The 62342-nt window shown below is 47.2% G+C and overlaps 1 protein-coding gene across 1 annotated transcript; it reads left to right on the top strand.

Moving 5' to 3' along the window:
• The first annotated feature begins 33809 nt into the window (after positions 1-33809).
• On the top strand, positions 33810-47856 carry LOC128893411 (homeobox protein Nkx-3.2-like). Its single transcript, XM_054154322.1, has 2 exons — positions 33810-35047; positions 44922-47856. Exons 1-2 carry the CDS (start codon positions 34180-34182, stop codon positions 45776-45778), a joined length of 1725 nt encoding a protein of 574 aa, XP_054010297.1. The 5' UTR covers positions 33810-34179; the 3' UTR covers positions 45779-47856.
• The last annotated feature ends 14486 nt before the right edge of the window (positions 47857-62342 follow it).

Below are 62342 nucleotides of genomic sequence, written 5' to 3'. Positions count from 1 at the left end.
TCGCTACTCGAAGAAGGTCGCGGATACTCGGGAAGGGGCAGGGGGGGCAGCGAGTACGCGGCTCCCTGTGACGAGGAAGAAACGAGCTAGAGCGATAGAGACGCGGCGAGAGGGGTGGATCGCGCGAGGGGAGGGAACGCTTAATTGGCCTGGGGTAATTATTTTATTAAGTGAGAAGATGGCGGATGGAATGCTAAGAGAGAGCATGCTGGTGCGGTCTGGCGGGTAGGCTGGCGGTTTGGGGACTGACGGGAGGGGAAGGGCGGAGAGGAGGGGCGTGCAGTGGCGGCGGCAGGTGACGGTGTGGAGAGCGTTTAAAATACCTACGTACCGCGGACGTGAATACCGCCCGGTAGCCAGTTTGGCCATGTGTGGGTTCGTATCGCTCGTGTGCACGCGTGATTCCCTCTCATCGTCGCGCGCGTCCTGCGCTAGCAAGCGGGACGGAAAACCCGACGGTGAGGGTTTCTGCGAGAGATAGAGCAAGAGGTGGGTGCGTGGGGGTGTTCGCTGCTTGCGCGCGCGTTCAACGTTTCTCTGTTGGTCGCGAAGGAGGAACATCTATTACCCGGTACATAGGCCAGCGGGGGAGGGGTGGAATCGTCGAGGGAGGGGTGCGGGCAAGAGTAGTCGAGCGGCAAATTGTCCGCCATCTTACCCACCTTATACCTTATCTCACACCCTCACCGTAACCACCCTTATCCCCCTTCCTCCGTGGTCTCCTTCTCCAGCCGGTTCTTCTCATCCTACACAACGATCCCCCCCCCCCTCCCTCCGCCACCGTTCCTACGCGTTTCTCGGCCCCACTGAAACCTCCACCTTGCTTTCTCCGACGATCCCCACCCGCCTCTGCCGCCTCGAAAGCTTTAGATTACCTACCCCTTATAAGCGCTCGTGTTGCCCATTTATTACCACGACTCTCGCGACTGCTACGAGACCGAGACCGCCACCTCCTCGCTTCCCTTCCTTTTCCTTTCTTTCCGTCGGGGCTCGCTCCTTCGCCGTTCTCGCCACCTACCCCCATCCCCCTTGGCTGTTTCCTCTTCCACCACCGCAGGTTGTTCGTTTATTTCTTCCTTTCTTACGTCACGCCACGGTTCTTGTTACACTTAACGCTCCCGCGTTATATACATACGTATGTACGCAGGAAAGAACTCGAATAACACGATTAGTCGTATTTGCAGGAAGTGGCCTGGACGTCGACGCCGTATCTGCGACGCTCGCACCCGGGAGACGCGTCGGAAATATTTAAGTTTAATGCGCGGATTTCGCGAGGTATGGTCAAGTAATTTCTTCTAGTCTTTTTAGGTTTAACGAGGGACGGGAATGAGATGTTCGCGGGGTTGGATTAAGGATGCTAAGTGACTGCAAGATGGATCGTATAGTCGAGTTACAGTGAGAGTGTCCAGGCGTTTGCCTAGAACCTACGCGATCCAAAGATCACAAAGCGTAAGTTTGTCTTCGAGGATTTCTCGGTGAGGAAGAAAGGAAGGGGACCGAAAACCTCATCAGACTTTAGCAAATGTCTCATTCTTCTCGAGATAGTTTTACTGCTGGAGTTTGATATAATTTGATCAGTGATGCAACCTCAGGAAACAAGAAACAGTAGAGTGTTAGTTTGTAAGTCTCCAGTCTTCGTACAAAATACCACACTTTTCTAGTGGCCACTTTTGATACTTCAATAAAGAGGACCAAAATCGAAAGTTACAATAATCCCATGTTTGTCCAGAAGAAGAGTGTAATTTTCCTCCAATGGTACAAGAGGACAACATTGTCGCAAGATCTGGACGCTTTCCAAATGGTCATCGTACTTGCCAACGTTTAAAAGGATCCTCACCCTCTGTCCTGTAAAGGAAGAAAGTTTCCGTTTATCAGTGATACCTCTAAATATTGGTGAAGGAAAGCCCCGAGGAGAATAACAAAGAGGGAAAAAAGGACAAGATGAGCGATGGTCTCGATCGATGAAACGTTTCCGCGGGGACTAGTTGCGGATGAACTGCGCGTTCAGAAAGAAAAAAGACGAGGTGGTCGAGCGGTAGACAAAGAGAGACGAGAAGCGGTGAGAAATAAAAAGTAAAAACGCTGTGGGGGAAAAAAAATGAAAGGATCGGGGACAGGAAGAGCGAGAAAGAGAGAGAGGGTTGAAAAGTGCGACGCGGGGGATGGCATTTCGCATCGTAAAGTTTCTGCGAGCGACCGCGGAACAGAAGATGGGAGGAAGGAACCGATAGAGCGGAGAGACGCGAGGCTAGACGAGAAGGTAGCCGATAGGGAAACAGCAACGATAAAGAGAGAAGCTCTGTTGACGGGTGGTTGCCTCGGACCTGTTCTCGTTCGTTTCCTCTCAATTCGCCTGGCGGAGAAGAGCCGTCCTCGTAGGACCTAGGAAGCGCGCAGGAGGAGAGGATCGAGTTTGATCGAGGGATGAGCGAGGCTGCAACAGGGGCAGAGGACGAGACAGCGGTGAACAGAGACAAAGCTGGCTGGAGAAAGAAAGACAGACAACGGGGAGAGAACACCAGGATGAGAGGATTGCCACGAGGAGGTGAGGAGTCAGGAGGATGCGGTCGAAGGAGGGTGCAAATAATAACAATAATCATATTTCCCGGCAACATGGCCGCTGAAAGAGGGTGGCCGCGCAGCCTGGGCCGCGTAGGAGGGAAACGAGGTAGGGGTGAGGCAGCCAGGCAGCCAGGGAGGGTTATCATAATATTACAAACCACCGCCGCAGGGATGTATCTATACAATCCCTCGCCCTCGCCCGTCCCTCTCTTTCCTCACCAGCGTATCTTGCATCGTCCTCATCCTCCCGGATCACGCTGTTCCACTCGGCCTCACAGAGATTCACCTACCTAAGTCCCCGCGCGCGATTCGCGCTGAATCGTCGCATCCGGCAATTGTCGCGTTGTACACCCTCGCACCCCCTGACGGCTGTATCAGCTCGTTCTCCACACCTACACCTCCCCCCTCGCGTCTCGGGGCTGCGTCGTTCTCTGAATACGATCCACCGTAGAAAATGTACATCCGCGACACGATCAGGCTTTAGTTTCCACGCCCAGCGATGGCTCTCGTTCGCCCAGAGATATTCGCTCCACGAGACACATCCGCAGCCCCCGTCCATCCCCCCGTCACCGCTCGCAACTCCGTCTCCGCCAACCGTGGGACGGTTACGCGGGTAGCTCGAGAAAAATAATTACCTATAAATCCGACGTCCACGAATTCAATGCTTTTCGTCGCCCACTGCTCGCGGCTCGCGCTTTTCATCAACTCGCGGCTGCCATTGTCCGCTATTGCGCCGGAGTCGATTGTCTTCGATCGGAGAACAGAATTAGCAATTTTTTCCGCCCACGGACTCGACGGATTTTAACGTTCGACCGCGGACACGGCGGTTGGATATCGTGAAAAACTAACCGGAATACGACTCGCGGCCATTTTTTTGCTAGAGAAGTCGTACAGGTCGGAAACACTCGATGCTAAATGACAAAAACGTCTCTGAAAATATTTGTTTTAAAATAAATAGCGAGTCCCCTTTAGGAAGCAATTTATACATTTCAAACAAATGAAGGAAGCACTTTTATGAACAGCAGAAGAAGAAACAGAGTGGGATGTGAACGTCTGCATAAGCAAAGTTACGGAAAAAGTGAAGGAGTGTAAAAGAAAGAAGATCTAAAAAAGAATGCTTTTAGTGAATCTACTACGATACAATTTTATTATTGCTGAAGATAAGTACCTTCGCTATACTAGACTCTTCCTCGAACATTCAAAATTGACAAAAATAGTTAAAAATACTCTAACTTCGATCGATCCCTTCACTCTATTCCGAACATTAGATTTCCAAATCTGCAAAGTGACGTTTTGGGCAGTTTTTTCGTATTTCAGAGCAGTGTGCGCCGCCCGCTCGCGACCCGCCTTTTTTCCAACCTGAAACTTTTTCCCCGCGTCGACCGCCATGGGCGAAGTTCGAATGTAAAAGTTTCACCTCGTCTGCGCGCGTCTCTGTTTTTAAACATTCATTCGTAATGGCCGTGTTGATGAAGTTGCGTTTCGAGGGTCGCGGAGGATCGTCCAGGTTCCACAGGATCGTTGAACTCCGAATTCGTTGAACCGTCGACGGACAATTTTTCGTGAATTCATTTTTGCTACTCACGTTGACACGACTGGAGATTTTGTACTTGACGTGCCGAAGTTGGTGGTCCAAATAGTGGGCTTGTACTGATTCATGGAGGTCATAAATAGATATATTATTGTTTATATTAATTATATATTATTGTATATTAAGTCTCTCTTGTAACCAAAGAAGATTGAAGTAGTGTGTCTTTTTGCTACCTTAGACAGCTACCGATACCGAGTACAACCAGCAAGTGCAGAATGAAACGCCAGTAGGATTACTCTACTCATCAGAATTACCAGTAGCGCTGTCACGTAGCGCTTTATAAGTGCATAACATGTTTCAGATTATCGTTTATCTATAAATTTAAGGCCCTACTAAGGACCCAAATAACTTACCGTAAGATAAAGCCTGAGAACAACTACAGGAGTACCAGAGACCAACACAACGTCCTCAGATCCCATCTAATCATCTACGTGTTATATTATCCTTCGAAGTATCCACCGATCGCGTGGTGAATCGTCGCGTCTGCGGCCTGGAAGCCCGGCTGGAGTTGTCAAGGGACAACACAAATATCTTGTAAAACGAGCGAGGCCGCGGTAGACAGACTGTCTGCGGAAGAGTCGTTCGAGTTAATTTCATCCAGATGTTCGGGAGCCTTCGAACGGTTCGTTGACTTTTCCGCCACGACGGATCGGCACTCGCGCCCCTTTTAATGGCTTCCTAGATGTCCTTGTCGACAAAGTCGAGGATCCGTTCGCGCGAACGCGAACAAAATGCCGGGCCCGTGTAAACGCGCCCGTGTTCTCCTGCAGGATTATTTTGTTCGTCGCAGCGAGGAAGCGCGCGCGCAACCAGATGCAGGAACTTTCGAGCGGAAAACTGGGTGTTACGAAGTAATTTTGCCACGGCGCGAGCCTCTGTGCGATACGCGGGCTCATTCAGCGATAATTATGTCATTTACCGGCCGCAGCGTCGCTCAACTGCGCCGCGTTACGGGAATTACGAGTCTCGCGTGCGGCAATATTATTCTAATTACGAAGCTCACCGTTTCAAATTGCGAAAGTAACGCTCTATTTATGTTAGCGTCGCGCTCCAACCCCGCAATTGGAATCCGTGAATCGGCCTAATTGTGAGGAATTTCAACGTGGAATTTAACATACGAGTGTTTGATCATCGACCACCGCACCGAACAATGTTGCAAACTTTTCCTATCGATCTCGAATTTGAGATCGCCATAGATTAGTGTTGAGTGCGAGGTGAATGAATGTACTTGGGAGAACTCTTGTGAGGTGTCCTATTGAGGAGAAGTCTTTCCAGCTTCCTCGATGTAGCAAGAAGAGGTTAAATGAATTCAAAAGACTGCAACCCTTACCAGTCTACAAATATCGTCTTCAAAATATAATCTCAAAATCTCAAGCTTCCGTTCAAGTGCCACCTAAAGCTCATCTTAATTCTTTTGATACATCAACCGTGTCACGTGCCGACTCTCCGCGCCCCCTACCCCCCGCCTAATAGATAATTAATCTACGGAGCGACGGCGTGCGAGTTAGGCATCCACTCGAGCCTATCCGATTATCGAATGCATTAAAGTCGACGCATCCAGCTCCGACAACGCTTAACTTCGCGTTAAGAAGATTAAGGGGGTGTCTCGCGGAACGCGGCGACGTCCGAGCGGAAGGGGGCTAGGTCGAATCGGAAGTCGCGCACACGTAAAATCGCAAAGAGCTGTCTGGCTGCGGAGGATCGCGTACGAAGACGGCCGAACGACGGAGAGAAGAGATCACGGGGAGGGGGGGGGGTGTACAGACTCGGGAGCGGTAGCACCGCGAGCACGTCGGTCTGAGGGGGTAGTTGGGATCGCGCGGGGGTAGGTCGAGACCGAGGATCGGCCCCCGGGTAAGAGCGGCGAGATCGGAGGAGGCGCGAAGGGGGAAAGGAAGCACTTAAAGAATTATCCGAACTCGCAGGAGGGATGGGATTCCTCGCAAGCACGTGCAGCCTTTCCCAGGCCAACACCTAATACCTACTAATACCGTGCCGTGTATCTATCTACCCTTTTACCGCTCTGACGCGAGTCCTACGAGGCCAGGACTACGGAAAGAGTAAGTAGGGTCGTGTTTATAAGTGGATACCTACGTAGTGGCGGGCTGCGGAGCACCCCCGACGACCGAAAGGTCGCCCCGGATCGCCGAATCCTGGGCTACCTAGAACGGGGATACCTTTTCGTGGGAGCACCCGGCCCGCTGACCGATAAAAAATACTTTTGACCGTCTTTGGCTTTTCATCCACTCCCACTTGACCAGCCTAGAGTCGGAACACGATCCCTATACCCTGGGATTCATCGGTGGAGGTGGACTCGAGGCATTTAGCGCGTTCGCTGCGGTGTGGAGACACGTATACTCTCAAGCTACCAAATGTGAAACTTAACGAAAAAAGTGACGAATATATCAGATAAACTAAAATGGCCGGAATTCAAAGAGTGCCTTTACGCGAAAGTACTAAGCCACTAACTATTTCTACTCATCCCAAATTCTGAACAATCTCTGTACCAAGCGCCTTCGATGTACCGGGTACGGTTCGTTGACGGGGGCCCGAGGCATTTAGAGAAGCATGCAAGTCAAATCCGCCTCGTCGTCCTCCCAAACGGTCCGTCTTTTTCCTCTTACCGGGAATTACTTCAGCTCGTTTGCATCCACTTTCAGCCGGTTCCGTGGCTCGAAACCCCGGCACCTGGTGCACCCCGACGTTTCGTCCGGTCCCCGAGCGTCCGTGGAACCCTCTAATTTCCTAGTTTATTTTTTTTCACACAGTCGGTAGGTCTTCGAGCACATGTCGCGTCCTTCTGGAAATCCCAGACGTTATCCCGCCCGCCGGAGGAGACTGCGAGTCTAGCACGAATCGTCGTCCTGGCTAATTGTCTGGCTTTTTCGTGGTATTCCGCGTCTCTGTGTGGATCGCGTCGAGTTTTTCGACGGACGTCGGCTCGTCCAGAGGGACAAGCGAGAAGAAGAGGGACCCGCGTCGAGGCGGCGCACGTGTTGCCGACGCATTCTCCGACAAATTGACTTCAGACCTCGCTGCGTTCGTCCGTCCCTCCTCCACGTCGCGGCCAGCTTCGCGATGCTCGACGACGTCGTGGTACCCTCTGAAAATGATCCTCTCATTCTCCTCCTCCCCCCCTCCTCGTCCCAGTGACTCGAGCCACCGTGCTCACGACGACGCCTTTATTATTAGCCGCAGCGAAGCTAGTTAACCGAGTTAGTTAAGTGAGAATTATTATTTAGCTGTCCCGTCCTCTCCTCCTGGCTCCCCCCCTCCACCCGTTCCGTCGTTGTCGTCCTCTTGGGCTGAATGGAGGCGAACCCGTCGAGCGGCTTCCACGGTGAATGCTACGTAGTGTAAGCGTACCGCGCAACCGTCCCGGTTGTCGTCGCCGCTTCGTCTTCTCCACTCGGCGTCTTATTTGTCCAGGAGGGCCGAGGTGTCGAGCACTTTACGATTTCCGACTACTTTTCCATGCCGTTTCTTTCGCGCGACGCCAGCCACCGTATCCACCCTCGACGGCGGCGGGAACCGGCCGCCCCAGCTTGGTACACGCTCCTCGAGCAAGCCCGAATATTTAGGGTCTACGGAATTGTTATTCCGTTCTATATTTTCCACCGTGTTTTCCTGCACGCGCCAGGCCAATGGGCCAAGTTTCCGGTCGAAGGAGTACGCGACGGAAGGTTTCCCGACTCGGTCTGTAGATAATTGAGTAGAGTCTTTCGTTCCAAAGGTAGCGATGGAGTGAAATTTTTGGAACGAATTACTCGGGACCCTTTCTAGGTCTAGGTTTAAAGGCCTCGTAAATCCACGCAACGGTTTCTAAAACACGACGACTGGAACCTATAGACAATCTATCTTTATATATCGCCTTCTTGCCTCTTGAGACACGTAGAATTAAAAATGATTCCGTCCGACGATCTCTCCGCAGCCTATTCGTCAAGCCAGCCGAAGTTCGGTTGTCATCGACATTTGGTACTCGAATATCAACCGAGTGTCTTCCTCTTTCTCTTCCTCTAGACGTCACCGGTGTTTCTATTCCTAGACTCTCGATATCTGCCGGGCAACCCGCGAGTAAATTAAACGCTTCGGAAACCATTGAACTCCGAGGTATGCCTGTCACTGGCTTCCAGACCAGACGTTATGTAGGACACTCGATTCCTACATACACGAAACGATTCTCTGCGTCTGCTCCACATTCATAACCGCAACGACACAGTGGAATTATAGTTCTTGAACTATTCTTACGAATAGGTACCTTCTGACAACTTAAAAACCTCTACTACGGATTAAGGATACTTAAGGAGAACAGAATTCAGGAAGACCGAGTGCGCGAAAGGTGCAACTCGGCAAGATTATCCCTCAAGTACCCTCTGGCCAGTTGGTTTATCGGTTAGATTCGCATAATCTTGATACCGTTTGATAGAAGCGACTCCGCGGAAGGATGGCAGAGATCGACGTCAAGCCACGTGCACGGGATCTCACTCAACTTGTACGTGCTATACTTGTCATGTTCAGATTTGCAATTTACGAGGAGCTCGGTGCTTCCCGCGGAGTAGTACACTTCACAGGGATGCGGCCGTGGAGTAGTACTCCGACTCTTTGGCACCGCGCAATCTATTATTAGTATAGCTACACTCTGACAGCCCGGAGACCTAAGCAATTACTTGGATTAGAGATCAGAAGGAACAGAATTCAGCGGGACCGGGTCGTATCTATGGAATCTTCACATTTGACACGGGACGTCCTCGTCGTGTACACATTTGCGATGAATGAGGAGTAAAGTGCCTCTCGCGGAGTTGTACCCATATGTCAACCCCTTAATTCTTTGGCATTTCGCGATCTATTCTCGGTGTATGTACACTCTGCTGACTCAGATACTCGTGGAATCGCTTGGATTTGGAATCAGAGGAAGAAGAATTAGGTAAAACCACGTGTGACAAAGATGAGAAACTACCGAGGCTCCTAACAGACCGGTACCGTGGAGATCCGCGTTCCAACGACCCAGCAATCACTTGGACCGAAGACCATAGGAAGTAGAATCCAACATGGCCAATGGACCGAGCAGGCCATATCATAGGACATCGTGGATGTCAAGGAAAGAGACGCCTGTTCACGGTCGTCTAAACGCCGGGTCGCTCGTAACTCTTAAATCGAACGTAACACGCTTTCAATGGCTCGATCGTTGCTCGGATCCTCGGGACCGGTCACGGTTCATCGAGGATCACCCGCCACTTTAGGAATATACGCGTATAAGACGACTCCGGGGAATCCGGGACGGGTTCCGTGCTCTTCGTAGCTAGGATAGCGGGGATATAACGGTGAAGGGTGGCGGAGGGGGGTTGGAGGTGGAATCGAGGCAGAAGCAGTCGATGCTCTTATCTGTCCACGGTACGTCGTAACGATTACTCGGCCAGGTCTGTATAAGTGAACACTAGAGGGTCCGCCGGCTGCTCGAGTTCTCGGAGTCCAAGGGTCAGGACACGTTCCAGGATTTCGAGATATTTTGCGTCGCGGTCCCGTTTCCCGACGGGATGGGACTGCCTCTTAATTAGCTCTTAAGCGAAAGGCAATTTGTACCCGGATATAAGCCGAAGTACAAACTTCTCGTGGCGTTGTTTTAAACGTTTACGTTAAAGTTTGAATCGTGGCGGGCGGCCGCAACGAGATCGTTACCGGAGGAAATCTGTAACCTCTCGGTCCGTTACTTAGTGCTTGTTGTTCCGTGAAACTCCAGCGACGCGATTGTAACCTACCGAAAGAAACTACGCAACTTCGTCGAACGACGCTGGGAAGGTGGTAATTGATTCCCCGAGATCCAGGGAGGTCTGTAAGTACCTGGCAACCTAATTGAACCTGGAGGGCGGGTATAATCTTTCGCGCGCAGCTTTTTATCGTTATCATCGCCCGTGCTGGCGGGAGCTGTTGTTAAATTGTTAGCAGACCGAGATCTGAACGAATTTTATTGTTAGTAATTAATTTCGGTGACACTCCTCAGTTGATAGATATCGAGGGGAGATCGATTGGTTGGGTTTAAATCTAGGCTGAAATATGAGTTAGACTTATATTTTATTTCATTTAGATAAATACATAATTCTGTAAGAGATGATGATATTTATACGACCTTTATTAAATAGAAGTTCTCTTAATACAAGCTCTTATAAGAAGTTCTGATCGAAATACAAACTGAACACTACTCATAGTAATATGTGCTAGCAGTGAATGTGATATGAAGTGCTTAAATTGAACTGTCATCTTAAACAACAACATTTCCAGACCTCCCACATAACAACGTTTGTCCCGTCGGGTTCTCCAAATCAAGCGGTTCCACAGGAATCGAGAAACTCTTAAAAAAAAAAATAGAAACATACATTCTACTCGATTCCCAGCACTGGTCGCAAGAACGCAATCAGGAGTCCTCGAATTACACGCGCGAATAGAACCCCGACGAGCGGGAACAACGATCGCGCGCGGATGAATTACGGAACGAGATTGTCTGGAATGAAAACAGGCAATAAAGATATCGTCCCGGCGCAAAAAGGAGGGGGGTACGTCCCCGAAAACCATGGGGAGCGTAGAACGCGTGGCTCGATTCGAGCGTGTCGCGGGGGAAAGAAAATTTTCGCATTCATACGAAACGTCGTTGCGATAAAAAAATTCGCGCCCTGGGTAGGTCCACCGACGCGCTGATGCGAGCAGAGGCGCGTCCGTAGAGCGAGGCTCATATCGTATTAATAGGCAATCCGGACAGCCGAGGGGTGTCATAAACTCAAACCCCTAATACTCGCCTAAACTACCTCGGTTAAATAATGGAATCCCTATTCCCATCCGCCGCCACCGCCGCCCCCGCCTCTCCGCCTTCACCGCGTTTCTCTCCGCTCCGCTATTCTCTCGTTCCTCACCTACTACGGAAACCGGGGCTTTGTATTTCTCGTTGCGGCTTCAGCCGTGGCGACGGAGCTATTCGCGCAACGAGATGGCGATGATCGCGGCGCAAATTAGTTCCCGTTGCTCCATTACTCGAGACGCCCCGATTCGACGCGATTGACTTTGTCGTTAATCGCAAGATGTAATTGCCGGTGGCGTCGACAAACGTCTTCTTTCTCTGACTGGTCGGTTCTACTTTCTTCCGATTTGTCGTAATTGCTTCCTATCTAAAAGGGACGATTGAGGTAGATCTGTATTGGCATTTTTTGGGAATTTTTGTATCGTTACATCGACCCTGACTAGTTTTATTGCAAGGTCACAAGATTACAAGGTCACAACCATATCCACATTTAGACAACCATGTTTTCCAATTGCCCTGGAAATAACCTCGAGGACCTTTTCGTCCCCCGTACCTTCTCCGCGAGTTGTGTCATCTCGTCAACGAATAAAGAAACAGCGTGCACAGGTGTGTTTCCCGCGATAATAATAATTGGGGGCAATTAAAGTAATTACGCGGAGCAGAGAGAGAATGAACCACGGTATTTGGATGCGTCTGGTTGGAGAGGGACTTGTCGTGTTGGCGTTTGCAGTTAATGAGTAGGTCGCCCCTCACAGGAGTACTCGTGGAGTACTTCTAAAGGTTGCGGTAAAGACTCGGGTAAACACGAAGGCGTTCTCGCGGAAGGAATTTCTGAGACGCGAAGGCGTCGATCTTTGTTTCGCGTTCAGTTGTTCGGTTTGCTCGGCTAACCGGACGACATAGAAAAAATCGTTTAGACAAGCGTTCCTACGTCGCGGTCATGAGCGAACGCGGAGGCGTTTAGTCGAGCACAGATAACACACAATGCGGGCATAGTCGAGCGAGGCGATTATTAAAGGCAAGGCGGAGTTTACGGCGGCGATGTAGACCTCGTGAAGTGGAATAGAGAGAGACGAGGGTATGAACCTCGTAAGTTTAACGGAACCGTGAGCTTCAAAATTCGCAGTTTGTTGTCGAGTAATCCTAGTGTAAATACGGCCGAGGTTTTCGATGTAAATTGTTCGCGAGTGCATGTAGGCCTTAATAAACGTGTACAGAGTGTCCTAAAATATGGAACTGTGATGATACTATGGGGTTGAAGAAATGTTTTGGGACCACAAGCTGGGTCTGTGGAGAACGTGTGGGTTGCGATATGAAGGTTGTTACAATAGAGACACTGTCTCCTTTAGATTCTAGATTCCATGTTTCCATTGCTTCATCTAAAATATAAAGTCAATGAACGTATACAGAGTTTCTATAATATAAAAGATGGTAACGTACGAAGAGATGCTTTGGAACTACAAGCTGGATTTGTGGAGAACGTGTGGGTTGCGATATGGAATTAATCACAGCTTTTAAGCAGTAGAAAGTAGAGACAGTCTCTCCTTTGGACTCTGTAATCAACGTTTCCATTGGTTCATCTGAAAAATAAAGTCACGAGTTTAGGAAGAGGTTTCTACTGTCTGAAAATCTTCCTATGTAGAGAACCATGTCAACGGAGACAGTACTCCACCGTATTACACAATGGTCAATGCGTGAACGAATGTCCCAGGAATTTACAACGTATTAGCGAGCAATTTCGTCCGTCGCACAGCCCACCCCGTCCCGTGGTCGTCCCCACGCGCGGGAGCGACCCCCTAGTCGGCTCCCTTCGGCGAGTCGATCGCCGATCGTTTTCTAATTTGCCGAACAAACACTCGCGCCGAAACCGAATAGGTTAGCCGGCACAATCGCTGAGCCACGCCGGAGAGAGGCTTGCCTCCGCAGAAGGGGGTGCGTCCACGCACACGTATATATATATACATACATGCATCCCGCGCAGGGTGAACAGAGGAGAGGGACGAGGAAAGCACGGGAGCGGAGAAAGGGAGCAAGCGTGCAAAGTAAGTACCGGCAAATGAGCCACCCCCTCATTTGCACGCATCTGTGCGAGTAAGTCCCAGAGTAAGTAAGTTCGCCGTGTGCACGCGCGACGAGCAAACGACCGCGGTTTGGGGCACCGGGGGAGGACGTGTGTGCCCTACGCTGCCAAGGGGGTTCCACCTCGCCCTAACCGACGTAGCAGGTCGACGACGTTGACGGTCGATGTGTACCCGCGTGTACAGGCCCCCGCTGCACCCCGGGTAACAGAAGGCAGATCTCTCCCGGGAGACTCGACGCTTGTTTGCGCTGCTTATCATCAGTTCCCATTAATATTAAACCGCATTCAACGAACGAAGCCCGCCCCACGGCGGTCGGCCGCCCCGCGTACATAGGTATAACCGGCGCGTACATACGCGGCCAGTCGAGTTTACATATATTAAACGCAACCCCCTCGACGCACGGTGGACGCGGTGCCGGCGTCGCGAAGCGTCCGTGCAAATGCGTACGCGCTGGGCGCGCCGAACATCGCCGCGGGGACGATTAGAGCTCGCGATCGACTTTACCTTGGTTGGTTGAAGACTTTTAGAAGAAAGGTGTGTAATCGAACTCGCATACGATGCAACGGGATAAGAAAATGATCGAGGATACCCTTAGTGGTGAAGTATGAGGGTGATTTATAGGATAAAAGTTAGAGGATGGAGCTCTTTAGCACCTCTAGCAGACCTCTATCAACTTGGTGCGACACGATGACGGTGGCATAAAAATTTGATCGAGGATACTCTTAGTGAAGAAGTATGAGCCTATAAGGGAGAGCGCATTCCGGATTTATAGTTCCTGGAATTGTAGGATGGAGCTTTTTAGCATCTATAGGACCTATGCCTCTACCAACCTACTATTAAAGTTTGAAAGTCATCCACTTACTGAAAACACATAGCGTTATATTGATACGCACTAACTTGAACAACCGTTCCCCGATTAGTGAGAGTTACCTATCATGCCACTCATGAGTCGATAGAATAAGAGTTTAGTAAAACAAAAACCTGTACAGCTGAAGTTCCTGAATCTTAACCTCTCGATGTTCAACCACCATCCTGAAGCCGTCGACGCTATGTTTCTCCTACTACAATAACAGATGCAATAAGCCTACCCCTAGAAGGTCCATAGTTATCCTATTGCATCCCACTGCAGTACATTATTTAACAACTGTCCTTGAAATCCATCGAATAACGGAATAAAATATCGCCCATCCCTAATCAACAGGGACAGCGCCGGTGCGATCGCACGAATCGCGGCGTCCACGCTGAAAGCCGCACGCGTTACGAACGATCGAGCCACGAAATTGCACGCACGGGGCTTTGGGGCTCGGAGGGTGTAGCCGATGCGCCCGTTCGAGGCGAGCCGCGCGTGTGCCCGCCGCCCGCGGGGGTGGATGGTGCTCAATTTTCACCCTTTGTTTAATCGCCGGCTACGGAGTCGACTACATTAATTTAATGCCCCACGCGTCCGCGGCCCACTCGATTTCCGACTAGGGGAGATCCTCCCTCGTCTTATGTGCACAGGGAGGGGCGAGGGGTGGGTGTCGCGGGGGTGGCTTCCAGCGGTTTTTGAGCGGCGCGATCGCGAGAGGCACCTGTTCTCTGCCCTCTTCGTGGCGCTCGATGATTTGCTTCTGCCTGCGTTGCGCGGGGGGGAGGGGGGGCGGACGAGTTTTGCGGGGGTGTGGTGAGAAGGGGAGGGGGGGGGGTAGCGGAGAGGGGAACGGGACGTTTTATCGACGCACGGACGGAATTAAGTTTCGACGAATGGCAGTGACATTCTCGGACGGTTTTTAAAAATAACGCCTTGGGAAGCAGAGCGTGAAAGAGACACTTCGCCCGAACGGTTTCCTGCGCAATTGTGGCCCGGTGTGGGTGGCTGCTCTGCAGATACCATATAGCGGGAGACGCCCCCGTCGATCGAACCTTGGTCATCTTTGTGTGAAACGGGTATTAATAAAGCTGCAGAGAACGATACATTGGGTGGTAATTAACTGGTAATTTGTAATTGAAGCGCCTACGCGTCGCGTGGGAGGTTAATCGCGAACGGGACAATTATCTGCCGCGCTGATTATGCTTGCCGCGGAGGTCACGGACGCGGGGGTCGTTGGGGATGATAACGTTGACGTGTAATCGTAAGAGGCGTTCATCAGGCGTTTTTTAACGTTTATATACTATCAGGTATATATTGGGTCGATTGAGTAACACTGAGTAATTATTGTATTACTTTTTGATATGCAGTCAATCCCACAAATATTCGTACCTTCTATATCTATTAAAGAAATCTGTTTAAATTAAATGATAGGTTTGCTATTTTCAAATAGGAATTTCATACAAGTGTAAAGTTTATTCATGTACATATGTATTTATAATATAATGAAACATTTATTTGAAATGATCAAACCTATCATTTAATTTAGATAGATTTCTTTATTAGACATAGGAGGTACGAATATGTATGGAATATGTATTGTATGAATATAAATATTGACTGTATTTACCGAAGCAGCCCTAATAATAACGTATAACAAGCTATATATTTACTAATATTCACTAACGTCTCGTAAGAAACTTTTCGACCAACCTAGGATACCTTCGCATACAATTCAAATTATTTTAATCTACGGGGATAAACAGAACGAAACTTTCTGTTGGTATTATTCTTACTATCAACCACTTCGCCAGTGAAGTACATACATATATGGGAATCAAAAGCACTCGAGTCCTCCTCAAAAAATCTTCAATCCCATTCAGCCAGGACTCCCTCGTCGCGAGAATGTTGACAGTCGGTTGTCCTCTTTGTGGCGTATCAGCCAGCTCTCGCAACGTCTACCGAAACAGTTTTTCAATTTCCGTCCCCGTTTCACCCCCCTCCCCCCTCGGTCTCTGCCATTTTTCGTGCCGTGGAATTCCACGCAGGGCTCGTTCGACGCCAATTTCCCATTCGGGAAATTAATTCTCGAGCAATTATCGGCGACGATGGATCCCACCGGTAGCGAGAGGGAGATAGAAAAAAAAAAAGGTCGTCCGGATCGGGTCTAAAATAAGACGAGTCATCCGCTGCGGAATCTGTGCTCTGAAACGCGTAATAGGAACCGAGGGGGGGTCGGACGTCTCACTCGTCGGCAACAGTGGGCGGAACTGCGATCGCTTAGAGGCCAAAGGACGATTCAATTAGAATCGACCAGAGCAATCCTGTACTCCAACTGGTCCCATTGACCGTCCTCTCTCTTTCTCTGTCGCTCGTCGAACCCCTGTACCGTGTTACCCTGTTCGATCGACCTCTCGGCCACTCTTGCCGCGATTAAAACGTTGCTGGAGATTTGCTCCTGGAAAAAAGCTGCAGGATAATTACGAAAATACCAGGAAATGGCCCCGGCTGGCTGCAAATTGCAGGCGAGTACTCGAGGCGACGATACGAGTCGGTGAATAGGTGTCGAAAAGCGTTTATTACGAGGGTATGTCTGGGAATTAATCGCTTCGACGATATTCAAGAATTTTGTTAGCGAAGTAAGTTTTCTGGACTTGTGAAAGTACAAAGGTATTATAATTATGCTTGTCGTAGGTGGAGAAAATTATAGTTTATTTAATCATAAGTGTTTTGACGTGGAATGTATGTCCCCTTCGGTACCGAAGCGTAAATTATTTGCAAATACAGAGCTGAGAAATGGTGAGAAGTTTGTACATTTAAATTTAGTAAAAGCGGTACGTAATAAAATTAGTATGGAAGTTGAAGGTACGGTCAACCGGTAATCCGATAAAAATTTAGCGTATATTTTATGCCGGGATTTTTCTTTGACCAATCTTTATTAGTTTCCTGGAATACTTACAACATATGTATCCATTTTATATGTCACTGAACTTAAAAATGACTACAGGGGTTGAAACATCATAAATTAAAGTTTGCGATTAGGAAATTATACGTCCCACTGTTTATTGGAAAATGTCCACGACTCTTTCAATTAGTCCCATCGGTCAGTTTCATCATTTTAATCTACGAAGACCCCGTATAAGTCCGATGGACCAAAAAATGCGTCCATTTTCGCGTCGGAGGGCTCGTAAACAGCGATACGCGCCGGCCAATAGCCAAGAATCGACCGTTTCGTTCGATAATGCCCAACCCCACGGGTTGAATATTTCACGCGTGCTAATCGTATTTTCATAACCGGACGCGATCTCTCCGCCCTTTTGTCCGCCGTCGCTTCCGTGAATGTTTCACAACTATTTTGCGATTTCATGCCCTTAAACGTTTCCCAGCCCCTGCCACGCCACCGATTACACCGTAAAAGCGCGTAAAATCGACGACGCCCGCCCAGTAAAAATCCCCCCGGTATTCAACGAAACTGGCCTCAGCCTGCCCGACGAATAAAAAAGAACGCAAAGTTTTCCGAGCAGGGATCAACCTACGTTGGCCAAGTTCGAAAATCTAAAGTGTCGACAATCTTCGTAAGACTTTTTTTTTTTTAATTTATTCAATTTGTCTACCAATGTTTACGGAGCGACAAGTTGTCCAATTCGTGAACGTAAATCAGAGGATGCCTCGTAAAGCGAGACCTACGCGACCCGGAGAGGATTTAAGAGTCTCCGAAACTAAGCTCTTCAACACCCGTCGACACGAGCAAGAAAAGGGGCAGGGAAGAAGTTTTAATTCGACTACGTGGTCGCATCGTTCACTGTCATAAAATCGTCGACCCTGGTTCCCAAAGAAGGAGCGAGAAAAAGCGAAAGGACGACGTACAGGAGTCGGGGAATTTCTGCTCGATCGGTTTCACCGTTGGTCCGTCCGTCTCCTTACTGGCCGCGGCTCCGCGCGTACGGATGGGGTGACATCTCATTAGGGAGACAAATTGCTTCACCTCTCGACTCTGTATACCCGTCCTCTCTCCCTTTCACTCCATCCACATTCGCCCTGCGGCACAGGAGAGCGACAGCGGTCTATAAATAGATACTAACCACTTTCCCCTGCGCCGTGGTGCGCGCGGAACGCGTTCAGAATGTGCAGAACGCGTGAACGCAACGGGACAATTCGATCAGACCGATATCCCGAGCGTCATCTTCGTCGTCGACTGGCTGCACCCGCCCCTATGTATCTTCGAGCGTCATCTAAACGATCCTCGCCAACGATCGGCGCCGATCTATGGCCACCGTGTTTCGCCAATGATTATTCACACCAATGATTAACAAGAACATGCAATTTATTCTCAAAAGTGCAAGAGCATTTCGATGCAGAACTATCGCGTGCACAGGAAGAAAGGTTGTTAGTCGGCGCGCGGTATAATTATTCCTCCGATGAGAGACACAGAGGGTTTGGTCGGTAAAGTAAGCCTCCGGTCCGCCACTGATCGGAGTACAGTGGCGCCCACTAGGACCGATATTAACTTCTACGTTTGTTTGTGATTCTATTACAACTCCTGCTGTCCTTCTCCGATGAGGGTGAAATTTGTTTCTTTTACTTTTCACCTCGTAGTTGAAAGTGTAGGCATGTATATGGGAATATCAGGTTTAATTATTATTGATTAACATTGGAGTCTCTGGTAATTGGGTGAGACGGTGCGGAAATCTTTTCGAAGACGGTAGAATATTCAATACATTCTTTACCTATGCCTAATCTCTTTTTAATCTTCTCCTCTGGAAGACAAAGTAATGCACCTTGGTCGTGTATTAATAAAAATCGAAGAACACGTTTATTTTATGACAAAACATGAAGCCATTCAAGGTTCCAAGACATTCTATAAAATAGCAAGTAGATTGACGATAGCCCAGGCGAATTTAAACGACTGAAATTTAAACACTGCGAGCCACGAGACAAAATTGAATCGTGCCACGTCGCGATCGCCGGCGTGTTAGCCTAACCGCGAAGCTCCTCGTCCCTTTCCCCGCGGCACTCGCGCTCGTTCGTTCGAACCTCTCCCCCCGTTGGACGTTCGCCTCTTCAAAGTGTCAAGTGACAAACGGTCCCGCTACCGAGTAGGCGTAGTCGTCGGGGTGGATATAATTTGTCAGGAAATCACCCAATTAGCCTCCCAGTTATGCGGCCCAACAGATTTAACCAATTAGTTTAGCTATGCGAGCCCTAATACATTTCCACGCCGCCGCCGGCTACCAGCCGCAGCCGTTTCTCCCGCTTTCTCCCTTTTCTACTCGCGTTTCTCTCCTGTCCTCCGCGATTTCTCGTTCTTCTTCGCTTCTCCCCCCTTTCCCGCGGCTCCGCCATCGCTGCCCGTGAATATTGCGCGATTCTCTGCGGCGACCGCGGAGGTACGGATCCGTGGGTGCAACCAGTCAACAAAGACGACGCTCGGGATATCGACCTGATCGAATTGTCGCGTTTCGCGCGCTCTGATTATGCATTTTACATAACACGTCGAGTCGCGTTTCTTCCACAATTTCATTTGCATGAACTAGTGCCTCCCGAACTTCGACCACCTCGATCCACCTGCGAAAAGGAAACCTTCTGATAGAACATTCAGGACTCAATTTAAAGCGATCGTAATCGATATCAAATATCATAGTTGTTTCGTAAACACAGCAATTATAACATTCCATCTCCCAAGTAAGACCAGTCTAAAATTGATACACAAGTATTCAACTCCCTAATCATACTCAAATATCGAAACGTACGAGAACAACTCCACCCCAGCCCCAAATCTCTCACATCTCCCTCAAAACAAGACCCCGTAGATGCCTCTAACTGTAACAGTCGGCCTAATGCAAACCTGTCCGAGTTTATTCGCGCCACGTCGACTTGACGCGGACTTATAGACTCGTTGGTTCTCGTTCTCCCGGTGTGCACACCCTATTCGCGTTTTTGCGCCCCGCTCGCCCGCCACCCCCGGTGCGAGTCCAATCTGCGCTTTTCCCGCTCGCGCGATGAGCGATCCGCGCCGCAACGGCGTGCGAAGATCGTCCGACATCCCGACTGGTCGCCCTCCGCCGTCGGAATTATTTTTACTAACGAGCCACGATGGCCCGCGGCCGTAAGTTCTCGCGCGAAATTGCCACCGAGCGCGTCGTTAATACGCGTACAGTCGTTAAGAATTCAGACGTTGCCCGCCACGGTGTTTTCCGCGGCGGCGGCGGGCGTCTAAGAGACGCGAGGACGAATTGAAAGTTACGAGACACGGTGCCGGCGGTTGCGGTCTTTGTGGCGCGCGAAAAGTCGGGGACGCGAGACACGCGGTGGCGGACTTTTTTTATCCGAGTCGACTGGCGTCCTCTTTTTTGCGAATTAAAATCGAACGTCGGCTCGTTTATACCGGCGTGATTCGACCAGAGAACGCCTGACGTTTAGGGGACTCGGAAATCGTTCCGGTAACGACACCGGTCGCGATAGGTCGTGCGATTATCCGTTTGAAAGATGAGACGGGTGTTGGAGGCTTTAGAAAAAGGGAGGGATTGTCTTTGATTCTGGAAAGCGGCGAGACTTTTTGTATCTGAGGTTGCAAGATGGAAGGTGAAACGGTAGCACTCGTTATTAAAAGGTTGGGCCTGGTATCTCGGTTATCGTCGACCCTACGGAAAATTTGTATGGGATTGAAAAGTTTCACAGCGTAATTTCCTATCACTTTTGTTATGTGTATTTTTATTGTAAGCGTATAATTCATCGGCAATTCTCGAGTTTCTTCAACACCCAGAAGTGTAAACCTCGAGTATCCTTGTTCATATATATATATATAATAATCGCAACTATGTACGTAAATACATTTTGACTTGAGATTTGGTTTAGTTCCAGACCAATAACTCAATCTACATATACTTAATGTTGCAACCGCTCATTTCAGTCTCCTAAATAATAAACGAAAACGCTACGGGAATTGTTTCTAACCATCCTCGTTCCCAGACAGCGAAATACGAACGCTAAACAGCATCTGTCTCGCCTAATAAATAATATCGCCACTAATCGAGTCCGCGACAGAGTCCAAGATGGCCACTCCTATTTCAAATTTTAAACTCAATTTGATCCCAAGGCGGCGCGCTCGATCGACCGCGTAACGCGCCAATTTTTCCAAGACCATACGTGCCAGACCCGCTCGTTACCATGATTTATCGAAGATACCCGTGAATGGAACAGCATTCGTCAGGGTAAAGGCGCTCGAGAAGCCGTCGCTCGCATAAATAACACGTCGCGTGGCGAATCGTTCCGATGATACGGCCGATTAGACCAGAATCGCCGCCAAAATTCGATCAGGCCGACCACATTACGCATTCCGACGAGGGAAACGCTTCTGGCAACGCACCAGAGCCGGACAGTGATTATTTTTGCAATAATCGGTTGCAATTGTCGGATCGATCAATAATGAAAACTAATTTGCAGTCTTTCATAACTAATCGTGACTGATTATTCGCCAATCGTTAAGCTAGAGGCATATTCGTGTGCTTTATAATATAGCAATTTAGCATGTAGGTTAATGGCGTAGTTAGGAGAAGCTATTAACCCTTAAATGACCTAAGTTTCAAATTTGACACCGGACTTTTAATTCGAATTGTAATTCGATCTTTCGAACAAAAGTTAAAGAAATAAACGTCAGATGCCAAAATTGTCCAAATAATAAATATATTGATATTTTTTTAAATTTAATTTGGAAAATCAGGATTCTAAGATTAAATGGACATGCTCAACTCGTTGCTCGTTGGAGCACTTTCAGAAACATAACCAGTGGTTGAAGAAGAGCGTTAAGTTCGAAGACAACGATGACCACCAACTCTAATGGCCCTGGGCATCAGCAAGTTCATTTTAGAGCATTTTGCCCTTGATCTTTTTCTTGGCTCTGAAAATTCAAGAGCTTTGAAAATTCAAGATCTATGCTTCTTTATTGCTTGAATTTCATTGACAATTGATCCATAGAAATCTCTATTTGTATCAGTAAACTTTCGACAATTATTTCGAAGAAAAAATGCAACTTTCTTCAGTTTGTTGATCCCATAGGATGACACACGTGAAACACGCGACATTCTATTGCACCGCGAACAAGACAAGATTAGTTCCAGTCTCTACATAGCTACAATTTACCGTGAAATCTTTATGGTGATACGTCCCGGAGCATAATAGAGGCATTTTCCGCTCCAAAGGGAAACCACGGGCGGGGATTAATGAAGGAGAACGCTGGCTGACACACTGCGGAGCTTCAGCCTCTGGGAGAATTAAACGGGTCGAATCCGTAGTATTTTTTAACCTTATTTCGCTCGTTCAACCTTTGTAACGAGATATTTGGCAGCGGTAATTAATACCGTAATTACCATATCACCGATTCGCCGACGAGATCAAACGCTCGAGGCCCTTTTCCGCGAATGAAGATACTCGTTCTTCTCGCGAAACGAAGAGCCCAGCCTTCATGGAAAAGGGAAACAACGAAGCCATAAAAGATCAAGGCGACGAGTCGCGTAATTAGATCAAACACTCTCCGTTTCATCTCCGTATCTAATTCTACTGGGCGAGCTGCGAGAGAAAATCCGACCGAAGATTCGCGTTTCTCGCAGCCTATTTAGCACCCCTTTGCACCGTTTCGCTGCTCCCGACGATTACCCTTCCGCTGGTAGGCGCCAAAACCGAGTTGACGCTCCCATTTTAATCCCGGCGCGACGATGAAATTTGTTGCGCGCGATCTTATCGGCGTTTCGAAGCCGATTCGAGTCGGAAATAGTTGGAACGCGACGGACACGTGCACCACTCGTACAGTAGATAAGTTTTATTCGTGCAGTGTGACATACCCGTGGCAATTTTAAATGTCAATTATCGCTTCGCGAGGTTATTAACACCGTGCGTTTTGTAGCTACACTATTTTATACAATTCTGCTCTTTGTGCTCGAGTAGTGTTTACTGTATGGTAAATATCTGAGAAACTGAAATTTGAGCCCTGATCTTTTATTTTCAATCACTGTTTTTACGTGCATTTTTGCTAGTAGAAACTTTCGCTCGTGGAAACAAGGGTAAACGAGGTATCGTAGTTTTCACGGTCGGTGCTCCACTCAACTCCCCTCGGTTATATGAAAATTGATTCGTAACTCGCTACATTTTTAACCCTTTGCACTCGAGAGGTGACTTTCGGTCACCACTAGATTGACGCAGTAAATCAACCAGGAATAATATTTGTTTAGGTTTAATTTCTTTAGAACTCGAAGTCTCTGTAAAATGATTGTCGGTGAGGCAAAGGTGATTCTCGAATTTCAAATTAGAGATCTCATTTTCGAAGTCGATCTAAGCTTAGCGTTCGTGGCAATAGAATGCTAAGAAAGCTAAGAGTGCTAAGAAAGCACAAAGCATTAGGTTTCCGCGTTTAATTATTAATTTCGGTTTTAATCTGCTCTCGCAACTAAGGAATTATTCATTCGTCAAATGCTCGTATCAAGTAAAATTGAAGATTCGCCACGTTTCGCGTGCGCCATTGGCCGCAAATTAAGGCTTCGTTGGCGTATTCCGGTGGTCGATCCCGTGGATGAGGGGGGACGTCACGGGATATGCAGCAGTAAAGACACGTCGGGTCCCGTTTAGCCAGGCTATAGTCGGGAGCAGGAGCAAGTGGATCAGATCGCAGTTAGGGAACGCAAAGGAGGGAATCTTTTAATTTGACGCACCATAAAGCACGCCTAGTCGGTTTCCATGGGATCCCTCGGTCTCGCCGATGGTGTGACAGTTGGTACCTACATTGTATATGATATGGTGCCCGGCACCCCCATGGGAGGTCACGGGTGACACCGTAGCGTGTCGTATCGCTGCAATAATAACGCGTAAGCGATACCCGAACTGCCTGGACCCCCTCCAAACTCCGGATCTAATGCGATATATTATATATGTACCCGAGCGACCCTTTTACGTCGCTTCGCGACGTGTATTAGCGAGCACGTGATCACGTGGGTGCCCTCCGACCCCCCACGTGCTGTTTCTACCGGGTAATCACCTCCTTTGGGCCCTATTCGACGTTTCGCACGCGTCCTTTCGGAAATCGCCGCTCCTCCTTGACATGGAATTATACGGAAAGCTGTGTCGTCATTACGTCCATTGTTCCCCCGATATTTCGACACCCTCTGGTATATCATTGCTAAAATAGAGGGTGTAAATTGTCGCAACCTGATGGTTCTTAATTCGTGGACCAAATTTTAGGAATTTTGTGTTTGGGTGGCGATAAATAGGGATTTGAGGTGTGATCGATTCGAAAGGGTAGTTTTTTTACTGTAAGAAGAGGAATAGTGTTTAACACGTTGACTGCCGGACTGATCCGAGGTTCCTCCCCTGGTGTTGTCGGTGAGGATAGACTTCATCAGTTTGAGAGGACACAAGAGCAAATTGCAAATCCTTACAAATGCTTGAAACTAGAGTTTAAACGAGGACTCCAAGTACCTGCCTCGATGAAATGTAATAATGGAGAAGGCTTGTCTTTCCGTTCTCTTTCCTGGTCGGCTGATCCTCTATCGATTCGTTAGAGAAAGAACTCCCACTAGTGGTCACTGGTACTAATAAGAAGTTATTAAGCGCCCGTTTGTCGTTCTACAAATCCATCACTTCGGGTCAGGTGCGGCTCTCAAGTCTAGACACTGGTCCTTGGTATGTATAAAAGGATTACAGGACTAAAATTTTGTCTCGAGACAATTGGAAACTATAGAATCTAACATTTGTCATGTTACTAATTTGTATATTCTCGTCAAAATTCACGAATTCTATCCAGACGCGTTTTCATTAACACCATGGTATTTGGAGACTCAACTTTAAAATAATCAACTTCTCACGGAATACTACCGTAATAATCAAAATTCCCATTTTCCAAATGCAGCCAATAATTCCTTATTTTCTGCCATACGTTCAATCGTTCGCCATGCTCTAATAACGTCAACTCAATACGGGACGTAATAATCACGCGAACCGAGCTTTAATAAGCAATGGATAGGAGGGGCGATAATTAATATTAATCGATGCTCAATAGTCTATAGGAAATGTTAATTGGGAGCTGGTAATCGCCAACAATTAACGTTTACGCGATTACGCATTAAAAGTCATCGACCTACTGCTCTCTCGACACTAACACGGAACAATTTCTCTACCGAAAACTGTTACCGAATAACAATCGTCTCGTTCGAGCGAATGTCGCGAAGTTTCTTATTTTTTTCCTGGAGAAAAGACAAAATGTCAAGGAAAGGTATGCTTCCAATTAAGAGGATAATTACCTCCCGCGTGATGGCTCTTCATCGAAAATAGAGCGGCTGCTAGACGCAAGTATCTTAACGCGGTTGTCGCTAAGGTTACTGAAGTATAACGGTCATACATCATTCTGTTCTCCGCGAACCTAATTTCCGCTCGTGTCACGCGTAATTTCATCTACTTTTTCGAGACTTCCCCGATCTCTAATTAGGGGTAAACGATCAATCACTCGGCTGCGGAATGAATCAAAGTGGAACATTCTTAATGAGACATACATCACGGATCGCGTGGCTGATGCGCGCTTCCATCGGGTTCGGTTACCGTTTTCAGACGTTTCCCGATTGAATCGAAAATAATTGGCCAATCGTTACCAAAATTATCGAGCAACCCTCCGCCATTAATTCCACCGCATCTGAACCGTGAAAGACACTTACACGAACCCGTGTTTGGCGAATATTTTATATTTAAAATGTTAATTAGGTATAGTTATTGTTATAGGTTTTCACCCTCTGTGTACACATGGAAAATAATTTGCACACAGACAGAATATAGTATCTGTTGGTTTTCCTAATAATTTCCTTTCAGATGACATCTCATTTTATTTTTAATTTTATTACATAACATAAATCAACATTTTCAATTTCAATTTCGGTTTTATATCCTTAGAGCGTTAAAAAATATTTGTATGCAAAGAAAATCTTAAAGCGAACAATCCAGTGATATTGTCCTTCCGATTTTCGATTTTTGATTTCCTTTACGATCGTTCTCGAATTACGTGCCAAATACCAGACAAACAAGTGTTGCATCGTAACAGAAATAATAATCTCGTTTTTGAATGTTTTGCTTGAGAATTCTACCAATATCGCGGAACTTTATATCACTCGAGTACAATCGTACGTGTGCCATTCTACACATTTTTCGTACGTACGAGGCGCGAAATACTGCGAAATTTCGAGATTCTTGAAGCAGTAAATCTGACGCAGAAAACATACAAAAGGAAATACGTTATGTAAACGTATGTTGGCCATACACTTTTCGAGTTACAGCGGATTAAAGTCTGCAGTTTCCCGTGGTGGCTGAACATTTCAGATTTATTTCAAGGTGGATGTAGGGTAATGCGTTTAATCTGAAAATATATTCAACGAACGTATTTAATACGTAATTAATACGCGTAGAATCGCCACTTTTTGAATATTTTAGCGAGTTGAATTTCTTCACGAATGGTGATTTTGGAGCTCGTGGCAGGAAAATTATATATACTCAAAAATGACTTTATCCAATGTATACATTTTATGATAATTAAGTAAAATAATATGTAGTTATTGGGAATGAATTTCTTTACATTTTCGGTCAAAAGATTTTGCTGTCAAAATGGAAACATCTTGTCTGGTATATCCAAGAAATGTTTCTAAAGAGTTCGATTTTCCTAGGAAATAACCGATAGGTTACAAAATTTTCTCAATTCAATTTGAAGCTGCTGTAAAGCAGTCGGGAAACAATTGGGTAGCCCAAAGGGTTAATTGATGGTACACAGTGTTGCTAGATTTAGCATACTACGGTCCGACGGAAGGTCGCTCAGAATATCAGCATTCGCGCACTAGTACCCCACCGCATATGCTTTCGACACATCCGTGAATTCGACACTCGATATTTTTCACTAACCATCATTCGCAAAAATTGTTTCAAATTTCACGCGTGCAATTAAGAAAATGCAATCTTAAAGATGCATTGCATTTTATTTAAAATTCAACCACATGTCTGTAAAATAATGTTTCGTAAACAAAAACAATTTAGCTATTTAAAAATTACTAATTAAGGTGGGTTTCAAGCTCTATTATATTATATTTTATTTTCATCTTTATGGGTCTGTTTCTTTCTGATAATTGTGCCGTTCGTTGCACAGACCGATTAACTCCATAAAACAAAAAGTTGAGAAATGCGACGAAATAGTGTACATTGGCTTTTGAAATAAATTATTTATTATTCAATGGCCAAAAAAATGTCGTCGTTTAATGGTGTCAATCTTCATTATTCAGGAAAGTTATCATTAATATAAAAAGGTATGGCTATAGCAAATGCTTTGACACTTAAGTGTAAGATTTTCAAAAAAATTGAGTTAATCGACTTGTGCATCAAACGGTTCGATTACAGTAATGTTATTCCTCTTCGTGAATTAATTCTTTTTATCGTGTTCGACAAGAAAAGTAATGATCCTAGGTACACTATATTATACTCGAGTCAATTATTTCTGATTTATTTTGAGCGTACGAAGACCATTGCGTTGGGACTGATCATCCCCGGAAGTGAGAACGTCTCAGAAGACTACCTTAGACCAATCATTACGACAACTTTCCATCCAAAGAGAACAATTTATCAGAAACGACTAATTTCTCCAGCGAAGTCTAGATGCTCCATCGATAGTGGAAGCATCGGCCAATTATGAGACCTGTCGCGCGATTTTGACGTCACGCGACCGTTAGCAATCGTCAACGGAGCCAACGGTCAGCTTGCGCACCTGCCCGCTGGGCCGCATCAACCATTCCGTGGCGAACCAGGGCCATTGTATCGATGGCTGTGAAACGAGTCCGGATAAACAGACCGCGGATGAACGCGGAGACCCGAGGAATATTCCAGTCATGCGTCACGGGGTTAAGGAGAGGGCGTGCTGGCCGCATTGATTTACGTAGAAGAGGACAGGACCGTCGAGAGGAAGACCGTGGTGCGGGAGAAGCTCGAGGGGGTGGCAGGCCACCGGAGGTGGGAACGAGAGGAACAGGTGGAGAGAAAGGGACTCGTAGAATCCGAAGCCGCGTAATCGGAATAGTCGATTCCGTCCCTCTTTCCTCCCTAGCCGGAGCCGAGGGGGTGGATGGGTTGGTAGCGAGGGGGTGTACGCCCTCCTTCGGCGCCAGGATCCCTCCGAGCTCGGTGTCCTCCTCCCTTTCTGCCCAGGAGGCCCTCTCCCTTTCCGACGGCCCCCCTTGGTCGCGTGGATACGTGGTCGAACCACCGCGAGGATACCGTATAATTATCGGATGCCAGGTAACTCGAACGCTCTCGTCCGGTTTTAATTGGCCAATTATCGTGCCGCGAATAGAGGTGGTGCCGTCGGTCCAGATAGGCGTGAAACTTTTGGGGTGGCCGGCGCACAACGAGCGACAACACAGCGCGACTTTCCTCTCTGACGGTTATCTTTTGGCATCGCTGGCCCTGCGAGGGGCTCGCGTCAGGAAAGATCGGAGCCGGTTTTCGTTTGTATGGGTGCCCCCATGACCCCCGCCACCTCCATCCCCTATCCCCGTGGTGCACGTGAACGAGCCGAAACCGTGAGCGTGTTTGGGGACGCAGAGCGAACGGGATCGGGATCAGAATCGGGAGCACGAACGGGCGCAAATTGGTCACGGCTGGTCTGTTCGATCTCCGTTCCAAACTACCCCCCCGCCCCCAAACCGACCCCCCCTAGCCGCCTTCTATCCGCCTCTCTGTTTCGCCTATCATCTCTTATTCTATATTTACGTCTTCCTCTGGCGAACGGCACGCCTGCATAGCTCCGTCTCCGTTCCGCGGGGATTCGTGTCTATCGATCTATCCTTCTCCGACTCTGCCGTCCCAGTAATCGGCCATCTCTCTTTCCGCCTCCTCCTTTTGCCGGTCTAGCCATCTATCTATCCACCTAGCTTGCTCCTCGACTCGTGCACCGTTTCAGAACTATTAGGAACGCTCGCCTAAACCCACATCACTTTGGCAGGTAGGGTAATCCGGCGGTGTGCTCACCTGCAACCTCGCAACCCTTCCGCCTCGGTTGCTCGATACTTAACGGGTGGTTCTTTTCTTCCTCGATTGGGGGATCAGCCTGATAGCCGAGCGTGACACGCGTCGACGAACTGGACCGGAGACGCGGTATCGACTTTCCGGTTCAGGACGGTTCTGTCCAGGCTGGGAAACCGTTACTACGATTGAGATGTTAGAATCGTTGAATCAATTTAGATCTGGGACGCGATCGATGCGAAAAGAAACTGCAGATCGGTGGATGGCTTAAGTGACTACCACTAATGTGTCAATTCGAATGCTTGGGAGGTAAACAGTGTGTTTATCCCTTTCAAACATGGCGTCCACAATCGAGGACACAAAATTTAAAAATTACCAGTCTTGCTCGAAAACTACACTATTAGAATTGTTTTTTATTTTTTCCATAGTAATATTAGTCCAAGGTAACCCTAAAAATTAAATTACGAGAAAAAGAAATAATTCACGTCTGAAAGGGTTAAGGAGTTGGAAGAATCCCTATTATTCTTGTCGATGATCACTAGGTTTTGATCTACGAATTTACTTGGTGAACACCACTTTCACTATTGTTTTTTACGTCCTTGTGATGCACGGATGGTCTGAAATATCGAATAAGAATTTGAAGCTTATGGGCGCGAGGAATTAACACCAAGAGCACAGGCACCAGCTACGAAATAGCTTGATGAACTCAAACATGAAACTTGGCAAACGGCAGTCGAGACTTCCTGAACTTTGAAAGGAAAGAATTAATGTCAATACTAGGCAAATGGTAGCCTATGGTGAGAGACAAAGAGGATTAGCGAGTGATGTCTGTTATAGACTTCCATGCCGTCACGACATTTTTATTTAGTCGTGTTGACGTTTTCATCAACTTCCAACCATTATCTAGACCACTTTTGATCACTCTAAGGTAGCCATTATGGGTCAAGGCTACCGATCCCCTAGAAAAATAGACCTGTGAATTTCCGTAACCAAGGTCACATATTCCCCACGTCGTTGAGCCTACCTTGACGTCACGTCACTAAAAACACATCCTCCCATTTAAAAAACCTCAGTTAACCTTAAAGTAATCTCAATTGAGCCGTTCATTGTACAAATCCATTAACTCCATAAAACAAAAAGATGTGAAATGCTACGAAATAATGTACATTGTATTTTAAAATTCCCTTTATAATACAAATTTAAATAAATATCGTGGAGTGCATAAATACAGATGTAGCTTTCATCTAACGGTACATAAAACTAATAAGAAAGAATAGCCAAAAAATAATTGTCAGTAATGATATAATTTTTATGAGACCGGTAAAGTTAATCGATTCGCGCAGCGAACGGCGCAATTATAACTCGTCCATCGCGAATCACTCTGTACGTCACTTTATTAATGCTGGCCAATTTTCGATCGATCTGGCATTGGTAATTTTATGTGGTTCAACCTAATACACGGTGTACAGATGTTTCGGGGGCGGCAGGCGTTCGTAATCGCGTCGCTCCTCTTGCGACCATGATTTGCCATCGCGGTACCGCACCGCTAACGACTAATTTTCACGTGTGCGCGCGCGCGCGCGAACTCGTGCGGCTGGCTAATGAGCATTATCGTAAATTTATTTCAGCCCGACTCTCCCGACCACCGCATAAGAACTAACAAATTAATTTAATTCGCAAATGACACGCGCGCCGCCCACGGTGCATTTACTGCATTGAATACCGGCGTGCCGACTGCAGCTCAATTTGCAGCCGGCCACCGAAGCTTAATTAAAAATTTACATCGACAACGCTGCCCGCCGCTCCACGCGTGCCGTTGGCGTCGATGCGCTCTTTGACTGTCTACCACAAACTGCTTGACGAGACTACAGCGAGTATGTAACGTTGTTTCTCAAATTTTATTCTTCCATGAACTGATCATCGAGTTTTAAGATGCTTTGAGCATGTTTTCACCGTAGAGAAAAATTTTTCCAGATTGTGCGAATGCATATAGTATTCGCGAGTGAGAAGAATACACTTAGCGGGGGAAGGTTGGAGGCCATTTTATCTCATTGTGTAGGCTCAGGTGGTCTTCAATTCTCGGTCAAGGCGTTTGGAGTGATAAACATAAACATAACGGAAATGTTCTTGTACTTTATTTTATATTTTTTTTTATTATTCTTTTAGTTCTTTGTACATTAGTAATCATAAATTAATTTTATTTCACCCTTTCCATTTTCAAAGCTTCTCTTTCTGCCCCGAACACCGCAACTATCCCGTTTCCATCATCGAGTCACGTCACTATTAATTTTATTTCATCCTTTCCATTTTCGAAGTTTCTCTTTTTAAATTCTTCTAATTCTACTACCCTCCTCGTTCTCCCACCCCTCCCCGCGCGCTCGCGCGCGCGCCATCCATCACTTTGACCAACCTATTACGCGTCGAAAAGTCGATGGCATGTTCCTAGCTTCGCAGCTTATTAACCGCGGTCGAGGGGGGAGGAGGGGGGTTGGGCGACGGGTGGGGGTGGCAGTTTTCTCGGTCTCTAAATTTAACGACGGAGAATCGGGAATAAAAGACTCCGGGGGTGCATTAATCATTCAAGGAACCGGAGCCACCATCTGCTCCCCGGGAGCGCTCCGACACGCCTGCTCGTCGCTTCTCAGACACTTACCCAGAAACGCGATGATATTTCGAGCGGGCAATCGCGTTCCCTGAATTATTCCGTTACTTTTCTTTGACGCGGCGAGATTGGACGGCCGCGGCCCCCGCGGTCTGCTTCTCGATTACGCGAGCCGCGGCGATACACGCGCGGCCAACGAGGATCGATAACAGATTCCCGGGGAATTACGCAATTTTAAGACGGCCGGATCGAATCCTCTCGCCGTCCCCGTCGTTAATTGGATCGTTCCTGCGGGAGCGTTTGCGTAACCTTTCCTACTGAGGGCGCCCTCTGCTCTAGCCGTTTAAACAAAAAAAAAAAAAAAAGAAAGAAAAATATGGACCTTACTCTCCTCGAATTTTCGCGAAGCTTCGAGGTGTCGGAAACGTGTTTCTATATTAGATTGGAGTAGATTGAAGTATACTCGTCGTGCGTAAAATTTATTTACCGTTGGTTATTCAAGAATACGTTTCACGTATTAATTTGAGTAGCTGAAGTATAAGTGACATGAATTTTTGGGACGAGCTAATGTATAGCCGTCTTTGCGATCCAATGTTTCAACGTCATTTACTTTATGTCTGACTACTATACATGTCGTAGCTTGATTCTTACGACACACGTAGGTGCGCGCTCTGAAAAGAGAACGCTACAGCTGACTGGTTAAACGGAGAATATTTCTTTTTTTTGAGAGGCAAAAAGAAAACAACGTATGAAAATTTTTTGTGTGGATACTAAACTTACAGCGAAAGTTTATCGCATGTTTGATAGAATTGCGTACTTTGAGGAGTATCTCTGTCATTTTTAAAAATATTTGTTGAGAATAGAAAACTGACAATTAAATCTCTAAATTTGTTAACCCCACATGTTGTAATCAATGTTATTCCAAGTTGCGTGCTGTTTCCGAATCGATCAACAGCAAAAGTGTCAGGAATTTACGTCAGGCCTCTCGATTCGCATTAAAATCGGCTGTCGGACAACGTGTCGCTGTAGAGCGAAAGAAGAAGGCCCCTTGAAAGAATCGATCATCGCGGCGTGGAGCCGAGCGATTGGCTCCTCGGCCAGCTCGATGACGATCGAAGTACACTCTCGATGGACGGAGAAACAACGAAAAAATCGCGTCGAGGGTGGAAAGAGTGACCGCGGCTGTAGAGAGGGATAGATAGCCAGGGGTGGCGAGGGAGGGCACGGTATTGCAGGCTCATCCGCCGGTTACGTTCGATTGGCTGGCAGGGCGGTAGGCCAGCAATTACCTAAATGGTCGGGTAAACAATATCCGTGCGCCGAGTTAAGAGCGGCGGCGGTGGCAGCAACAGCACCGGCACTACCAGTAACGCCGCCAGCATCAGCTGCAGGCTTCTCTATCCATCGACCGTTGTATTGGTCCTGTTTGGCCTCCACCCTGAGCCGAACAGGACGCAGAGAGACGGCAAGACGCGAAGGAGACGCGGCTGGATAGAGATAGAATCGCGGTGTCATTGGTTATTTAAAAACGTATGACCGCCATAGACCTCGTGATTATACTCCCGGCACGATTACTGTACACAATGATCCTGATGCGCCGCCTCCCGAGCCCCCGAGATCATCGACGGAACCCGACGGTTTCGCGATTACGAACACTGCGCGACTTCTCCACACATCCTCGGAAAACGTTGAACGATGGCAACGTGCGTGGAGGGAAAAGCGTTTCCTCCATCGACAGCGGCGGTGGCGGTGGTGGTTAAATCAAAGACAAACCACTTTAGCCGGATGGATCGGGAGGGGGGGGGGGTCGGAGGGGACGCGGGACGTGGCTAGAGAGAGGGAGGCAAGGTAGACCCTGTGTGTACATACCCGAGTATCTGGCGAAAGCTCGCTCGTGGGGCCGCGAAACGTCTGCACGCGGGCTCCCGGTTACGTGTTCGTGCCTGTCCATTCAGCCCCGTCGTCTCTGTCTGGGTGGATCGTCGCGAGCGTGTAACGCGAAACCCCCGACGCCCACACGGACAGACCGCCACTAACGAGAGGTAGCACGTGTGTGCGCGCATCCCCCGCGGAAAGCGCGTCCACGCCCCATCGAGCTACCGTCGAGCTTTCTGGTAAGCTGCCGGGGGGTTGTTCCCGCCCCCGGTGGGCGGAACCTGCTCCCACCCCCGCTTCACGATCCCGCTCGCCGTTGCGACTACGTTCCTACGACGACTCCTCGGTACTAATAATACGCCGATATACCGCCTATTCAGCCACCATGGCACTACGTGCAAGCCCCGAGAGCAGCTTTCACGGGACGCGCGCGGCATCTGCCTACCAAAGACACTGCTAATCGCGCGACCACGCTGATCTCTCTTGACCCGGTGAGAGCGGGTCTGTTGTTGTCCCAGTGTTTAGTTGAGTTCAGTGAACGAACGCAGCAGCCGACAGTGGCGAGAACCCGCGACGACCCGTCGGTGCTGGGAAACGATCCGGAGGAACAGTGATTCGAACTGGAACAGTGAAGGATTAGTGACGATGAGGGAGTAGAGTGAGAATGTCCGCGGTGTGAGTGATGCCACCGGTTGGGATGCTCCTGGACGCAGGTATTTGAGGTGGGTCTACGGGGTTGTGCAAAGGACAGTGCTCGTACGCGGCATGGAGCGTCGCGAGGGCAGGTAAAGACAGAACGGCGGGGTTATGTGGAGGATGCAGGAAGGCAGGACCGTGTCGCCGTTGGGACCGGTCGTCCTACCGCGCGAGGAAGCCGATATGCGTGCCGGGTTGTCGCTGCCTCAAGAAAGGAGGCACGTGTTGATCCACGTACGCGCCGCGGAGCCTTTCGTGCGCTACGACGCCGCGCGTCAGCAGCACTCGCCGTCGACCTCGCCGATCCTGCGGCCCGTCGACAAGGACTACCACGAGATAGACGGCCAGGTCAGGGAGAAGAGGATGGACACCGAGGTCGAGGAGGAGGAGCAGGAAGAGGAGGATGACGACGAGCCCGAGAACGAGAGGAACGTCACGCCGAGGAGGAACATCGTCGAGGACGAGGAGGACGACGAGGAGCAGGAGGAAGAGGACGAAGAGATGCATCCTGGCAGTCGAAACGGAAACTACCAGGAGGACGAGGACGTCGAGGTGGACGTATGCCGCGACGAAGCCGACGAGAGTAACCCAAGCAGCCCCGTGGATCTCACCGCCCCGTCGTCGAGAGGCGCGGGGTCCGATCAGTTCCTCAACCCTTTCGCGAATCGCGGCGTGCATCCTTTCTCCTGTGTTCAGAGCGGTGGCCAGACGCCTGGCCACGGGACTCCTGTGTATATAGCCGCCCACGCGGCGGCGGCCTCGACGGTGATGACCGTCTGCACTTCCGGTAACGGGGCCAGGACTACTGGCACCGCGACAGGAAGCATCACCACCACCGCCAGCACCGTTCAAGCGAAGAAGAGGTGCCTCGCGTTCTCCGTCGAGAATATCCTGGACCCGAATAAGTTCACCGGCGGCCGCGTCGTTCACGGCACCCATCAGCATAGGCGACATCGGCGGGCCGATAGCGTGCACGAAGGTGATTAAAATCTTTGCTCTTCTCGATGATACGTCGACCGATTACGGAGACGAGACTGTAACGTAGAATTATGGTAGATACAGCGGGATTATTCGTTAACCAGTCGGCTGTGGCCTCCTCTTTTCAGAGCGCGCACCTACGTGTGTCGTAAGAATCAAGCTGCGACAGGTACAGTCGTCAAACACAGAGTAATATTGCATCGCAGAGACGACTATATATTAGGTCGTCCCGAAAATTCATGCCATTTATACTTTTGCTACTCGAATTAATACGTGAAACGTATTTTTAAATAACCAATGACAATTAAATTGAGTATACTCGTCGTGACACAAGATACTGCCTTTTCTCCATTACGAGTATACTCGTCGGTCACAGCTGACTGGTTAAGAGGGAGATCTGGAGAGATTGTTCTTGGATGCAATTTAACCCTTTGGACTCGACGACAGTTTCATTACAGGCAACTAACAATTTAGATAACTAAACCACGATTGGAGAGTTATGATATGAAATATTTTACCACTACTTCAGAGTGTACCATTTCAAAAGTTATGAAGTTATTTATGAACGAATATCGCTATGAAGAGAGATTCAACGAAATATTAGAGAAACAAAGACTGTTACCCCTCGAGTGCAAAAGGTTGATCTCACCTATTAGTATTTTTATCAGAAATGGTTTTTCGGGAAGAAATGATTGATTGCATTGTTATTGGTATGACGATCTCCATCTAAGGACAATCTTTCTAGCTCTGGGTAGTAGTAGGAGTATGTGACGGTTAACGGGCCATTGTTCTTAGATAAAACAATGTCCTTGCTATGAACCTAGGTAGTAGGTTCGCCAGTTCCATTAGACGTCAGCAGAGGGAACTCTAGGTAGATTGATAGGTAGTTTTCATTCTGTCGTTGCTGAAGTTGCCAGGAAATGGGGTCTTATAAGAAGGTACTATGAACAGATTGAACTACGCAATTACTCCTGATAGACTCAATTACTTAATCATGATTGAGTCAGCTATCATTAAGGACAGCATTACTTCTAACACGAGGAATGATGGTTCATCCTTCAACGCCTCAAATCTTGACTCAGTCGTCAACGGTGAAACCACAGAATCTACGAAACGATGACTCGATAGGTCCCGAAAGCAGATTTGTCAACCTTTCGTGCCACAGAGTCTCCTCTGACAGACTCCCAGCCTCCATCACAGTGTTCTGCATACTACAACTTGCGCGTTTGCCAATTCAGGGACCTGCCAATAGTCCCATAGCTGATAGGCGGAATGTACTTGAGCGATTGACGCTAATTTCATCGAGACGTTCCCGACCCGGGCCAGCGATTAATCTTCCCGGATTTGTTGCTTCCGAATAGGTCTCTTGATAGCTCGCGAAGTCCCCTAATCCTCCGGGCTTTTTCTTGCCAAAACCTCGGGCTCGCATGTTTATTGCTTCCTCCTCGCTTCCTCCTCCGACGTCGTAACCGTTCGCCAAAACACGGTCCCTCTTCCTTGGCTCTCTTACCGCGAACATATGGGCCTCGTCTCCCGCGATCACGGTGATCTTGAACGATATTTTTTCGCCTCAGAGCGCGCGCGCGCCGGTTATGTTCCCTCGGCAGCCCTCTCTTCCTCGTTCTAACTTTAGACGCTGGAAGGATGGCCTCTTCCCCGACGGACGCGCAATTTCTGGCGTTTCGGAGTTATTCGCGCGGACGGGTGATCCTCCTCCGAAAGTGACGATGAGGACGTATTACCGGGAACACGGGAAAGATAGTCACCAAATGTCGACGTCGATGACGCCTCTGTCCGGTCGCTTGCGACGATTCGTTGAAATGTTCCATGTCGACCTGGGGAAGCGACCTTTCTCTCATCACTTTTTTCAGAGATACGAGAAGCACTGTTTAGTGGAGACTTTGTGTATGCACTGCGGACTGTATTGGTGTGTCGATATGATTTTTGATAAGGAACATAGATTAGTAATTGAACCGTGCGTTGCACAAATCGATTAATTCCATAAAACAAAGAGTTAAGAAATGAGACGAAATGGCCTTTGAAATAAATTATTTATCATTCAATGGGCAAACAACTTTTGGCGTTTAATGGTGTTAGTTTTTATTACTCAGGAGAGTTATTATAAATATAAAAAGTTATGGCTATACCAAGTGCTTTGACACTTAAATTTAAGATTATTAAATAAGTGGAGTTAATCGATTTGTGCAGTGAACGGCTCAGTAACGTCGCTATGGCAATCCGCATAAAGTCTGGTTAGCGTTAATTCTGCTAGGTTCCACTGAAATCAATGTACCTAGAAAATGCTTCAACTATATTAGTGTATGCACTCGATTAGGGGCCATTTTTTCAAGCTACTCGATCCTCGATACTAGCAAGTCGGATTTGATCACATTACTATCTTTAATTTAAAATCTTATTTGAAGTCTTCGATACCAAACGCAAGAAACGAAGAAATTAAACAGTGTTCAATTTTCTGGGAAAATTTAGCTAAACCGCCCCCGACGTGTCGATCAGCAGTCGAAACTCTATTCGAACCACCTTTCCTCATCTTTAAACGCCATCCTCCACGAGTTCTCCACCCAAGGAACGATAATCAAAGTAAAACTAACACGATTCGATCGTTTATTAAATTCCTCCCAGCGTACGAGCGGATCGGTCGAGGCATCTGCCGCGGAAAGCTTATCTCCTCGCGATGATCGAATCCGTAGTCGGTCCGCGCCGATCCCAATTTCACAGTTGACTCTCGAATTTAATGGAGTCTGGCGGACAGATAAGAGGAAAAATCCCCGTCCGCCGATAAGGCCGGCAGGAACCAGGATCCCGTGGAAGGGAGATGAAGCCACGTAGAAACAGAGCGAAGGAGTCGCTGGAAGGGCGAAGGGGGTAGCGGTGGGGGGACTCGCGAGGGTGGCCTGTCGGAGCGTGACAAATTGCTCCGCTAATCTGCGTTAACCAGTCCTTGAACCCCATCATTATCGTCCCTTTATCCCGGTACGGGACACTGGCTGCAAACGAAATCAACCGAGTGCTGCGCTCGGGACTTCTTCGAGCAACAAACAAAGAATCTCCTACGGTCAGTTATCAACATGCGAAGGACTGATAGGGTCGGAGGACAAGAAAGGGAGTGTTGACTCTTTTCTTAAAATTTAATCGTGGTCGTTTCACGGCAGGAAAGACCTTTTAATCGCGTATCTAAGCAGTTGGATACTGAAAAATGTATCAAATGAGAGTTGCTCTGTTTTCATTAAAAGTCATTTAATTCATCTAAAGGAATATTCTAAAAATTTGTTTCTTTTTATTATGTCGAAACATTACCTCGGAACTTTCATACTTTTTCTTGATAATTCGTAAGTTATTTGTTTCAAACGTTTCGTGATTTAAAAACGATACAAGCTTGGATACACTGATGGATTTGCTTGCATAACCCTTTCGCTTCGCCAGTCCAGTCCGTGGAAGCACCGTCACTGACCGGAAGCGCGCGCCAGAAATCTGCACAGTGCGCGTGGTTTCTGTATACACGTTTTCCTAAGTCTTAAATAACAGCTGTGCTGAATAAAACGATCGTTGCACCAATATGACAAGTGTAATTTACACTTTTAATATGAAAAGGCTCACAAAAATGTAGGTAATATAGGCATCTACAGGTTTGATGTTTCCAAGTGTATGTTTGTATAAGCTTATTCATACACATATGTATAATACAAAAATTCATTTGATAATATCAAAACTGCTATTTGATTTAGTCAAACTCCTTCAATAAAGGTAGAGAGTACGAATATTTATGGGATTGATTGTATCATATACCCACAGGTCATCTCGTGAATAACATGGCGCTCGAAACGAAAGAGTTAAAGTCAAAACGTAGCAGATTCTCATGGGAGAATAGTGAAAGTTAACGCGAAGTTTCACGAAAACCCCGTAACTGTTCGTCAAGTTTCGTCGATTTCCGTGCTTGTACCTTCATTGGCTGCAGGAATCTTCGAAAGACGTGGAATCGTACGGAGTCGACCCGGCCAGGGATCGATCGTGGCGATGAAATCGGGATTACACGATTCTCCGGCCATCCATCTTCCCGGGGTGGTCAGGCCTCCCCCCCACCCCACCCCCACCCCCCATTAAAAGTGCATCAGAGCCTGATCGGCGAAATCCGTTTCGACCGCTGGCAGAGTCGTCCTTCGCCAAACCCCCCCTCGCTCGAATGGCAAATCCGGCGACGGAATAATATCGTCGGTTGTTATGATAATCGCGCAGCATCGCGGCGTATCGCGTCGCATCGCGCCAAGCCGCCCAGAAAATTGGCTCTTCTGCATCATAATGACTTCTCTCTCTCCCTCCGCGTCGCGCCCACCCTGCTCTCCCCCCTTCCCAGGCTCGCGCGCGCACCCCCGTTTCGGAGAAACTCTCGTCCCCCTCCCCGTTCGCGTTTGGATTCGCTTGGTGATTCGAAAGCTCGCGGATTTTCCGCTAGATTTCTGGAAAAATTGTAATTACCGGCGCGCCGCGGCCAGGAGGCGCCGTTAAACGTCGCTCGCCGTGTTTTTTTCTTATCGAAACGAACGATGGTGTCACGCTGGGCTCGTTAAGGGAACGATTCTCCACTCGTAACGTCTCACATTGTTCTGTTCCGGACGCGTTGCATTGTTCCTTGGCGGCGAAACGATATGATAATTGCTCGCGGTCCGCTGTCGGGTGCTCGGCCAGGGATGAGGCGGTACAAATCTGAAAGGGATGAAAAGGGTGGCGAGAGAATTCGGTGGGCGATCTTATCGATAAATCCTTTGAGTTAAATTTTCGGTGTTGGCTCGGAAAGAGCTGTCATCTTCAATTGATGGAGGCCCGTGTTACTAAAATATGGTTTCATGTTGTATGTTATTGGTGGACTCGTGAAGTATTGAACTGGGTAAGATGATGTCGTGGTACTTTGATTCTAACGAACTTTGAAGATATTAGAAACCTTCTCCAAAAGATAATTTGCCACCCTGAGTTGTCAGACAACTCATCTTCCCTTGTCTTGACTTGTCTTGTAGATATTTAGATGCAATTGAGGGGTGTGCATCAATAAGGAGGTAGCTCCATTTTTTCAAATTTTCCTCCTTATTGCACCACAAAAACAGAGGAATGGTTTAAAACCGTGATTATGTTCTAACATGAAAACCATAAAACTACAGCTACCTCATTATTGTAGCACACCCCTCAATTAAATATTATGACGAGGACGTCGTATGGTACTGTGATAGTACAATATCCTCGAAATTCTCCAAGATGTTCATTCTATATAATGAAATTACCATTAATATCCGAACCCTCCATTGGCGCACCCCACATCACACCAATATTTTCCGACACGTGACCATATGTTTCACCGATTCGAACTTAGACCGACATACCACTCTACAAGCATCATACTACTTCAAGCATCTCTATTGCAATGACTACTCCCAATAATTGCTATAAAGACATCTATAATAACTGAATAACCTTGGAAAGAATTTTGCAACGTCGTGCAACGAAATTCTAACAATCAAACACATAATATTTACCTGTAAAAATACGGAACCACTCCGTATTCGACACAAACTACCCACTAGTTTTAAGGAAGCATGGAGCACGAAAAAAACTTATACAAAATAATCCAGCTACTTAAAGATGCACATATTTGGATCAACATCTAACCATGAAAGACAGTCGCTAATAACCAAAGGTTGATGCGACGTTAAATACGTATGGAAAAAAAAAATGTTGAAGTAATTTTAATTTTTACCTCTCAAAACACGATCTACGCTCCAATCACCTACTACAAAAAACACCCATATCCACTATTTTTCAATCCTACAACCTCGTGTAAAGTCATCTACCAAACTCAATACATCGGTCTGACGTTACTCGGAAGCCCAAGTTCCAATGTCGCGCGTCGGTACCTCCATTAGCGTTTCTCGGCTTCGATCCAAGTTCACAATCCTCCATCGAGCGTGGGGAGCCTGTTTGCCAGCCTATTCCCAAATCGCGCCACTCGCCGTCAAACGGCCGTCATTGTGCTTAACGAGGAAAACCGAAATAAGTGCTCCTGACTGGTCCGGGATGCGCGCGCGTCCCCTGTGCGCCCTTAGCTCGCACCCTTGGGACGCGTCGCGCAGGATCGTTTCTCTCGTCGCACAGACGGCGATCGTGCTTAACGAAGAAGATCTAAGCGAGATAAATGCTTTCTGTAGGACCTAGCGCTATAAAGGCTCGATAAACGCGATAAGAGCCCGCTCGTTACGGATGCGTTCGACGTTTAATCGCGTGGAACGGACAATGCTCGACGGAACACGCGGTAGGAATGACTGGGAGCGATTTATGTCCGCTCGAGCTTCTGTGACGACGTTTAAAGCGTTTTCGAAGGTATGGTTTGAGTCGGCTTCGGGAAATTTAATGGAGGGATGTGAGGCATGTAGAAGTTGTGGGTACAGGATATGTTAGGTAGGGAAGCTCTTCGGGGTTGTAGCTTGTGAGGATTTTTTATGAGGATTGTCTAGGAGAGGCTTGGAGGTAATTAGCTATTGAGATTGGAGAACTGGTGATGTAGAGCTTCAGGGTTGTAGTTCATGAGGATTTTTTATGAGGATTGTCTAGGAAAGACTTGGAGGTAGCGATTGAGATTGGAGGATGGGTGATATACTTCTGTGGTAGGAAGTGTGGCGATTTCGCACATTGAACACATTTTCTACAAAGGAATCCTTGGGTTTCGATGAACTTGAAACTCATGTGCTGACACTTGGATGCAACTAATTTTGAGTATCGAAGCAACGATCTTCTAATGCTTTAATCCTAACTGATGGCGATTTCAGAATTGTTAAAAACTATCCCCTAAAGTTCATATGTTGCCATCAATACCATCTTCAATGTTTCCCTAACAAAAATTGTGTAAGTTTTCCAAATGGTGTCTCATCCTCTTAAAATACACGTAGCCATTGCAACGCGAGCGACTATTTTAGAATTCTCATAAACATCCTCCCCAAAAGATGCCCTCCCGAGTTCCCGGTGAACTCGTCGCTTGAAAATCACTGAAAAATTCATGGTTCCGATTTTTCCCCGTCCCCAATCAGAGTCCGCAGGTGACCGACGCGAATGCCCGCTGCAGAGCGAAAAAGCCCCGACGAAGGGTCGTGGAAAAGGGGCGACCGAGGAACAATATCAATTACGCAATTCAATTAGACGCAATCAATCGACGCCCGTGTACAGTCGGCGCCCTCTGTTGTCCAGCGGGGGCGGGCACGGTGCGCCGCTACAACGGAAACCGGCGAAGAAAGAGGAAACAGAAGAAGACGAAGAAAAGGGCAGCCTGCAGGACCGGGGCAAGAACGATCGCGCGTTAACGAGATACAAATCCCATTACGGCGTAAACCTTCTCGATCCGTCGCCCCCTACGGACTTCCAACCCCCAGGCACGAGTGCCGCGGGCTATGGGCCACGAGCCACGCCAATTCGGATAAAGTCCCGACTCTCTTCGTCCCTGTTGCTCGTCTTTTCCCTCTACCGTCTCCTTCCAACCCTGAATATCCCGCGTTGCGTCCTCTCTTCTCGTCCCCCTTCGTCTCGATCAACGCTGAACGCATCTCTTTCGCTGGTTTTATCCGGCGACTCCCCTCCACGGACTGGAGCCAGGGAATATCTGTCCCTGGGACATCTGCGTGGTTATACCAATACCCTCGACGATCAGACCAATCCGATGATACACTCGTTAACCCCTACGCGGCGGAAGCTGGGTCTCCTCGGACCCAGGCTTGCAATTCGGGAGTCGGAATCGATGGTTGAGGTTATTTTTAATTTTTGGAACAAAAGAAGGAGATGTATCGGTGTTTCTTCTGATTTGAGAACATGATTCTTAAGGGAAAAATCACCCATTGTAAGTCAAGTTTTAAAAAATATTGTATGCATAGATGCTCTTCCATTCACCTAGGTATCAATTCAGTATTAGATGGACGCCATACAGTAATTATAATTCATAACCACTTAAGCGTCAGCAATCGCTACCACCCCTTCTATGCCCACAGGGCCTGGTGTCATCTCCAATTATTCCACATACAAGAGTTATAAAACCTGCGACATCCAGTGACCAATTTAGCATCTATTCCATCACTTCATGAAATGACCTGAGAGAGCTCTGGTCGCTTTTTCCTCCCTCTTTCGAACATTAATATCGCCAGAATTAACCCTTCGAGTACCAAGGAGCGATATGTCGCTGCTTTTTGTTTACAATCATGCACAATCATCTTTGCTTAGAATTGTCAAAAGGTTGATCGATAAATTCACAATTTCTCCCGGCATACTCGATTTGTTTAGAATAATATTTCCGTATCGAAGATGTCCACTTCTTCTTCTTTCCCTTTGTCTGTCTTCCGTCCCCTGCAGGTCTCACTCGATCAGCCTGCAGCGCGTCTCTTTCCGTCGCTGGTTTTATCCGTCGACCTATCCCCGCCATCCCTCGTCCCCAGCCTCCACGGACCGGAGCCAGGGAATATCTGTCCCCGGGACATCTGCGTGCTGATTGAATCTCCAATCTCCTCTCTCATTGAGCGAACGATTGGCCGCTCTTTCTCTTTCCCTCGTTTCATCCGGGAAGCTCCTCTCTCCGACGCGTTTCAATCGTTCGTTGCCGCGGTCCACCGTTTCGGAAGTCGATCCGACGGAAGTCTTCCGGAGACCTTTTCACGATCGTCGTCTCCAGTAAACAAAAAATTAAAAACAAACAGGCCTCGATACGTCCTCGCGAGCCTTTGCGGTCGAACGGGCTCGTTAAACTGATTGCGTCGAACAAACGTTCCATGGATAGCAGTGTAATTGGACCAATCCAGTGTCGAACTCGTTAGTGTGGGAACTTGCGGCGATCTGGACGTGAGTAGATTCGATTTGCAAAATAGGAATCAAGATTTTCAAGATTGTTTAGAAGGGGAACACTCGAAACTTTAGAGACACGAGTAATAAAATTGTTTGCCTGGAGTAGGATTATTTTTGGATCAAATGTGAGGGATAAAATGGTGCGAATGCCTGTGAAGTGAGTTTACTGTACTGTTTTATTGATGGAGGGTTCTATAGTCTTCGATGCAAGGGTAGGTTCACCATCGAAGGGCAGTCACTGCATCATCGCAGATCTTATTAACTATCTTCAGCTACAGCACCCCTTTTCATCCTCTATCTCTAAAATCATTCTCTTTTTCTCCCTTTATCGCGTTGAGTGCCAGACTAATACTCTTGCAAATGTCTACACTGATTAAATTTTGTTTCCGGGCTATTGGATGCTACATAATCGAACATTCATTGTGGTATATATTTTTGATAATTTCATTGGAGCTTAAGAATTTCATTCGAATTTATTGTGTTTGGTACTTAACATTCAGAATTAATTTTGTTTGTCCTTGTGACGTGGCGATCAACGTGTTACGATACTTTCACGGTATATAACATCGTAAACGCTTGTCCTAAGATGGACCCGCCCGTCATAGCCAGCGCATCCTCAGGCATCCCATTAACCATCGCTCGCTCTACCACCTCTGTTCATCGTCCAGCCTTACACCACCCTCCCTGTAAAAACTTTTCCAGCGCAATAACACCGCGTCACACCACAAATGGTTGCGCCAACCGAGCTCCGCCAATCGAAACCGAGCGCGACCACGGTATCCCCCGCAACGAGGCGCGAAACAGGGTGCGAAGCAGCGTCCTGGGGTCTCGCGTTACCGCTTCGTCAAAGGTAAAACGATACCCGCCTGCGCGCAATTTTATCCTCCCCACCCCGGTGTAATCAATTTTCGTCATGCAACACCGTATCGCTTTCCTTGCCGGTAATCTTCCGTCGCGAGACGTGCTCCGCTGATCCTGTTTCGTTTGTGGCTTTTCAGATGGTGACTCGCGGGGCGAGTTCGCCTGCGGCAGCGGCCAAGAGGACGAGGAGGGCACCCCCGACACGGGTATGGAGGACATGGACGAGGATCCGGAAGAGGAGGAGGAGGACGAGGACGTGGAGATGAAGGGGACGGATCAGGAGTCCCCGAGCGCCGGCCGGGAGAACAGCAACGCCGGTGGTAGCAACGTGTCGTCGTCGGGCTGCAAGAAGAGGCAGTCGTCGTCGTCTTCGTCGTCGTCGGGCAGCGTGCAGGCTCAGGGGTGCCAGGGCCAGAATCAGGGCAGCCAGAATGGAACCAGCGGTAGCGGCGGGACGGGCGGCAAGCCTAGAAGGGCCAGGACAGCGTTCACCTACGAGCAGCTGGTCGCCCTGGAGAACAAGTTCAAGACCACCAGATATCTGTCCGTCTGCGAGCGTCTGAACCTGGCGCTGTCCCTCTCGCTGACCGAGACCCAGGTGAAGATCTGGTTCCAGAACAGGCGCACCAAGTGGAAGAAACAGAATCCCGGGCTGGACGTTAACAGCCCGACGGTGCCCACCACGCCGCCGCACCCCTCGCCTTACGCGCCCGCGTTCCTCTTCGCCACCCACCCCCACCAGCATCCCCTGCCACACACCCACGGCCACCCGCATCCGCACGCACACGTCCATCATCCACCGCCCGTCCCACCTCCACCTGGTTATTATCACCCAGCAGCGCCACCTTATCCTCCGACTGGACCGACGTTCTTCGGTCATCACCTGTCCGCCAGCCCCGCAACAGCCTCTGGCCCACCACCCACCTCCACGCCCTCCTCCACGGGGCTGACGCTCTCGACGCATCCTCATCCGCACACGCACCCGCACGCGTAGCGAACTCGACGGTCCTCTGTGCGGACGTAGTCTTCGACCTCGTAATCGTCGAGGGTTCGTTCAACGGGGAGAAGCGTGCGACGATGGCTGCCAGAGGGTGGTTCGTATGCGAGAGGCGGTCGGAACTGTGTCGCGGTTATGGAGGGTGTCCCACCTGAAGTAGGAGTCGGTTTGAAGCTCTGTTAGCACGAGTTTCGTCAGAAATGAAATTATTTCTAGTCGATATCTTGTGTCATTTAGAAGAATAGTAGCTCTACCCATCTTTCGGAGGTTTGAGACCTACTCCCCTTTCTGTTTAAAAAAAAAAAGATCTCACTTCATTCCTAGCACTAGGCATTTTAGAGAATACTACTCGTAGGCTTCGGATGAGACACCCTGTGTGCTGTTGAACGACGTTATCATGATTTTCGTACCTAGGTGAGAGGTATGGAGCGGTCGAGCTGCTCGAAAAGCGAAGAGATTAGGTGTAGAGTAAGTCTGGTCGTTATTGTTGATTGTTTGCGTGCTAGTGGTCCGACGAGGAACGTCTGCGCAGCGTTGCTGTTCAAATTGACCCTTAACCCTAAACACGCAGCGTCGAAAGCCGAACCTCGAGACACTTCTTAAACTCTCAAGTTCACAAACGAAGAAAACCCATCTCTAAATATTACCTATCGCAGAGAAAAATAGAGTTTCGCCCGAGGTCAATACGCAGCGCTCCGCAGACGATCCCAGCGAGTGTAAATATTCCAGTGTAGCCTTCCGGTTCTCCGCGGCCGCGCAGCTCGACCGCAAACGCGGAAACGAAGAAACCCCCGTCTCCGGGACTCGCGAAAGTAATTGACCTGGGATTTCGCCTCCGACGGATCGCGGGATGACAGGAGGAAGAGAGCGGGAGATGTTTTCGCGAATCGATCGCGATCACTCGATGTACAAAATGGCGCCGGAACGCGTCAGGCCGTTGATCGTCCCGGCGCACGTGGTTCGCCTCGATAGAGTAATCGGTTTACGCGGGTTGACGTGCAGAAAACGAGCGTATCTCTTCGGAGGATATTGTCGGGGCGTTTAAATTTCGCTACGCGCCGCGTACGGAAGCTGGATGATGAAAGCGAGCGAGCGAGACAGAACGGAGCGAGGTGGGGTGAATCCGTCATCCGAGCGGAAAGATAAATACGCGGTGATACGTAAACAAAGAATAACAAGCGCTCGATTGCAGCCCCCGCGCGTGAAAACCCATGGTTCTGGGTTGGAGTGATATAATTAAAAAATTAAACGAACTGCGTAACCGTTATAAACCGTCGCCAGCACCGCGTTTTCGCCGTTATTTCGCGTTTCAATCCAATGTTCGCGATGATGTTTGAACGGGCCCGCAATGACGAGTAACGAAATGTGCGCATGGAACGAAAAAACAAACAAAAAACGAACAACGAGAGAGAGAGAGAGAGAGAGAGAGAGAGAGAGAGAGAGAGAGAAAGAGTGAACGAATCGTTCGTGATATAAAATAGAGCGTCGAAACCGTACATCTCCCCGAGCGGACACCCCCCGCCCAACAGTTGGCAAACCTCGTCGTTTTTGCCGCCATTGTAAAATATTCCGTTGGTCGCTGCGAAAGAGGAATCGTTCTAAAAACCAAGTAGATTTTATCGGGAAAACGCTCGTAGCTGTAAGGTGTGCGTGGAAATTAACATGAAAGAGCGAAGGTAGTGTGTGCGTGTGCGTGTGTGGATACGTGATTAAGTATGCATGTGTTTGACGTGTAGGTGGGTGTACGTTTGTGAGAGTGGATGAGGACGAAAGAGATTTAGCCAGCAATTTTTTGTGCTGAACGCAAAACTGAACCACGTTGGAACGCAATGGAACGTTCCTGTGTAAAATAAATACCGTACGTTACACTCGTAAGCCTTTGCCAGTAAATACACGCCGATAATCCCGTAGCATACGCGCGACGAGAGGAAAGATCGATTTTTTGATTACTCGATGGGAGAATGTAACGTTAATTCGTCCTGTCTAGCCTGGGAACAGAGATGCTCCTAGATCGACGAAAAATCATTTGTTCTCGTCGCCGACTGCTTCCTTAGCCCTCCATGAATTATGTTTCATATTTTGAGAAAAAAAGTATTTCTTGGGCATTTATACTGCATTAGGTTAATTAGCATTTACTGTGAACTAATAATTATAGTTCAGTCCTGAAACATTCCTTTTGGCGTAATTTACAGGTATTATTTTCTATTAAAAAGACTGGAAAGTAATGTCGTCCTTTTACATTAAATTCAAACAAATTTTTAATAAATTTTTATTTTAGCAACACCCTTTTGCCATCTAGCGTGCAAAGTTTCAATGCGAGATCGATCAAAATCAGTGAGCTGATGAACGATAAACAAGTATTTAAAATTCCAAAAACGACATTACTTTCCAGACCATCTAATATTACAAATTTATGTGTCATTGATAATACGTTAATTTATAAAATTCTAAAATCTGCAAACAAAGTATTCGAATGTTAGAAACCCGGAAAAAATGGTCGAGATATCCCAGGCCTAATTTCGAGGTGGAAGTCATCCTCATCGTTCAAGATGCGCCCTAAGCGTCCGGGGATTCGGTTCGCAGGATTAGAATCCTAATTGTCTCTCGGCCTGGGTTTTATTCGCTTTTTCTTTATCAAGCACCAGAGTCTGAGCGATCGTTTTTCCGTCCTCTTAGCGCAGAATCGCCCACGTGAAAAGTACCCTGTATTTTCGTGAAAGCGACGAGGGGGCGGAGATCGCTAAGCGAGGCGAGCCATTAGGCTCGAGGTCGAGATAAGAGTGATTCTTCAATGAATTTCGTGACAGAATCACGAAATGTTGCAATATAATAAGACTGACAGTGCACCAATGCAGTAACATACTATATTTCATTATTTTTGTGAAGCTATTTTGAAGAGAATTCTGTTTTTTCGATAGCCTTGTTAATACAAAAATTGTATAAATGTTGCTTCTAGACTTATTATACATGCAGAGTTTAGCACGTAATATGTTCCCTTTAAGTGACTCGTCAATTATAGACTGCATAAAGAATTTTTTAAATTAATACGTATTCGTTAATGCGGTAAGCTTGACCAACAATGTTAATACATTTTGATAAACACAAATTTTATTTTATCATGCAATTTTTGTTGCGATAAACAACGATTAATATCGATGTTTTCTCACTAACGACGGCCAACATTTTTATCGTTTGGCTCTCCCAAGAAAAAGTTTGCCGACTCCTGCATTCGCCAGCCGGATGCAAGACGGAATATTCGTTCTCCGCTTTGAACAGCTGACTCGTTCGCCACGCGCGACTCACGACGCACAGTGCTGCCTTGTCGTTGGTCGTCGCAAAGCCAGCCACGTTCAATTGACGGAAAATCGCTCGCGCCTTGCTTTGATGCCTAAATTAGAATCTCACAGAGTAGTCATCCCATACGCAAATTACAGACGCATGGGAATTCCCCGTCGTGGACAATGGCACGCCTGGGTACCCGAAATCGGGCTCGAATTTGGAAGTGGAGAACATTCTAATCAAATTAGTCTCTTTTTACGATTTCCAGAATTTAATTAAAATTTTTTAATAAATTTTGAGATTAACACGTTTATCCTGTATGAGTAATTCAAAGGTTCGGTCGTGATTTCGGTCGTTTGATTTCCACTCAAATACCAAATTACCATTTACCATCTTCTGTGTGAAAATAAATGTCTAGATTTATATTAGTTATACCTCTGAAAATTTTAATGATATTTATTCAGACACTTTGCATCGATTCGTAGTGTTGATGTATATTATAGGTCGCTATTTTAAGAACACCTTGTATATCAAACTACTGACGGATGACGTTTCGACGCTGGACGGATGAAATATCGTTCTCCGCGTTCAGTAAAAGATCGCACCGTCCATCGTCTATCATCATCAACAAACGTCTGTCAACGTTGACAAGTAGAACGCTTTGAATACGCCGCGATGGTGTAAAACTCGTCAACGTCCTCCCATCGGACAGGTTACCTGCATTTTTCAGATGTTCGACTCTCTGTCGGCGAGTCGTACCTCGATTCCGAGTCGCGAGATATTTTTATCGATTCTAAGCTCCACGAAAATTGCGCTCCACGTTTAACTTAAATTTCACCCACCGTCGTAGACAATCATCCTAGTGAAACGAACAGTTGGATTCATTTATCAATGGTGGTCTCTCAGACAGCCACCGTACCATTATTTATTAATTTTTATTGGCTCCTTCTTAAGAAACGACAGGTCCTATTCATGCATCGTTTTGTACGTTACGAGTCAACCCCCTTTCCCATAATTAATTAATCGTTTCGATGATGAATCGGTACGCAGTTGCGAACCGCAATTCTTCGGATTCGAATTCTTAAAAGTCACTTTCTATCTTGTTTTCTTTATTCCTTTCCTACTCCGCCTAGCTGGAAATTAGCCCCACGAATCAGCCTTATCGTTCGTTCAGCCGTAGACAATGAAAAAGCGTGTCCCAGGCTTCGAGGACGCCTCTGCCCAGCGGAATTCAGGCCTGTTCCTTTATCTCGACCCTTCGAAACGACGTTATCAAGCCAGGAGTCAGGAGAAAGTTAGATCGACGCGAACGGTGATGCGAAAGGAGAGACGAAAAGAAAGATCCTAAGGGGTGGTTGGAAGAGGTGTGTGGGGGGGGTGGAAATGGGAAGATGATCCGAGTGGAAGCAGAGGAGGTGGCTGTCGCTCGGCCGCCGGACGATTCTCTCGAATTAATTCTTAGGGGTGGATTTGGAAGGGGCCCGCCACCGCCGCTGCCTGTAAGGGGTGTGAGTGGAGCGAGTGGACCGTGAAATAACCAACCCCCGCGCGACACTCGCACACCCCACGCTTTGGAACCTCCGACAGTGGCGTAACCTCGCCGCGGACGCCTCTGAGCGAGCCAAGACTCTTTTCGAGGACGCTTAACTTCTCTGGCGAGAACACGAGTAGCAGCTGCCGGGAGGCTGGGGGGAGGGGAGGGCGCTAATTAACGATCTGTCTCGGGACTCTTAGTACTCCGGACCCGTATTTCCTGACCGTGGCTCATTAGCGTCGCGAGTTAACGATGACGTCACCTGGTGGCGCAGTCAGGGCACGGAAAATAAGAATGTAATCGGTGGGGGGAAGTCATGTTGAATTCTTGGGGTCGATAGAGATCACTGTGCATGAACGTACGTGGGATTAAAACTTAGTCACTTGGAGTACATGGGACAAGAATCACCAAATGACAAAGTCGAGTTTGTAGGAAGGTAATAGCATCTACTTTCAATGTTAGCCTGTACCCTGAAGATCACTCGAATATTAGCCACTCTAGGTACATTTTACCATCGTTAGCATCCTTTGAATTAATGTTTACTTCAACCTCAACCAGGACTAAGATGACATACCATGAAAATATAAAGCTAGTACGTGCATCTTAAGAACAAAATACCACATTGGCTACAAATTCTAGGCCCATGAACGTCGCCAGCCAAGACAAAGCTAGTGAAGAAACCATAAAGTTAGTGACATCAAAATAGAAGATCACCAGTTCCTCCTCCATCTCTTCTACATTTTTCAAAGCCTCCTCGTCTAAGTGTAATTTCGATTTCCCCTACCTCACATCTAAATCCCGCCTCTTATATCGATAAGTCCATGAAAACTTCCACTACCTTCGGTCAATAAGTGTCACCGAGTAGAAGCTCACAAATTCATCCTCCATCTTTTCTACATCTTTCAAAGCCTCCTCATCTAAGCGTAGCTTCGAATTCCTCTACCTCATATCTAAATCCCGACTCTTACATCGATAAGTCCATGAAAACTTCCTCCACCTTCGGTCAATATATGTCGCAGCGCCTTCCTGACCCCCCGAGACACTTAACAAACATTCTCCATATTTGCACCAAATCTCCCACAAACTCCTCCTCCCTTCCATGTCGTCCAAAGGCTCCCCATCTATGCCTAACAGCGTGTTCCTTTGCGTTACGCTTGAATACCGCAGTCCAGCTCATTATCAGCCTGCAAGAAGTCCGTGAGGAGGACGTTGCTCGGCTAGAGCTGCCAATTACCCACGGTCAACCGCGTATTCCCTTTGTTCCCTTGTCTGCCTTGCGGTGCAGCGTGCTCCGGCGACCGCTTGAACACCGTGGTCCTCGGATTCGTGTACGGATTACCAGTTTGAGGTCGTGGAGTCGCACGCATCGAAAGCAGCAAGGCACGCCACTGCAGTCAGGCTGTTCCACTTAAGCGTGTAATAGCTCAATAGCTGTCGGTCCCGTGTCTGCGAACACGGCCAGGGGTCACCACTGCGTTTCGCGCGCGTACACGCGGCCTTATTTATAGGCCTGTCCTCAGACCGAAATACTTACCTCGAAAAAGATGTCCCGCGTCCTTCGTTCCGCGGTCCCTCGTATCCCGTTCGCTGGTTAATTAGTCAGACTTTAATAGAGGATGTTCGTCGAACGCAGACGCCGAAACGAAGGGGTCGGTCTAGAGGACTGATTTTAATGCGGTAATTGGCCGATTGATTCGAGGGGATGGTGTTTTTATGATTAGATGTTGCTCGGAGCGATCCAATTAGAGTGGGTCGGACTTGTCTCGATGGGATTGGGGGATATTAGGATATCGTTTGCGAGGCGTTGTTTCGGTTTAATGATTGATCGTTTGGAATTTGTCGTACCGGTGCCTCAGGAATTTTGTTAGGTTTTACAATGTGATAGTTTATAAAAGAATCCTAGCCTACTCGGTATAGAAATTTTACATCTTGTGGATCTCATTAAACTTGTAACCTACATCCCCAAAATACAATCACCTTAGTACTCCTCCATCCCTCCTACTCAACCTAAAAATCCTGAGTAATCTTATTCGTCTGCCAAGCTACAGTTTCCAAAATCCTTTAGGAAAGTTCAGGAGTCTACACCTATGTCAGCAACCTAAAATAAAAATACTACACCTTAAGGATCTCATTAAACTTGTAACCCATATCCCCCAAAATACAATCGCCTACTCCTCCATTCTTCCTGCTCAATCTAAAACTCCTGAGGAATCTTACTTGTCTGCCAAGCTACAGTTTCCAAAATCCTTTACGCAAATCCAGCAGTCTACGTCACCGAGCCTCTCGACATCGCTCGATCTAAAAATCCTTACCCCATGGACCTCGTTAGACTATCGACCTCCAATCCTAAAAATCCTTTCATCGACAACCCATTCGTAAACATCTGAAATCCGGGTTCCGATCCAGCAGTATTTTTCCAAGAGGGTGACTTGTAGCGTTTCGGCTCTCCGCGTCGAGATAAAGTCGGTTCTTACAGAGGCTGCTCGATTCCATGCCGCCTCACCATCGAGCGTTCGTAGTTAAATCGGATAGCGGGGCCGTGGAGTGAACAAAAGCCTCAGCGGATCGATCGATTGGCTCCGAGCCGTTATCTTTCGCGTCCGCGTTTCTCTCTTTCCTTGTTCAGCCTGGTCCCCGGTGTTTCCCGTCGCGACGGGGACCCGTCACGGTTGTCTCGCGTCTCCGACGAGATCGTCGAGGATTACCCAGCTAGGAGTTCGTCCTTTCTTCGCGGGAGGCAAAGGGGGTAGGGGCTTCTCCAGGACTCGGTGTGTCCCGATACGGCGCAAATTGCCGGAACCCGTTTAATCGTCGACGATATTCGACCCTGGAGCGTTAATGGCAATCTGGACTTTGAGCGCAAACGTTGGTCCTGGCGAGCAATTACCGCCCGGTCTCGATTATCTGGACAGTTGGACGGACAACTTAGTCCTATTAAGCGGCTGGAGGGTACCTGCTCGATTATTCCTGCATTCCCGGTACCTTGAGTCGAACGAGACTTCGTTAGACTAATGGGTGACGAATAGGGACAGGATGTTGGAGTTGGAGGTAGATTTGACCACGTCGACGTGGAAAATAAATTCGTCGTGGAGGATTCGCGTAAACCAGCGTTAGTAAATGTGTTCTTTCGGAAAGATTTTAGACATCTTTTATGGGAAGTCGGTTCTTACAGAGGCAGTAGACATTTTTTATGGGAAAGATCCTAGTAGATGTTAGTAGTGGAAAACCCTTTCTTCTTAGACTGTTTGGTCTTCTTTTAAAGACTAATAAAACGTATTTTTAATGGAAGGGATGCCTTTCAGTAGAATAAGGTGTTTCGTATCAGACTTCCACTGCAGCATGAAGTACCAATAACAACAGCTAGATAATAACAGCGATCCTGATAAAATAACGTACACGTAGGATGATCTTTTCAAGGATTGAAGAAGATTAACGAAGTCAGGTCCCTTCTGGGTTTCAATTGCCACCGCCTCTCATCATTTGCAGCTCAGCCAGAGCTTTATCAAGCGAATCCAGCGTGACAGGGTAACGACAGCCACGGCTTTCCGTAAAACATTCCAATCGATAAACAACTGAATTCAAAGTCGCCTATTACTCTGCCCCCACGACAATTGAACGAAAATTTGCGAAGACGGATACCTTCCTTTTCTGGATCCGGTCGTTCGAGCGTCAGCTGGTTTCAGCAGGACGCAAATGGGTCAAACTCGATTACCTGAGAGTCAGCGATTATCTTTGAATATAAATACTTGCTTAACGACGAATAGAAGCTGGTTGGACATTTTATTATTGTGCCAATTTATTCCAATGGAGCAAAAAGAGATTCTTCTTTTAAATCATCATTATGTAAATTCTATCGATTTAATAGTACAAGAACAATAATTCCTGTAACCCTTTAAAATTATTTCTTTGACCTACGATTTACTGTAGGATCGTGCGTACCATAATCAAGTACAAAACTCCTTGCACCCTTTCGTACGACGTGCTTGACTGTTGCTTTTTATCTTCGACTCAAATTCTGTACCACGAGTCTCACACGTTGTTATAGGTTAAAGGGTTAAGGGACTAATCTAGCGTGAACAAGAAAAATTATTCCATCAAATTGATATGTTATAAATGTTATATCGTTTCCAGTATGTATGCATAGGTCTGATCTAGTAGAGCAAGGAAACTTATTCCTTTGAATCGATATAACAAAGTATTAGGTTGTCCAAAAAGTTCACACCACTTATACTTCTGCTACTAAAATTAATATGGGAAACGTGCTCTTAAGTATTATTAAAAAAAGCTAAAACTCTCTTATTTTACAATATTTTCCCACCTTTCTGAGATGGTCATTATATCGTCACTATAAAATGTCTGCACTCTTTAAATTAAGCACAAATCTAATATCGTACCCACTCCTAACCTATGGTACTGATCTAGTCGAAGCAGGAATAATGATATCTTCAAATTATCACAATAATTTATACGATACATAAATAGATGCTATAACTTCCACCTATAATAGACCACCTGCCTCCCATTTCCCTGTGGAAGAAAATCGCCAATCTTCACAATGTTCTCGAAGAGCAAAAAACAATTACAAGTTTACAACCGCCTGCGCGCACTTTCACCTTAGCCACCGTACAAGCAGTGTCCATGAACGTTTCCCGTATCTGGCTGCACGCACACAGAGCCGAATCCGGCAGGCAGGAACGGAATTCGGTTCGACCTCAACAGTGCAAACAGAAGCATTGATTTCACCGCTTTCAAACACCCCCTAGCAAAGCGTCAGTCGCTCGGGGTGTTCCCCGTCCCGTTTGTACGTGTGGGTGAGGGACCTGCGCGTTCAGACGCGTCCCATGTTCATGCCAGGCGTCTGTGTGCGCGCAGAGCCGACGAGGACGACGACGGCCACGCTCCTTGTCGCCGATGCGGTTCTAATAATAATGCTAATTGAAATCAGCACGCCCGCGAAAATCGACGGCGCAGCCCTTCGGGTTTCCACGCTCGAGTAGTTACCGCCTCGGATCGCGTTGCCGTCTTTTCGATCCTCCGCGACTCCGAGTGTCTCATATAATTCGCAGGAATAGCGAATTCCGCGAGGACGTGTTCCTCGTGCAGGAATTCACGTGGCAGGGTGCCATCCTCGATCGTCTTTAGTCGGCCATGTTGTCTTCTCGGAGCTGGGCCCTAGCATTTTTAACGCGTTGATCGCCACCCATACATGGGTGACAGTGCTTTTCACTAAAGAACTAAACAAATTAATTCTGAAAGTGTAGAATCATTGAAAATTAATTTAAATGAAATTCATGAATTTTAATAAAGTTACAAAAATGTACGTGGAATGAAATACCACGATGGATGCTTGATTATGTAGTCTTCAATAGTCTAAGTAACATTAAATCCGACAGAAATTTTCAAGACTATTTGCCTGGCAGTCAACGTGTTAATCTACATATTTTTAGGCTTGGAGTATGAGAGTCTTGAGTAAGGTTAATGGGGAATTGAGGATTGATATGGGGATGTGGTGGATATTGAGGAGGACGATAGAGGGAAGAAAACGAAGGAAGCGTTTCGTTCTGGGCCTGATGGTGGACTCGATAGTAACGCTACCTACCAGGCCCTTATCTTGGACGCCGAGATGTTTGGAGGATTTTTATTGTTGTTGGTTTCTCTTGATTACTGCGGTGCCTTTGGAGATTCCTTTATAACCCGCTTTTTTCCTTAATTTTTCTTGAGTCCCCTTGCTTCTCGAAGTTAATGTGGAGTTGATTCTCTTGAAAAAATTGAGTCAGATATATTTCTGTAAAGAGTCACTACCATTTTGGGAGTCCTGAATTTGATTTCGGTACGTGTGGTAGCCTCATTGACGTAATTCCAACAGGTGCAGGGGATGGGGGTGTTCCAGAAAATAATACTTTCCTAATAATTACTATATATTTTTACCTCCACAGTGATTACTTTGCCCCACGGGAGTCGCGTAACTTACGACATGCCTACTCCAAAAGGCAAATACCCGATACACCTTGTATAGTCACTGGTAGGGATCTTGTGAGCTCGTAAAATCGGTCGGAAATCGATCTTTACAACTTACGCCGACAGCAATTAGTAATCTGACACATTTTTAGACAAGGATAGAGCTAAACTTTTCGTTCAGGACCGTACGGTATCAAAATTAGGAGGTTCATATTTTCTGTGGTCATAAGGATCAGTTACCTGTGCGAATAAAGCAATAACTGCTGTTTCGGTTTACGACCTTACAAGATCCCTACCAGTGACTATACTGATGTGCTACCCTCATAAAGAAGATCCTACAAGTGATCGCTTCATCAAAAAATGGCCATTACCCATCAAGAATTATCCTCGGCAACCTAATCAGTAAAAGTACTTTGAAAAAATATCTTTGAACAGCTTTCATCCCTTCGAATATAACCAGAATAGTGTACGTGTCGCCTGATAGACCGACCTCTAAATGAACATTGACCTCCGCAATGCACCACTCGAAAAGGAACAACGGGTGGCCATGATACATTTGTCGTAGCCACTGTGGACGGTTTTCCAGCTGAAAACGCCAATGGAGCCGGGAACAGGAGGATCAAGGACGTTGACAAGCCTTGCCTGGAAACAATGAGCCATGGCCAGGCATCGCGGCGGCCTCGCAACCCACCGTTGCACCTTCCGCGAAGAAGAGAGCAGTCAGGGTGGCAATAACCCGCCCAGCCGCGGGGATGGTGTGGGTTCCGGCTCGGATAGTCGAGCGAGAGGAGGACCAGGGGGGCAGAGAGGGTCGGGACGGGCGGCGAAGCGAACGTTTAATAAAAGATGCGCAGAGATAGCACCATTACCCCGGCTTGCATTATTTACCGACGCGAGGCAACTCTCTGGCCGCGTTCCGCCGCAGTCGCGGCGTTAGGTAGGCGTGTCGTGTCCGTGTGTATGCGTGTGCACGTGTATTATGCGCGCGGATGTGTACGGGAGTGTATGCAGAAGCGTACCTGCTTCATCCACACCGGCGCCGTCGTCTTGGTTACACGAACGCTCGGGGAAGAACAGGGGGTTGCTCGACGAAGACGACGATGCCGTAAGATCGTTGGCAGAAGTCGTGATCGTTGATTCTGACCAGCGATCACGCGAACACCTGGAGAAACCGATCGGGCGATCGGGAAGATCTTGCCGAAGACGGGTTTGGGAATTTTGGAACCATTTGGGGATCGTTCCAGTTGAGTTTAGTGGATGTAAAATGGCGGTAGAAGATTTTAGGGAGCAGAGACCTTCGGGCGCCTGGAAGAGGCTTATAAAGAATTATAGAGAGTGTTTTGGAGTCATGGAATCATGGAATCATGGTTGGAGATTTCCTGGTGTTCGAGGGATTTGAAACTTTCATGGAGACCTGATTTATGAAATGTTGGTGGATGATGAATACCTGAAGAACCTTGATTTCGAGAGCGGTCGTTGAATCTTCAGGACAAACAGGAATAATAGCCAAGCAGATTATTTATGTAAACTCCTTATCATCTCGATAACTTTCACTTCATTTTTAACGCATGTTCGAAGCCATCCTCCGTTCAGCCATCAACGTCCTCGTGAGCAAAAGAAGAAGAGAGTCGGTTTAAGGGATGAAACAGTAAACACTGCAGTAAATCAATCGTGAAGCAGTCGATGCGCCTCCAAGAGTCGAGGCTCCATCTTTAGAATTCCCGTCGTCGAATCCCAAGTGACAAAACATTGGTTTAACAATCTGAGAAGGGTGAAGATGAGGTCCCAAACAGATTATCGTTGATTCCTGGAATAATTATTGAGTTCGAGCAACTCCGGGGTTGTAAAAGGGAGAGGATTATTAAGACGCTTCTCCGAGAACTGCGAGGCAATTCTAGGGGTGGAAACCAACGATCTTTCGAGAGTCGTTGGCGAACTGTTGCTGCCACTAATATACAATAAATGAAAGCATTTCCAGTTTTAGGACATTGTGCTTCTCCTGCGGACTACTCCCGAGGCTCTGGAAATTATTAATTAAAATCGTTGTTATTTAAATTACGTGGACCAACAAGGGTTTATAGGTTATGACTTTGTATTATTAAATACCTTTATAATACAGATAATACAGTTTCGTTATATTTCAAAAGCCCTGTAATTACATTGTTAACCGACTTCTTTTAGATAGACACAGGAAGCATTGGTTCGAAAACAGCTAGGAGCAACGAATGTCACTCCCTTCATTCGATAAGTGTCGCGGCGCGCTCCTGACCCCGCGACTCTTATCGAATATACTCATTTTCTACTGATTGTTATACACTATAAATAACCAGAAAAAGCTCTCGTGTCCCAAATTAGCCAGGAATTGTTGGAATACTTTTTGGAATATATTCCCCTCCCTTGGTCCTGGAGTCTGGTCTAATGTTCCTCCTCCGCGGCAGACGTTTAGACGTTTCTCGAAAGTCTCACCCTCTCTTTCTCGAGGAACCACCGTCCCCCGCCGCGGTGCTCTACGAACAGAAACCGTCGTAACGAGGAGCATTACTCCGGGGGATGGAAAACACCGTTAATTACCTCCAAGCGGGTCATTCGTTATCCTCTGGACCTAGCCTCAGGGCCAGCGGTGTGCGGTTCGCCCAAATTGCCTTCTCACTTCCTGGACGAAGATCGGCCGCGATTACGCCTCGGATCGGGGCCGTTGTTTCTCTTCTCCGCACTTTGTTTGTTGTTTCTCCGGAGAAACGAACGGAACGGGATAGAAACTGCGCGGGGGAGAAAGATCAAGCGGGGTTGGGACTTTACAACGGAGGGTAAGCTCCGGAGCATCGTTCCCCAAAACTTTTTCATTTGCCACAGAGCATTTCTCTCGACTCATTTACAGGATACTATGATCTTTTTATTTTTGCATAGCTATTTTAGGATACTTCGCATTTCGTGATTCATATTTTTACCTTGGAAACGGAGTGGGAATAGAAGTATATATCTGTACAAAGTGGGAAACAGTTGGGAATGAGAGCTTGAATTAAAATTGTCAAATAAATATTCTAGTCTTGTGGTTAAAATTAAAATACAAATGTACTCGTTGAATGCTTGGTAATATCTAAAAACTAAAATTTTTCCCTTAAAATTACAATCAAAATGTCAATAATTTTTGCTGTTACAGACCTTTTACGAAACAATCTTTTCAACCACTACTCTATAACGCTACATTAATAGCTGGAAAGCAGTAATATTAAAAATTTGAATTATACAAAATTCGTGTACACTACGAACTTATTTGACTCCACCTTTTCAACCATTAATCGCAATTCTTCCCAGGCCTGTTTCGAGGGCTAGAGTTTTCAAAGGGCTGGTTTAGAGGGTGGTGGTCGGTTAGAGACAGGAACCATGGAAATTCGGAAGGAACTGCCGTGGGGGGAAATTCGGTAAGAGGAAGTAACGACAGACGGAGGGGCGAGGGAAGAGATACAGCCCCGTCAAGGGCAACGAGAGCCGAAACCACCCTCGGTGACGAAAGAGAAGGACCCAGAGGAGGGAGACGCGGAAACGAGGCTCGAGTGGAAAGCCGAAAGGCGAACTTGACATTTATATCGGGGATTCTCGGCTTTACACCGTGGAGAACCCTTTCGAGGATACACCGTGAATAGAACCGAGGGGGGAGGACACTGGGAGGGGGTTGAAACTCGCGGGATCCTTTCTCCTGGGCTCCATCTCTTCTCCTTTCTTACCGGCCCTCTAACTCAAGGAAATTATGTCCAGACGGTTCGCAGTCGAGGGAGCTTCAATCGACCGTGACGAAGCTTAGGCGTTAAGGAAACTTTCCATATCCATGGAAATCCATGAATACACTGTTCATACTCGTTTACTGCACCCTCCACTTTGCTACCTTTCATAGAATTTCCCCAATGTCTCTCTACTTGTGCTATATTCCTGTTTAGGACATTTTTCAGTAATTACTTTTATATTTTATAGTCCCTTTGAAAGCCTAATGGTATAGTTGTAGAAATGACTATAGTAGGGGGTTGTTTTCAAAGTGAGTTAATAGAGCCATGCTTTAATGGAGAAGACAACCTCTGAAACATGGATGCATTTCCTCGAATGGTAAGAATTGCGGGTCGTAACATAGGGTACTGGATTTTGTACCTTCTGGGTGGTTGAAGGTTTTGAGGGTTGTTTTCTGTGACAGATAAAGGCGAGGGTGAATTTAGCTGCAGATGATACAGTCAGAAATTTAATACCTACTGTAGTAAAAAATATTTCCTTCTTATATTGGCAGTGGATGATGAGAAATTCTGTTTTACAAGTCGATGGTAACCACTGGTAATGAAAGTTACCAGCACAGGGGATGTAGGCTCAGTCTGGTGCTGCCATCGTTAGGGGTGAGTTTGCTCGCATGGTTACTGCAAGGGTAGCTTACTCGCGATCAATAACTTCCCTGAATAAGGTAACAGTATGGTGAGTGAAAGTTCTAGACAGACTGTAATCCAGTAAATATTTAATAATTTAGATATGCATATTAAAAACGAATACCATAGTCCAATCACTATTGGTACAAGAATATTAATTATAAATACATAAAAATATAAAAGAATTTACTTTATTCCTTTCTCGCATTCTTTTATATTTTATTTACGCTGTATATGATATTAATTATACTTTTGCTTTAGCTTCCATATAAATTCCATATAAATTTTCTTAGTCGATCTACAAAGTTCATCTTGAAATACAGAAAACCATCGAAGTTTATCTGACCCGCTGAAATTCGCGAAGCGTGTTTAGCAATTCCGTTGCAGGGTGGCACTAGCTGTCGATCTCTCGATACCCCCGATTCTCATCTCACCCCCAACGCGGGTATTCCAGCAGAGAAATCGCGGAAATTCCAGCAAGCGTTAAATTTTGACCGCAGACACGCGTCACGTGAACAAATTTTTCCGCGACACTTGGGCGCGCTGCGATTTATACTCGTCGATAAATTACACAGACTGCAATTTTTCCAACAAAAAAATTGTCGTCATTCTACGGTCTAAAAAATCTGAAAAAAATCTCGTGAAGGTAGAATGAAACGGAGCATCTAAAAATGTTCCAAGGAACGACCCTGATGATTAGTCATTTTCGGTATTTATGGGAGCAGAATTTATAGATAACATAGTAAATGAATAAAAAGTGTGAAAGAAGTGAATATAATGAAGAGAAAATGTCCTTTTCCATTTTGCGATCTGAGGCTTCGTTGATGAGATATAAACAGTTGAAGTCTCTACGTTCGGGTGTGCATGATTATGCGTGCCCAGGCGCGCGATCAGCTGACTGGGATATGGAATAGCGCTCACCGAGAGTCGCGTCCATAAGCTTTAATTGCTCGTACTTAAGCAACGGAGCTTCACATTGCAAAATGATAAAAACCTTTTCGATTCCTTTTCACGCGAAGATGTGATCCTCATAAAGAGCTCCTCAATTTTCTTTATTTATTCATATATTCCTTAATTAATAATTGAATTCCAATGCACGACACCTGCCACAGGTGTTCCCCCATTGAGGGAGTTCACAAATACGCGAAGTTTGGGAAACACTGTCTCCAAAAACACATAGACATACCATAAAACATTCTTTTTCTTCTTTAATACAAAAAAAATGGCTTGCTTCGGTCACGTTCCTTGGACGCAAAGCGTTCAGATGTTTCGATCCACGATCGCACAATGCGATTCGCTCGACTCGCGGCGACAGTAGCCGGCGACGGAACGCGTTAACTTTAATCTTCCGCTTTATTCTAATGCGTCCGTTTGAGGCGAGTCCCAG

Source organism: Hylaeus anthracinus, unplaced genomic scaffold (genome assembly GCF_026225885.1).
Source record: "Hylaeus anthracinus isolate JK02 unplaced genomic scaffold, UHH_iyHylAnth1.0_haploid 27453, whole genome shotgun sequence".
Classification (NCBI taxonomy): domain Eukaryota; kingdom Metazoa; phylum Arthropoda; class Insecta; order Hymenoptera; family Colletidae; genus Hylaeus; species Hylaeus anthracinus.
The sequence above is the reverse complement of the archived record's forward strand: the minus strand, read 5'-3'. Positions and strand labels throughout refer to the sequence as shown.

What these genes read in the sequence shown, in the direction of transcription:
- LOC128893411 (XM_054154322.1), top strand. Translation starts at nt 34,180, where the DNA reads ATGTGGAGGATGCAGGAAGGCAGGACCGTGTCGCCGTTGGGACCGGTC. An exon ending in GGCCGATAGCGTGCACGAAG is followed by an intron (nt 35,048 to 44,921) that starts GTGATTAAAATC and finishes GTGGCTTTTCAG; the next exon opens with ATGGTGACTCGCGGGGCGAG.